General features: G+C 38.7%; 1 protein-coding gene across 2 annotated transcripts; it reads left to right on the top strand.

Annotated features, from left to right (window-relative positions):
- Window positions 1-24890: 24890 nt before the first annotated feature.
- EGFL6 (EGF like domain multiple 6) lies at window positions 24891-71859 on the top strand. 2 transcript variants are annotated; one of them, XM_027447751.3, is made up of 12 exons: window positions 24891-25046; window positions 29920-30032; window positions 32187-32279; window positions 35134-35253; window positions 38407-38526; window positions 41913-42047; window positions 43791-43913; window positions 53776-54102; window positions 64906-64986; window positions 67042-67128; window positions 69756-70021; window positions 71217-71859. In XM_027447751.3, the coding sequence occupies exons 1-12, from the start codon at window positions 24964-24966 to the stop codon at window positions 71310-71312; spliced, it is 1644 nt and encodes a 547-aa protein (XP_027303552.2). In that variant the 5' UTR covers window positions 24891-24963; the 3' UTR covers window positions 71313-71859. The 2 variants fall into 2 exon arrangements, with proteins under 2 accessions (XP_027303552.2, XP_071885399.1); XM_072029298.1 differs by lacking the exon at window positions 35134-35253.
- The last annotated feature ends 230 nt before the right edge of the window (window positions 71860-72089 follow it).

Below are 72089 nucleotides of genomic sequence, written 5' to 3'. Positions count from 1 at the left end.
CTGTGGAGTACAGTAGTATTCAGTTTATGTTTGTTGATTTTACTAGGGAAGGTATATCTGCATATAGGTTGGAAGCCTCTATTTATTTACTTGTGCGCACTTTGGGCAGATACTGCCCAAAAGGCCTAGTGAGAGTATCTATTTCATTTAAGAACGTGAGTTATCTGATCATTGGGATAATAATGGTCTAGTTCTACCAGAAAGTTAGATGTAACTCGTGTGCAAGAAGGTGATTTGAAATAGATCCTGAAGTACTGAAGTACTTTTTCCTGTTGTAGTTGGGGCAAGTTCAAAGACCTTAACGTTGTACAGCTTTACTTATAGTCTTTTTTGTACAGTGCACTTATCTTCAGCTATCTGATTGGTGGTTTAATAATCTTGTCTTGATGCTTAAACTCATGACCATGCATAAGCTATTAGCTATTGAACCTCAAAGCTGAAGCAACATAAATGAAAAGCTCAGTGTTAATTCCTTATTTTAGATTCCAAAAGAAGAAACTAATTTCCACACTATTTTGACAAAAGTGGAATTTTTCAACAGAAATTCAATAGATAAATGTTTATCACTAAATCCACAAGTATGATCTACACCACCTATGGTGAATAATAAGTTTCAGCTCACTTTCACTGGCAGTAGATTCAGACTTAGTACATTTATGATATATTGCCCTTTTTCTTTGTCCAAAGTACTAAGGTTCAAGACAGAATCTGGATTTGAAATATTGGAGGATTTGAGGCAGTTAAGTGACTTAAATTCTGCAAACATTCACTTCTAATTATTTATAAGAAAATACTTCAAGGATTTAGATCTATGATTTCAACGGAGGGTACCCAGTAACAATCACACTGAATAAGCCTCCAAGAAAATAAGATATTGACTTACTCCAGCTTCTTTTCTAGGTATTAAACCACAGCTAAATGCTGCAAGTTACCACAAATCTAATAGAGTCAAACCTGCATCCTTCAGCATGGGTGCAGCATGGATCCTGCATCCTTCTGCAGGATGCAGCATGCAGAGCCATCCCCAAAATAAAAACAAGTTGTAGGTAGTAAAGCTCAGTCAGTTATCTCTAGAAAAGCTACTAAATATGAAAAATAATCTTGTACAGCAGCTTTGCAGTAATATTGGGCTACCTCTGTACAAGTTCTCTCAATCAATGTAACTGTTGTGCCTCCTATATCTAAATACAATATTTTTAAGGAAGAAAGAACCATCTGCTAGGTTCTTTCTAGGTCTTTGGAGTATGCAGCCTCCCATTTCTGCGATACCAAAACAAGGCCTGGTTAACACATAGAAGACAAGTTCTCAAAAAAATTCAAGAGGTAGAAGAATACAGATATGTTTTTCAGGACAATATAGAAGAAACCTAGCCAGAATGGAGACAGAAAAAAAAAAAATAGAGAAGAGACAAAGAAATGTCTGAAACCCCTTTTGCAAAATTGGAGAATGGATGATTGCACAGATGAGAACAGAAGTGAGAAATATATTTTGTTTTGTTTTCCAAGAATTGCAGTTCCAAAACAGGCACAGCATAGCTTATGTGTTCATCTCAGGAGGCTAGTCATAGAGCCAGGTCTGGAAAACCTTGCTGTGAGGCCAAATTATTCCCTTGGACATGCTCATTTAGTTCCCACTGAGAAGACTAACTGCAATATATCCCAGACTAGGATCTGATACCTTTCTGTTCTCCAGTCTCCTGGTAGCTATTAATGGGTGGACTAGAGCTGGAACAGCCATTACTAGTTGTTGAAGTTTCCTACATACTTGCCAGACTTGTGTGGAACTAATACTTTTCAATGACAATGCTTTATTTCTCTTAATTTAAAAGACTAATACAAATTACCCCTTAATTTTGTTGAAGCAAGTGCAGAGTTGAAACTAATGCAGAGACACCCTTAACCAGCATAATAACACAATATCACAAGAAATGGGTATTGCACAAAAGCATAAATGTACTTGAACTAATCGTTATGAGTTTTTGTATCCCCGATTCAATAATACTATGAACTCACTCCTTCCTGTTATGGTGCTTAAGAGAGGGTAAGTGGTACCTTGAGACCTGTATTTTATCACAGAGACACAGAAATATAGATATTTGTGATTTTACACACAGACTAATGTGTTCATAATTACCAAGAAACATGTTTTCCTTGTAGCTGAGAAAAGCAGCACCCCTCTTCTTTTTAAAGACCATGTTTGCGAGACTCGTGAAGAACACTGGCAAAGCCCAACTGTGACAGACTTAGTATGGTCCAACAGAGTGAAAGGAAAGAATTAGCACATCCATATGTCCTATTTCATGCATACCATAGCACGTGGTTTCACAGTAGCATTCTCCTCAGTCAGCTCTGTGTGTGTAAAGCAATTCTGTCTACCACTAACAACTAACTGAACTTGGGTCAGATCTGGCTTGAAATTTGTCACTCATCTGATCCCACAAGCACTATGGCCAAATATCCACCTTCCATCCAAGCAGAAAATAGGATACAGGGTCCTTGCTTTGCTTATAAACTGCAGAAAATTTCTACCATGCTGTGGACACTCTGCTGCCTTGTATCCTGAAGGAAAGGTAATAAGGATACAAGCTTGAACCTGAAACGACTATTTGCTTAGTTTTGACTAGGGAATATGATTTGAGGAAGACAAGCTACTTTGTAGACTTCAGAACAATCATAACCAAACATGTATTTTCTTTGACAAATATTTTAAAATAAAAATCTAGAAAATCTCTCTTCTCTCCTTATTCTTTGGTGTAACTTCAGTTTTTGAAATTTTCAGACCTGATTCACCATTTACTAACTAGTATATACTTACTACAAACTACTTTGGATGCTAAGAATGACAGTGATTCTAGTCATTACATTTTTATTGTATATTTTTTAAACTATAATTGGAGTCCTCAAGCTTACTTTTTGTTGGAAGCTGTTCTCTGAAGGCTTTACTGGAGACATGATAAGAGCAAATCTTACAACAAACATGTTGGTTTCAATTCAGAAAAGGCAGGGAAAACATTATTTTAGCACTGTGAAAGGAATAAAATAATGCAAACATCAGTCTAAACAGAGTTTAAACATAATGAAATAGCATTTATGCAACCATGGAATTATCAACTCTTGGACCAGAGAATAGATTTGTGTGTTGAGTTTTTAATTTCAGAACTTTTCTGCAGCTACTATGTGTATGATTATTGATCATAGAATCTAAGCACCTCACAAGCATAATCCTATTTTTTTCCTCACACAGGGAAAATGCTGGTTTTGCATGATCATACAGGGGTAATTTGCTCATGTGGCTTACCTAGCATCATACCAAAAACAATTAGAAAAGAAAGGTTCTAAACCCCCCCAAAAATGAAGTATCAATCCAAGAGTTTTAACAATACACTCTATCTTATTTTTTCTATAATATAGAAATATATATATTATATATATATATTATATATTATATATAATTAATATATATAATATATATTAATTAATATATATAATATATATTATATATAATATATAATATATATATATATTATATATTATATATTATATATTATATATATTCTATATATATATATAGAGAGAGAGAATATAATAAGGGCTGGAATACCCTTTCACTCTGAATTCAGAGCAGATTCAAGGTCCATTTTTATAATCTCTGGATTTTTATTTGAACATAACATGATAGAATAGGATCAGTTCTGCTGTGGCAGGTCATTCTAATATGAAGAAGATGATATTTTTAAGGTCTCCCTACAAACCTTGGAGATAACCTGCTGAGCTATAAAATTCAACAGTTTTCACCCTCTGTTTACTCAGTATGGCCCTATAACTCTTTCTAGAAATAATCCACACAGAGAAAACCAATCATGTAGGAGCAGGTTTACACAAATTCTGTTAGAAATTAGAGCACATATTCAATAAGTAGTGTCCTGATTTAATGGAAAAATTATCTCATTTTGACAATTTTAATGTTATAACTTTGCTGTTATAAAATGCCTCCAATTCTACAAAGGCAACATTTGCTATACAAGCTCAATTTGCAAGTGATTGCTTTGTAGTTGTAATAATCCTCTTGGCAGATTTAATGGTAATTTTCAAAGCTGAGGAAACAGCACTGTTTATTCCTTTTACTGTTAACTTGAACAGAGGATTAAAAAGAAAAAAAAATAAAAGAAAGTATTTATTTAGCTTAGAATCTCTCAGTTTTCAAGTGTATTTAGTTACAGATGGCACTTTAAAGAAAACTCTAAAACGCATTTTTAGAGTGATGTGGAAGGAATTAGATAATAATAATTCCCCCTTTAGCAACAAAGGGAAAATGTCTTTCCAGCTCTTCTCATTCTCTGTTACATCTTAGCTACCCCAGTGTCTCTCCAAAGTGAAGTTAATGAGAAAGTTGCACCTACTTAGAGTTTATCAAAAACACAAAAGTGAAGTTACAGTATTTACAAAAATAAATACACATCCATCATTTTGTTTACTAAACAGGACACAGAAAAAAAAAAAAGAAAAAAAACACTATAGTGATAGTTAAGTAGGGCCTTATATTTTTCTATACCGTGAGATTTTTTTCTTTTACTCTGGTTGTAGGAAACAATGCAAATGTAAAACTACGCAGTTTTCCTTACATTTCCGGCAATTTTCTTTGCATCTCATAGTAACAAAGCTGAAGGAGTCCCAATTCAAAATAAACAAACAAAGAAAAACAAAACAAAACAAAACAAAAAATACACATTTGCATATAAATGTCTTCAAGAAGGAAACTTATTAATCTTTAGCTGAAACCTGACTCTCTCTCTATACATATCAACATGACATAGGAAAATAAAATAAAATAAAATAAAATAAAATAAAATAAAATAAAATAAAATAAAATAAAATAAAATAAATCACTATTTTCAAAGCAACTATAATGGCACAATAGAGTGGCTCTATGGACAAGAATTAGCAGATGAAGATGAAAAATGCTCAGTCCAAAGATGCTGGCAGAAAAATATACATCTAATTACTTCTCAAGTGTGCTCAAAAAGTTAGGAGCTTCCTACAGTCTGAAAGGTTATGGCCATGGTTTGTAGTGAAGACCTGCATGAATGCAAGCAATGAATATGAGAATATGGTTTGCTGCCACTATTTTCCTGATTTAATGACCTAACATCTAATCCAGCCCCTCCACTTTTTGGAAAGCCTTGGCTTCATCCATTCTTTTAGAAACATCTGATTTTGATGAAATGGAGAGAAGGAGAAATTTTGCCAGGTTTGAATACCCTGGATTTCTTTATGGTCTAGGAATGAACAGTGCCTAGGTGCCCTCTTTCTCTGAAGACTACTGACATGTCCAGTCCCTGAAGTGAGCACATGATATACAAGCAGGTCTTTGCTTATGTAAACTTACTCCTGTGAGACCACATCTGGAGTGGTGTGTCCACTTCTGCTCTTCCCAGTACAAGAAAGACACTGGTATATGGGAGCAAATTCAGTGGAAGGCCACCGAGTTGGTCAGGTGGCTGGAGCACATGGCATATGTGAAAAGACAGAGCACTGAGTTTTTCTCAGCCTTAGCAGGAGGAGGTTAAATGGAAACCATATTCCAGACTCACAATTAACTGACTGGAGGATACAGAGAAGATGAGCCAGACTTTTTTCTCAGAGGTACACTGGAAGAAGACAAGAAGCAAGAGACGCAACTTGGAACAAGGGAAATTCCAATTATATATAAGGAGTACATGTATTTTTTAAAAGGAGGGTGGCCAAATACTGCTGCAGGTGTCCAGAGAGGCTGTAGGATATCCATCCTTGGAGGGTCTCAAGACCTGCCAGGGAACAGCCCTCAGTAACCTGATTTAATTTGAGCTGCTTTGAGCAGGGCGTGGAATAGATGACCTGCAGAGGTCCCTTCCAGCCTATCTTAATTTTATTCAATCTACCTATGTATCTATATATCTATCTAAATACTGTTAATACACAGATGCACACAACCTATATCCCAAGTCTGTGGATGGATGGAGTGAGAAGAGTCAGACTTCTTCCAGAATAATAGCTGGGGATTATTAGTACTACTAACAATAAAAATTCTCTGAAAATACGCAGAAGTGATATTCAGTTGTTCCCTAGGTTCCCAATTTAATTTACCTTTTCCCTCCTTCCCTCAAAAAAAAGGTTACCGTAATTGAAAGAAATTGTTTATTATTCACACAGCTCATCATTATGGCGTTGTGGGAGGACAAATTAGTGATTTTTTTAATGCCATGCCTCTCATAAAAACATGAGGGAAGAGAAATAATAACCTAGAGCTTTTGTAGCAATTTACCATCACTTCAGGGTGATCTGTTTGTTGATTCTGAAACGCAGTAAAGGAAGATTTAAGTCTGCGTACCTGGCTGGATGGTATGTTTGACAGCACAGCATAATAACTGTATTTCATCAGTATCTGTCCTGCATGACTTGGCTTATCAGTCACAGGTGTTACTTCCCATCTTGAGTATGTCTGAACTGATACCCTTCTGAGCTGCAGAGTGCTGAACAGGAGATGTGTGATTTATTTTGTTATGAGTTATTTATGCATTCTGATTTTTATACCAGTGTTATTTAAGACATTTCTGCACTGTATACATAATTTCAGTGTATTTGCAATTGAAAAATTTGAGTTAAGCTGCCTACTGTAGGTAATGGACAACTCCCCAACTGTCTTTGATGGGCTTGTGAAAAATCAAGCACCTTCTCTCTGAATGAAATTAGAAGCTAGTACAGACTACATGTGATAGCTTATGCTGCCATTCCTACACAGAGTATCTAACCACTGCTATCAGGGAATACCACTCCAAGACAGGAATTCAGCCTGTGCATGAGCTATGGATTATCATAAAAGAGCAATGTGTTTCCAAAGCCGTGCCTTTTTTTTATTCTCTCTTTCTGTAGGACGACTCATTTTGGCTTGATGGTGCTGCCACATTTTTGTGTGTTAAATTCCAAAACAATGCAAGCAGCAAGCTGTTATGTTTCAGTAATGGTCATGGTGGGATTTCTGTTGCTGGCCTGGCTAAAGAAGCCTTCAGATACTGTAATTGCATGAGCAGATCGTAACTTAAAGGTGTCTTCATCCCTCTTTGCCATCTTGTCCCCACTTTGATTGCCGACATCATGTTTACTCTGAATGCAGTTGACACTCTCCAGTTATTGAAGTTCCAAACTAGGTTTGTACCACATCAATTCATCAGTGGTTTAATTTTTTTTTAATATACATATGAGGCTTGTTGGAAGACAGAAGGATATTTTCACATTCTTATTCCCTGCAGAAAGCCTTCTCAGCCAGAAGTGCAGGTCAATCTAGTCCTCAAGGAGAAAAGAACAAAAAGAAAGAAACATGTGGGGAAAAAAAAATAAAAAAAAAATCTGATGAGTGACTTGTTCAGTAAATTAGCCATTCAAGAAATCTAGCTTAACATTCCTACATAAACTTCAGTCACAAAGTCCAAGCTCAGCCATTTAGTTCCTGTCACAGACCAGGGCTCAAAGGCTGAAGTTTCTGAGGAATGCCCTGAAATGTACACGAACTGACCTACTCAATTCTAAATTAAAAGCTCCATTCTAGACAAATAAAACACACATAACAAACAACAGAAAACACAACAGCACAAAGCAACAAAAAAAATGCAACATATTGTGTGCAGCACAAAAGAGGATAGGCTTTGTGGTGAGATGGCTGGGATTTCTCCACTTTATGTTTCCTGTCATTCTCACATGGGGCTCTTTTATCAATTAGCAGCACACCTGTGAAATAAATTTCAACTAAATAAATAGAACCAGCACAAACACGCACACTAAAATCCTGACAGACACTGGCATTTATTCAGTATTATAATCTTCCTTTGGAAAACAATGAACACTCTGGGACACACAGTCATGCAGTTCTGTTTTGAGAGAACGGATTTTCTCCAGAGGCTACTCTTGTTCAAGACAGGAGTTGTAACTTAACTCTCCTAAACAGTTTGCTGGGGAGAAGCGGGGTAATGAACATTGGTTTCTGCTTCCAAGAGATGCAAACACAACGTTGCCTCTCAGCACAGTATTAACTGCTCAGACTTACACTGTAAACAAGACTAGATTTAAGAAAAGAAGAGCCCATCTTCTACAGATCAGTGACATATATATCCCACTTCAAACACTGAATCAAAACACTTTCAACACTCTGAACCTCTTACTTATTCCTTCTCTCTTTGAAGCAAGAAGCCAAATATACCCTGGACAGTTAAAAGTCCTGGATAATGATCCATCTCTTGCCTTTTATTCCTCCTCCTTCTTGCACCCTGCTGCTTATGTAGCCCATGAGATCTCACTAGTACACCACTGGCTAAAGCACTGGATGCCTCCCTTAGGCCAGATTTTCCTTTTTAATAAGCTACATACCATATGACTTGTATTTTAGTTTAATAACCTGTACACTTTACCGATAATGATATTGGAAATGGAAGACTGCTGCAAAATGTTAGAGAGCTTCCTGCAGCCTCAGAATCAAACAGACACAGAAGGGTTTACCAGCTGCTAATGCAATTCCCACCAATTTTGTACCAGTTTCTACTGGTTCTAGCAAGTAGAATCCTTTTGTCAACTGAAATTAATGTCAAGGAAATTAAATTCCAAATTAATCAAACTAGTTGACTAATACAGCTTTCTGGAAACAGGAAATTTTTCTTTTCCATCTCCTATCAGAACACTACTGTCAAGATACAATTAATAGACAAAGAATCAAGTCCTACTTGTGGGATTTTTCCAGAAAATAGTGATTATCTAACATAAATAGTAAAATGGAGCAAGAAAAGACAGACCGAATCAGCTTTGTGAAAGACAAGTATCTTTTAAAAGTATACCTTTTGGACCTATTCTCCACCTGTGCTTTGCTATAGCACTGCTTTTTACTGTAGATGACTGAGCATCACTCCAAAAAAATCAAGAGCTAGCTCTGAAGACCTCAGAATGAATGAAGCCTTTGAGCAGATCTCTTGTATTTCTCCTTCAGAAAAGAAGATATGCTGTTTATGCAGAAGATTAAAGTACTTTTCCTCTAATGATCCAGTTTGTGTAATTAAAGTATAGAACCCAAGCTGCTAACAGAAGGTAACGCTAAGGTAGCCAGTGAACAAAGAACTGATGCAATGGCAGGCTTAGCTGATGGAATCTGGATCAGGCCTTCCTTTGTACAGTTCCCAGCCAGAGACTGGGGTAACTGATGGGGTGCTAACAAACCACACTATAGATGACAAGGGGGAGCAAATTAACAGGCTCTGCTGTCCTATGCATGTTACTTAAGGCACCATGAGGTGCAGAACTCTCACTCCTCTCAGGTGGAGCTAGGCTACAGAAAGGTGGGTAACCACTGTCATGAAGGACTGAATTACCTAGAACTGTCATATAGATATGCTTTAGATTTCCCTTCATATGCTGACAGATGTTTAACAGGAAAGGCAAACTGATTCTATAAAAATCACAGAGAACAATGAAATCAATAAATATTTCCAGTGCTCCGCTTCATCTTGAAAGCTTCTGAAATCTGTGCACTTCATCTTCCTGAAAGCTTTGCATTGTTGGCATGTGGGACTGGGCACTAGAAAACACTTGTTACAATAAGACTGATCCTACATTAGTATTTTAGCCCCATGGATCTAAGATGTTTGCATGCATCTGTTTGCTAAGGAACATCCCAGTGTCTATTCCACATGGCAGTTGCTTCCAGGAGAAATGCGATTGCGCAATATAGGGCAATATAACAGCCTAGACTAATATGAAATCAATTTACAGAGCAGTGACAAAGAATCTGTAAATTCACCCCACATAAATCAGATTTCCTTTAGCATGACAGGATTAGCTGTTATGTATTCTCATAAACCATCTGAAGTTACTATACATGGTCAGGAATGATGACACAAAAAACACATGGTGCCCAGTAACACCACACTGGGCAGTGGTTCTGACCACTGATATGAGGTCTATGAGTCTGGTTTTGTTACAAGCACTGCTGAGCCATGCTGATTGTATCATACAGATTGCTTCTATATCTGGCAACCATTCAGCCTGCATGTATACTTATCCACCTCCACCTGGCTGTTCAGACAAATAAGCCACAGGGAAAAAAAAAAAAAAAAAAAAAAAAAAAAGCCAGACGGCATATAAATCCATCTGCACTGAACTACATAAGGGTTGAATATTAAACACTGTGCAATTGAGAACCACTTTAGACTTAAAAATGGAACAATTCCATCTCAACATCAGGGAATGCAGTCCACCATAAGAACAGAAAATGGAACACACTTACATGTTTAAGCACAGCAGATTCTAGTGTGATACAACATTACAAAAGAAAAAGTATACAGCCGTCTATTCGCTCTTACCACCAATGAGTATCAACTCCACCATTGGTCTACAATGTCTAATTTCTTCAAATCTTTGGTATGGGATCCCTATTTCCTCATATCCAGTGGTGTAACAATCCCACTGCTTATCGTAAGGGGATAAAAACGAAGCCAGAGGGAAAGCATCTACACAGTTGAATAAATCAAGGTTTTTTCACTGAATAAAAGCTCTGAACAACCTAGTGCTGAAAATGTCTTTATTATTATTATTATCAGGGGATAATGATATCATTCTTTTTCTCCTCAAAAGAAAGATAATCCTCAAGTTTGAGGTCAAAAGCTTTCTGTCTTAACATTATCACACATGACCTGGTCATATTTTAATGGGACAGAAATGGCCTCTCCTTGTCAAATATTGTGTTCACACTAGTATACATTTTCATATGTGGCAATAAGTAGGAGCAGGTGTTGGTTTTGGTTGTAATCATCTTTCCTACAAGCTTTAGAATTATGCAACTTTTAGAGTTGTAGAGTTTGCCATAATGTGTTTTCATAATGAACCACATACCACTCTTGTCTTTGCATGGCATGCGGAGGAGCACCAGTTATTTGTGATGTCTGAGTCCTGCACAGCTGTAATTCCAAGCTTTTCCTAGAGCAGAAACCAGGATGTAGAAACTTGTATCAGAAGGATTGAGATTGGTAAGAAATATGAAAGGAAATGTGTGGATGAGGACAAGCACCAGAAATAGATGGCAGAACAAAGATTAAAAGAATAGTCTAATGAATAATGCTGTTCCCAGTCAAAGAGAGGAATGGGATGTGTAAAACCCAGACAACCTGGACTGTGATAAGACCACAGCAAAAACAACAGTAACGGAAAACACACTGAGAAAGGATGGCAAAAAAGCCTGCATCCCTCCTCCTTTATGTACACCATTCCCTCCTCTGCTAGCACAACAGAGGGATAATAGCAAAATACTACTTTTCCATGGATATGAAATTAACAGGATATGGATCTGCCAAAAAAAAAAAAAAAAAAAAAAAAGCTTGACATTGCCAATCAAGAAGAACCTCAGAGCTGTGATGAGGCCTTGGTAGCCAGTGTCCCTCCTCCTTTTGGTCACACACAATGCCACACCTCTCAGACACACCTGGGGCTTGTGAATAAGTGGAAATGTGAATGAAGACCATGAGAGAATGAGTGTGAGTGAAACCAGCTTACTCAGGGCTTTTGCAAATAACTTATACATTCCCCCTCTTTTTCAATCTTACACTGAGTTTTACTACACTAATTACCAACATTTTTTTCTGTATAAGCACCTATACATTAGAAAATTAGAAAGACCAAAGCACCTATACATTAGAAAATTAGAAAGACCAAAGCCTAACTAGAACTTAACTTGGTTAGGGCAGAAAAAGACAATAAAATGTTTTTATAAATAAATAAACAACAAAAGGAGGACTAAGGAGAACCACCATCTTTTACTGGATGAGTGAGAAAATATAGTGATGAGACACGAGGAAAAGGCTGATGTACTTAATGACATCTTTGACTCAGTATTAGTAAGACTAGTCATCCTCAGGGTACCCAGCCTACTGAGATGGAAGACAGAGCCAGGGAGCAGAATGAAGCCCTTATAATCCAAGGGGAAATGATTAGCAACCTACTACACCACTTGAACACACTCAAATCTATGGGGCTGCAAAGGACCCATCCAAGGGTACTGAAGGAGCTGGTGGAAGTGTTCACCAAGCCACTTTCAATAATTTTTCAGTAGTTCTGGCTAACCAGGGTGGTCCCAGTTCACTGGAGCTTTGCAAATGTGACACCCATCTACAAGAAGGGCAGGAAGGAGGCTCCAGGAAACTACAGGACTGTCAGTCTGACCTTGGTACTAGGGAAGGTCACAGGGCAGTTCATCTTGAGTGCCATCACACAGCACGTAAGGGACAACGAGGTGATCAGACCCAGTTAGCAAGGGTTTATGAAAGGTAGATCCTTCCTGACTAACCTGATCTCCTTCTACAATAAGATGGCCCACTTAGTGGATGAGTGAAAAGCTGTACACCTCCTTTCCTTGGAATTTAGCAAAGTGTTTGATACTGTTTCCAACAGTATTCTCCTGGAGAAACTGGAAGCTTGTGGCTTGGACGGATTAACTGTTTGATGGTAAAAAATTGGATGGATGGTAGGGCCCAAAGGGTTGTTGTGGATGGAGTTAAATCTGTTTGGTGGCCAGTCATTGGTGGTGTTCCTCAGGGCTCATTACTGGGGCCAGTTTTGTTTAACATTTTTATCAATGATATGCATGAGAGGATTGAGCGCACCCTCAGTGAGTTTGCATATAACACCAAGTTGGATGGGAATGTTGATCTCCTTGAGATTAGGAAGGCTCTGCAGAGATTGATGGGTCACTTTCAATTGCATGATATTCAACAAGGCTGAATGCCGGGTGCTGCTCTTGGGTCATAACAACCCCATGCAGTGATATAGGCTTGGGGAAGAGTGGCTGGAAAGCTGACCAGCAGAAAAGGACCCAGGGTTGCTGGTTGACTGATGGCTGAACATGGGCCAGCAGCATGCCCAGGTAGCCAAGAAGGCCAATAGCATCCTGGCCTGCCTTAGAAATAGTGTGGCCAGCAGGGCTAGGGAAGGTGTTGTCCCCCTGTACTCTGCTCTGGTGAGACCACACCTCAAGTACTGTGTTCAGTTTTGGGCCCCTCACTACAAGAAGGATACTGCGTTGCTGGAACATGTTCAGAGAAGAGCAATGAAGTTCCTGAAGGGACTAGGAAGCAAAACATATGAGGAACAGCTGAGAGAACAATGGACAATGGGAAAGAGCAGAGGTTTTCCATCTTCCTGAACCCAGACCACAAGAAGTTGTAGATTAAATGAAAGAACACCTACCAAGCATGCAGACAGACTGATTGCTTTCAAGCTCGTATCTGCTAGCTGGACTCATTTAGAATGATGTTATGCATTCATGGGAACTAACTGCTTGTTAGTGGTGTGAACAAGGAGATTCTGAAATATTGCACAAGTTCTAAAACAACAGCTATTATTCTAACAGCAGTCATTTTCCAATTACTGTGGTAAGCACACCACCCAATGTGACTTGAAGCCCAAAGAGTATGAGAATGAGATATTTCAGAATGTCAAACTTCCAGGCAAGCAACCAAGCATCATGGAAGTGCTGCTGAAAGCCTTTTTGAGAGTTTATGGTGAGAAAATAACAAAGCTCTTCATACACACACACAAAAAAAAAATAATAATAAAAAAGCTGGGAGGTCCTCTTTTTCTGAAACTTGCCATGCAAAGTTTAAGCATGGAAACTTCTTAATGAGCACTATAATTGTTTCTGTTTAACACAAAGAGTAATAGAAAGCAGATGTTTCCTAACAGCCACCTTGAATGAAAGGAGGGCCGAGATGGATGAAAGAAAAAGGCAGAAAGGCAGTTGGATATAAACACTATGGCTTCAGAGTACAACTTTATTTAAAGTAAGTATACATCTGAGAAGCCAAAAAATGCAGCAAAAATATTTTGCAGGAGGGACCTAAGGCACACACTTAGCTTTACATTATGCATATTAGCAAGAGATAGATGTTAAACAGATGTTTGTTGTAAAAAATACCCGTAATATATCCCTGCATGTATGCTTAAGAAATAACTAACTCACATGCATAATTTAAAGGAGAGGAATACATATTATAGGAAAAAGTTCCAAAATAGACTGGTTAAGACCAAAGAGATAGTTGTCTACTCAACTATGTGAATGGAGGAATAAGAGTAAGTGCTTCTCTGGAGGAGAGTGGCAATGTACCACAGTATCGAACGAAGAAACATGTCCATGTTACCTAAAGAAATGAATAGTTTTGAAATCCAAATGTCTTCTATTTCCATCCCTGGGAGAAATGCAGCAGATCAACTTCCAGAGAACAGTCCTGATACTGTATGAAGTGATCTCCAAACTTCTACCTAGATCTCAGACTGGGACCAAAGCCAATGATAACAGTTTCGAGAGCACTGACACAACAAAGAATGAAATGTGTGCATTTGTAAATATGAAGCTGCATCAACTGAATGTTTATGTGAGTGGTCATTACTGAGAAACAAAGCAATTTTTATAAAATACTGCATATAGAGACTTTTTTTTTTTTTTTTGGCTTAATTCTGCATTCCTTCTGCTTTTGCTGGATCTTCTTTATATCCTACTAAGATTTGTATGAGGGCTGGAGAAGTTATAACATTTATGACAAAAGGAGGTAAAGGACACTGATCAAATATTCAGGGAATACAGAGCAAGAACATTGCCTCCATCAGAAAAAAAAAAAAAAAAAAAAAAAGTGATCCAGAATAAAGCATTATGTACTCTATTTTTTGAAAAACAGAATGAAAGCAGATGAGAAGCTTTATTTAGAGGGATCTAGAAGTAAAAAACACTTTCCACGCATATATGTCACAAGATGGTTCCTATAGGAATAGAGATCAGTAAGGTTTGGTTTGGTTTGGTTTGGTTTGGTTGGGTTTGGTTGTTAAAAAATATGATGACAGGCAAAGTTTTGAGCATTGGAAAATGAAGGTCTAAGTAACAGGAAATATCACATGATAGGAGTCACATAAAGACAAGCATAGAGTGCCAGATTAAAAAAAAAAAAAAAAAAAAAAAAAAAAAAGGATTTGAAGTGTCCCTTTGGAAAGATGTTTTTTTTTTAAAAAGTATTTATTATAATCCCAGTGCTGTGCATAACGTATTGTATATCTACATCTGCATTTTAGTTCAAAATCAGAATCTCACTTTTTAAGTGAATCTCCTGATTGACCCTACTTAGTATGCTCGGGTTCACACAGACCTTGTGAAATGCACTCCATGAATTTTAGCTGAAACCTTAAGATGCACTCCAAACTTACACATAATGCAAGTGAAACAGTAATTAACTTCTGTGCCAGAGGAAAGGAAACCTTGACTAGATGTTTTCACACATATTTTAATCCAGGATCCCCTCAGATATTTCATTAGTTCCATGTTGTCTTTCTTTTTCTTCAGTGACCTTTGTCTCATCTGACAAAATCAAATTTGTCAGCTTTCACAGACTTCTTCGTGTTCTCCTGAATAAGTCATTAAATATGCATATATATAGATATCCTGCAGTTCAGTCACTTCTGCCAAGTAACTTTATAACCTCACTTGGAAATCCAGACTGTGGAGTGTAAACCTTACATATGGAACCTCTTACTTATGTTTAGAAAAGTAAACTACTACCTGATGGTATAATTTTAACAGGATCTTGTTACTGTTGTATTAGGCCACCCACCATATTGAATACATTTTTAATTATTTAAGTATAACAAAATACAAAGTATTTCCTATGCACTAAGCTTTTATGTTTCCCATTATTTTGTCGAGATATAAGGATTCCCTCATAGAAAGCAGAATTTAGCTAGATACACTGACCCCTTTGGGCTGTCTGGGATTCATGGTGATCATGGCAATAGATCGATATCCTCTGCTGCACAGAAGTCAACAAGCATTCCTTTATGAACTACGGGGTTGAGTTTAACCATTGCACCAAAGTGAGAAGTGTTAACAATTATCAGAATGACACGAAAAGTCCACTTTGTGGGATATTTTAGAATTTCAGCCAGAAAAGGTTGAAATTCTCACTAAATTTTACTACTGGCAGAAGTTTGCTAATATCTGCGCTCTACTTTTAACAATCTAGTCTGTCAGCTTCTCCTCAAGCATACACTGTCAGTGAAGCAATACTACCAGATCTCATAAATCTCTTGATATTTTATAGTTTTCTTAAAGTCTCAGATCCTAGTTAAATGACTGCAAGAATGTCAACTTTTGCATATTGATTTTAATACTCTACATAGCCTGAGGCAATACTAAATGAGTGATTTCTGAGACTCAACCAGCAAAAACAAAAATTAATTGCAATTCATTTTATTATCATGATGCTAACTCAATTCAGAAATTCCATTCATGACTTCTTCATGTTTCTGAATGGTCTGTTAAAGCCAGTAGAGTGATTCACAGGAACAAGAAATGAATGTATTGTTCTTATTCTTCTGTTTATTCAGTTTATTCAGTTTATTTATTATACTGCATGAAAACTCTGCAATGACCTGATCTGAAACTACTTGGCAAAACAAATGGAAACTTCAGTAACCTAAAAAAAGAGACATAGTCAGGATTGCTACGGTAGCAATATTTCAAACCTTAAAGCTGTAACTGAGCTATTTTTCATTCTAGCCAAAGCCTGGTCTAAATGTTCCACCTCAAGTATTTCTGTTTCAACTTCATAGGTCCTTCCTGACTTCTTCATGACTACTTCATGACTCCTAATTAGAGATTAGGTAATTGATATTTCCAACATAAGAAAAAATAGAATCATAAACTAACATTTAATTCCAATACTAAGACGCAGAGAGAACCTGCAACTCACATGTGTCTGATAACAGAAGGCTAGTCTTTGCAGCTAGTATTTAAACTAGAGAAATCTGTCAGCTGAGAATACAGGACCAAATGCCTTTGAGATATCCCCCCAGAACACCTTTGCATAGGGAAATCAGTCTCTGGCCACTCTCAGACTGGACTTTTCCCTGCTATTAGAGAACTCTTTTCTCCAAAATTATTTGGATGGTCATACAAATAACAGGTGGTCATTATACATAGCGGAATTATCTCAATGGAATAAGGGAATTTCATTGTTTTAACAGATATAAGTCATAACCCTTCATTCAGTATACAAGTAACTTCAGCTGCAACATGAGAAAATATCTGCTGCAGAAACTGAGTACTTTAACATGCACAGAAGGTCTGATGAATTCTGCAAAGCAACTCTGCATCCTGCCTCTCAGAAATATAACTGCTTTCAAGCTAGATATGATTATTTGGAAGCATACAATGAGAGAAGAATATTTAGACCTTCAGCCTCCTCTTGCAGATGCAGAGCCCAGCTGCTCAGCTCTTCTCACTCCAGTGGTCCTGGATGCCTCCTGACCACTGACAGTTTTCCCAAAATGCCAGGTGATTATGAAAAGAATTCAGCTGTAATTTTTAATTTTCCATATATATTATTTGAAGAGAGGAAAAAGTCTCAAGGGAAAAAAAAAAAAAAAAAAAAAAAAGGATTCATTACTAATTTTAAGTCTGTCTTGTAATTTAAAATTATTAATAGGCATGACATGGGCAAATAGTACTTTCTATGCTAAAGACTATACTGTTTTTTAAGCAATAGTGCAACTGAAATGTTAAATATTAATAACCACTATTGTAAAAGTAATAACAATCCTAACAAGATTGTGTCACTATAGATTTTGAAGAAAATCCATTATTGTTTAATTTAATTAAAAGTGTTTGATTTTTTTTTAACTAAATAAAATCTCAGGCCTATGACTTCAAATTGTTACCATCTTCCTCCTCTCAATTAGCTCCACAAAATTAAAAATATTACATGGAAGACAGTCCATGTTTCCCCTCTAAGTTAAGATTTTTGTGTTGTTACTGTGCATGCCTGTACTGAGATGGTCAAGGAAGCATCTTTAGGATGCAATATAATCTACTGCCATCTCTTCACAACAATTTCAAAGGGCAATATGAAATTAGCAAAAGATGAAGCACTTGAGCTATGGATCCATGATAAATTCTGAGTGGCTGTATCTGGTTTAATCCTGACTTTTTTTTTTAATTCTTTTGACAAATGCTGAACTGTTACATTTTGATGATTCAATATAATATGAAAAAAAAAAAAAAAAAAAGTCTAAATCTTTTTGGCAGGAAACCCAAAACTAAAGAAAATCACATCAAGAGCCAGGAATTTATACTTATAAAATTCCTCAGTAAAAAAAATCACACAGTGATTTCTTATCACATTCATTCACAAAGCTGTTGGAAATGGCAATCCCTGATATATACATGGATTGTATATGAATCAATTAAAATAGGCCAGCTGGGAAACAAGAGCTCACGTGGGAGGCATTACATATTGAGGTTCTTTACTCATGACTCTTCAGAATTCAAAGTCTAATCTGAAAATGCAATCCCTTCCTTTCTACTGGGAGGGATACTTAAAGCATGGGAAAGAAAGGAGCAAGCCTAGCTCGATTCTTTTACCACCTCAGTAAGCCATCTTCCACCCCATACTTCCATACCTTTGAGTACAAGCTTTACTGCCTCAGAGGAAAAATCATAGAATCACGGAATCATTTAGGTTGCAAAAACCTCTGAGATCATCTGGTCCTTTAACACAGTACTGGTACTTTAACATAGTACTGCCAAGCCAACCATTAAACCATGTCCCTAAGCTCTACATCTACATATTTTCTGAAGACTTCCAGGGATGGTGACTCATGGCAGCCTGTTCAATATTTCACAATTCTTTCAGTGAAGAAATTTCTCCTAATATCCAACCTAAATCTTTCCTGGTGCAACTTCAGGCCATATTCTCTCAACTTATCACTTGGTGCTTGGGAGAAGAGCCCAATCCTGACCCTGCTAAGCATGGTTCAGCCAGAGTTGCACCATCATATGCACATTGTGTACTTCTGCACACTGTGGAGACTCCCACTCTTCCCCCAAATGAGAGCTACAAGTGTAAAGAGCAGGTCCTCAGTAATTTTCACAGGGGAAGTAGTGAGTAGGAAAAGACTAAGTAAATTCAAGTTCAGGGCATTTCACAGCACTTTGCAAAATATGGCATGAGTATGCTTTGGTCTATGAGGACACTTAAGGTCTGATGTGCCTGAATGTATTAAGCTGATGAAATAATTGTTCCATCCAGAATTTGGTTTTAGAGATTATAGAGGAAGACAGACACAACTGTATGGTTGTATGATTTTAAGTCAGAAGCCCTTCTCTCAGCCCCCACAATTACCATAACTGCCTTATACCACAGTTTACTTGACGAAAAGATTACAGGAATATTGATAACCATAAAGGGCCCTCAAAAATAATTTTACTTTTAAGCAATGATCAGCTTTGGTTTTCATTTTCTTTTCCTTGTGTGTGTGTGTGTGTGTGTGTGTGTTTGCTGTTACTACTCCTCACTTCGGGACATAAACACGTTTAGCATGAGAGCTCAGAACGCTACATGGTTCTTTGCCTGCAAGGAACCTGACCAGGTGCTGGCAAGAGCAGCCACTACAAGGCTTCGCCAACCTCTGCCAAAGCAAATAAGTTGCCACTGTAAGTAGGAGATGGATACTGACTTCCAAGTAGGTTTTAATAAGAAGAAAGCACCTATATGTGTTTCACTCATGCCTTTCAAGAGATATCTTTCCATAGAGATTCTGAAAATGCTTTTCTGTACCAGCTGAACAGTTTAGCTGGGATTAGCATTGCTAATAATGATGATAACTATGAGTTATAAAAAAAAACACATGACTTTCGCTAAAGCCTAATCTGATCTTTATTTTATGGCTCAAGCCTAAAACCTTACTCGTAGGAATTGTGTGATTGACCTGAAGTGGAATCATAACCATAAAGACTGTGACAATTTTACAGCAGGATTACTTCTGATTAAGCTAAAATGCCATAACTATATAGAAAAATTGCTTTAAAGCTTATTTTTAATTTTGAAGGCAAAATATAAAATGTTTATCGTTTGGCTTAACTTTATTATTTTAAATAATAGCAACATTTATGACGTGCAAACCAAATCAAAGTCAGCTTTTCCATTAAGTTGCTATTGACCAGGGAATTTTATTGAGAGCATTTTGTGCATGACTGAAAGCTGCCTATTAAAGATGGTAATCATTTCATGTGACTGACAAGGGAAATATTGGGGGATTATTTTGTGCTAGTTAATTAACCTAGTTAATCTCAAAGCCATATCACCTCATGGGTCAAATGCTTTTTGCAGTATATTTTATTTTATATGCACAATGCTCCCTTTAAACACAAGTGCAATTTTATATCAGTGATGAAAACAAGATTTCATTTCATCAAGAGATAGCTCACTGAGATGCTGAAGGTGAAATTTCAAATTTTGTGTTTTCACACCTCTTCCTGCAAAGCTCCAACCTTTAAAGAAATCAAGAGAAAAATGCTGCAAACTTGTAAAACGAGCAGAAATAGGCTTGCAGAATGAGTCACCTTTTGAGGCTTTTAAGCCCTTTAGTATAAGTACAATTTTACATGTATCTCAATGGAGGATGTGATCCAGCAGCTGTAGAGATGCAATACCTAAGTCAAGCGGACTTAAACCTAATCAGACATTTTAATTTGAAATGTCAACAGCTCCACTCCAGTGATCCACTTACACACTTGCAGTTCAGAATAAACATATTTAGCTCACTAAAATTGCAGAAGACTACTCTTTTTCGAGAAAATATGGCTCAATCCATGAGCTCCTTTTTGGGATCAGGATTACACAGAGTTAAACAGGGGGTATCTGAAACCTGTGGGAGATCCCTGTAAAACATACTAAAGATGACTCTGGAAGCCATGGGACAGTCTTATGTCAGCCTGGTAGGAACTGGCCCCTACATGAGCTCAGTGCCAGATGGGCAGGAGGATGGCCCAAAGACTGCCCGTTACCTTCTCACCCAGCAGACAGCCATGACTACAGCCCCAATAAATTGCTCCTTAGCAAATCATCAGGAGTGGGAGGAGATCCAGGGCCAGACCTATTCCAGCAAGCATTACTGTGAAATACTATTTATTGCTTAGCAGGGACCACCAGGACTGACAGACCATGGAAAAGAGATCATGCTGACCTTTGGGAGCAGCTCAGAAAGGCAGCGCGTTCCCCTGAATTCTGCAGCATGACTTTTCTGCTCATTTGTACAGGTGGGAATGACAGGTTATTTCAATGAAACTTGGAAGTACAAAATAAATGTAGATTCACTGGTACAAAACCACAGTATTGACAAAAATAAAAATATGTTCTACAGATGGCCAAGGAATACACAGAAATAAGAGTAGCACCAAAACCATACATATTTGCCATGTATATGCATGTCTCACAGTGTTCTATCATTAATTTGGAAATGGTCTTTAACATAAAAAATCAAAAGATGTCATAAGAGTATTAACCATGTTTATGACTGCACAGATGTTCATAAATACGTTGGGTGAAAAGAAGCAAAATCTTTTTCAGGTAAGGACTTCTTTAATAGGAAAAATCTCTCACAGAAATTCTCATTTTCAGACATCTCCTTTTCAGGTGAAGTTCTTTCATTTCTTCTCTTTTATTTCCAAAATTATTTTTCTAGTGTTTTTGTTGTTGTTGCTCCCTGGAAACAGTGTGTTGTGACATCAGGTCGGCCTCTGCAGCTGTGCTAGTGATTATGTACTGCCATTTATACATTTATTGCAAAAGAACATTTCTTCTTTATAACTGCCTTTTGGGAAAAAAAAAAAAAAATCTAAAATGCATATTAAACTTTAAATCATATATTTAAATCATACATTTTCCAAAGAACTGCAAAAAAAAAATTTTTTTGCAGTAAAATTGTTTATATTTTACAGTCATATAAATGTATTTTGAAATAATGAACTTCTTATATCCCATTCTTCAGCTGGTATTCTCCTTTAACATATCAAACCATCAAATGCCTTCCGGTTGTGGCCCAGTTAAAAACTAGTATGTAAGAAACACAGGTTGGACATTTTGGTGTGTTATTTACTCAGTGCAGCCTGCCTCAATTTGCTGTGACACACTCTCAACATTATTGATTCTTCTTCACTTTCTACCAGAGTAGTACTTTTCATACTCAGAGGAAGGAAAAAAAAAATAAAAAATAAAAAGAAACAAACAAAGAGAAGGCAGAAATACTACCAAAAGAAATTCAAGTTTTTTTCCTTTTGTCCTTTAAACAACCTGTTGAAATTCTGGACAAGCAGCAATGTTTTGGTAGTTGAGTAAAGTTTTACAGTGAGCTTGTCTCTCTCTGCAAGGCAACAGTGAGGTGGTTTATACAGCAAGCAAGCGACCAGGCTCCAGAGTTTTAGCTGAGCAGAAGCTATGTGTGGAGGCTGTGCTGCTCTCAGGCCAGCTGCAGATGTGACCTTTGGTAGGCAGGAGCAACCTACAGGACTGCACTGTGGAGCACAGGAGCATCTGTCACACTGGTCAGTATAAATAAAGAAGAGAGAGTGGCAAGAGCAAGACAAGAATTCCTCTAGTATAAACCCTCAATCTTCTATTGGCAAATCAGCATGCTTAAACTCTAATGGAGATCGTTTCACACACTGTAACTCCAGCTGATTTCCTAAAATGTTCATTTCTGTTATAACTAGATCACGCAAGTATAATTTAACAAGTTTCTCAGATTCACAGGTAATAAGAGTACAGATGGAGCCTTGACATTTTCTGTGGAAAAGATGCACGTAACTTTTTGGATGCTTAAGGCAAAAACAAGTGTGAATAAACTCTTTTTTTTTTTTTTTTTTTTTGTCCTATCTTTTCAGAAATTGAGTTAATGACCTTAGACTTGAGAATTTCTCAGTCTGGGAATTATACAAAAAATGCAATGAGACTGGGAATTATACAAAAATGCCATGAGACAGTGGATCTCGGGAAAGCTCAGAATCATGCAGATTAAGATGGCCAAAGAGTGCAGATATATTAATATCCTAGCAAATGTTTGCATTCTCTATGAAACCCCTTGTTCTTGTTTCTCTAATTATTGTTCTAAATCAAGGACAGAGTTTCAGGTAATCATTTATTATCTATCCACAAGCCACTTTTTATAAAAAAAGAAAGATGTTAAGGAAATAATTATAGCTCTTAGACTACAAACAATAACATTCAGAATTGAATTCTCTTCTGACCAGTAAGACTTGTGTTGAATACTGATTGATATTTGAATGGCAAGTCCAGCGTCAAACAATACATTCATTTCCATTTGTTGCAATAAATGTGCATAATGAAAACCATGTGTCTTTGAATACAGACCTAAGTAATTGGAATCCTTTCTACACAGTGCTGTAATGCTAAAATGAAGGAAGGCAAATCTAACGAACAGACTAGACAAGTCTCAAGGTATTATGGCATCTCAGAAAGACAGGAGAAGAGCTGCAAACCAGCTTTTGTGCCCAGCAGCCAGAAAAAGTATGTCTGCACCATCTTATACAGCACATAATCAGCATAGCGCTTTTCTTATTATTTATTCACATGTAATTTGAATCCTGTAACTAAATTCCCTATTTTTGGTAGACCCAACTGTTCTACGCTCTCCTCTATTCCACTTGGGTCCACTGCTTCACTCACTAAGATGACTTAAATCTGTTTTGAGAGGGGATATGTGTAGTTTCAGGAGTCTGAAGAAATCAGCAGTGGATGACAGCTTGGCAAACACTTAAAACCAGTAGTGGATGGACAACACAAGAAAATGTCAATGTAGATAATTTTAGATGGCAAAGAGTTGCCATCCCAGCTTTCTTGGACATTCCCATTCCCACGGTAAAGATGACAGAAGAAAAAACTGCCCAAAGACATGTGCTAAATTCAACATGCCAGCCTACAAATGCTCTCCTTCATCATTCCAGGCAGTCCCTGGGGAATGAAGACAGCTAGCTGTGTTGACTGTGTCAACCATCCCCGTTTAATCTGCCGACAAATGCTGGTTGACACTCTCAGAATTGAATGGGATGACCCAGGGCAAGTGACCTTGTGTGAAGATCTGTCTTCCTTCTTATGCCACTGACTTCTTGGGTGATGCCAGGTAAGCCACTTACTCCTCTGCTTTCTCTTTTGTCAAAAAAAAAAAAAAAAAAAAAAAAAAAAAAAAAAAAAAGTTGCTTTAAGAAGGGACAATTGTCCAGGTCTTGGATTGGGGCTGGGAAAATGGTTCCTATTAGGCTCTGGGAACTGGAAATAGAGCCAATACTTTTTGACACAATATAAGACAAGAAAGTGTTTAGCAGGTAGATCAGTGTGAAGATCTGTATCAAAAGGGGAAAAAAAAAAAAAAAAAAAAAAAGACATCTTCTCCTGCTGGGTACTTTTATAATGGGAGGAAAGCATCAAGGGATGCCATGCAGACAAAACATAGCTTACCAATACTGCACCAAAAGAAAAAAGAAATTGGCTGACAAATGTTGGCCACTTTACCACACTTCTCCAGCACTGGAAAGAAAGAAAAAGAAAGAGGGAAGGAAAGAGGGAAAGAAGGAAAGAAGGCAAGAGGGAAAGACAGAAAGAGTTCTTAATCAATCTGGAAACAGAAAGACCTGTCTAATATGAAACCCATCACCCCCAACCGCCAGCATTACCCTAGGATACATGCGTTGAGGCACTTCAAATATCTTGAGCAGCAACGCCAAAGCCAAAGGACTATCTGCCAAGAAATAGTATAACTAATTAGCTGTAGCCGCTTAAATAACAAGCTAAGCCCACGGGCAGCCACCTCAGCAGCTCCAGAGAATCTAAGACCCCCCAACCGGGACCCAAACCAGCCCTCGGGGCACCCCTCGGAGGTGCGGGCAGGGCCGGGGACACCCCACCGAGGCGACCCGGGACCCCCTCCCCGCCGTCCCGGCCCCGTCCCTCCCTCGCCCCGCCCGGGGGTCCCGGGCCGGGCGGTCCCGCCCCCCGGCGGCAGGTTTATGAGCCCCGTCCCGCCGCCCGCCCGCCTCCATCGCCTCTACCGCCCCGCCGCCGGGCCATGGTGCCGGCGCCCGGGGGTGCCCTGCTCCTGCTGCTCCTCCTCCTCCTCGCCGCCCTCCTCCTCCTCGCCGCCGCGGGCAGGTGAGCGGGGCAGGGCCGGGAGGGGAGCGGGAGGGGAGAGGATCGGCCCCGACCCCCGGCAGCGGGGGCAGAGAGGCTCCGACCTCCGCCGGCAGCCCCCGGCTGGGGGTCGCCAGGAGGAGAACGCACGGCAGTAAGGGATGGTCTCCCAGATGTTGGGGGGCTTGTTTGCTTCTTGTCAGGTCTGACGGTGGATGGGGGTAACCAGCAAGTGGCAATGTACTGTTACGGCATGTCCAGGGCTGCCGAGCCGTCGGCGCTTCAGCAGCTGGAAGCATATGAACCGCAAACCCGCTGCTGTAGGAAACGCGTTTGCTCCCAAAGCCAAGCCCCGCTTAAATGCTCGTGTTCTTGAGATAATATCTTCGTGAGATATTGTGTGTTCGCATTTCTAACACCTTGGAAAGTGTAAAACCGCAAAGCAAAAGTGGCGTCTTCTGTCATAAGAAGGCATAACCGGGAGTTACCTGAAGCAAAGATGGATGTATTTATTAAAAAATAATGATGCTGCTTCACAGTTAGTTGGAAAACCCTACAGGAACCCCTGCCTAAGGTTGTTCTACAGCCTGTCATGTCCTGGTTGATATCGAATGATGGTATCTCTGTCTTCTACCAAGACTGTCATTCCCCCTTTCCCCTTGAGAGGAAGGGGGAAGAGGAGCATTTGAAGCATCTTGATGCAAGTCTTGGATGATAAGAGATTTTTAATATAAGAGAGCAAAGAAAGAACAAAGAAATATTGTCTCTGAATAGCTAGGAAGAAGGAACAGGGAAACAGTAGAAATTAAAATCAGTTTGGAAAAAATGAATTAAATGTGATTATTTTTGTCCCTTAGAAGCGTGGCTTTCACATCTGGACCTTTAGCTTTTCTGCTTTGAGCCCTTCCTTCAAGGAGTCAGGTGGTCACAGGAGGACTTAAAGGAACTTCTGCAAGCCCAAGCTAAATTGTATTTGGTGTTTCGGTAGGGACTCGCAGTAAAGCAGAACTGTTGAGTGCCTGAAACAGACCAAAGGGATATCTAAGACAGTCATTAAAAGATAATAAGTGATGCATGTTGGTTTTGGTTAATACCATTACATGTGTATAACTCAAACAAGCAAACAAAATGCCTGTGCTGTCACCTGACAAAATGTTCATTTCTATTTCTGCACGGCATGCAGTCATAAAAGACTTTTTAGGAATTCTTTACAAACTGCTAAGTTGTAGGAAACCATCTTTTTGTTCTGAATACACCTGTTGGTCAAAATTTGAGGTCTGGTGCTAGCTGTTAGCTAGCAACAATGTCCAGATTTTTTTTTAGAGGCAAAATTAAAGAAAGGGGTAATATCCTGTCTTTGAAGTTAAGTGGAAGTTGCTAAGAATGCAACAGAATTTTTTTCCCCTCAGCAGCAGGCAGCTATTGTGTGTGCAGGAGCTGACCAAAAGTATCCTGTAGAGATCTTATGGAAATAGTGCACTAAATCTCTTTAGCAGCTGTCTTGAAGGAGGAAAAAAAAAAAAAAAAGTTTCTAAATGTCCCTCTACACAGAAAATATTAGTAAAAGACAGAAAAATAATAGGATCTGAAAACAAAAAACTTTATTTTAACTCAAACCATAAATGACTTTTGTTACCTAACTGCCTTGTTAAATCAGCCTTTTGAAGGCTCACTCACTTTTCCTCTGCAGCTGTAAATGTCATATAGTGCTGGTCAGACAGGGAATAGATCACTCACATTCACTAGTCAGGAGAACGTGACAGGTCCCTTTTTCCATTGTTGGGATTTTTACTTCTGTTTACTTTAGTCATTATTGGTATAATGGCTGCTAATGAGGATTACAGTGCAGCACAGCCATCTGCCCAGTTACCACATATGAAAATTTTGGTTGCCCATTGGTAATGCAGACAGTAGCTTGTATTGGTCCATGGTCATAAACTAATTTTGAGAAGCTGATGCAAGGTAAAGCTTTTTTCTTACTTCATAGAATGAAACAACAAAAATACCATGGGGTGGCAGAGGGAAACAGTTGAATAAGTAAGTTCCAGCATCCAGGTGTGCTTTATTCCCTCTTTCACCAGTTAATGCACTTGTAATATTTTCCTTTGCAGGTGTGTGTTTAAGCAATTGAGGGTATCAGTCCTACCATATCAATCAACCTAAATTAACTGGAAGATCTCTCTAGCCACTTGATCAGTAGAGCAAGCGAACTTTTTGAATGTGTTTTGTTATAAATACCTAAGTTTTCTCTTTTTATATCAAATTAAGTAAACCACTACAAGAGGTCAAAGTTAACATTTAAGGTCTGCCCTCACATCACACACCCAATTGTTTTTTTTGTCTGCTGCTCATGTCACTGTAGATATGGAGTTATATATCTGCCTTGGCCTGGCCAGCATCTGATTGCTTTGCTGTGCATTAATCTATCTTATTTTTGAGATAAAATTCAAGCTTTTCATATTACTTCATAGAGGAACAATTTGTTTCAGTAGCAGATGAATAAAAATATGGGATATGACTTCATTCAGACCTGCTTGTATCATTACGGACAGCATCACAAATTTCTCAGTTTGTGAAAGAATCCATATCTTCTGAAAATTAGATAAGAATTGTCCTCCTGGTTCTTCAGTACTCTTCAAGACTCTCAAGCTTGCTCATGGCTGTGTTCTTACTCTTATGCCCAACTCAAAGCCACAAGGGAAAGTAGCACAAAAACAAATTGGTTTTGTAGTAGTTTCTCTCTTAACAAGCTTTTCTCTCTCTGATTTTGAGCTGTCAAACATGTAGATGTTTGTTGGACGGATGTCAAGAGCTGTACATAATACATCATGATACAGCAACGGTAAAACTTTCCTATTGCGACTGGAATTTTGACTGAAATATCCAAAGGTCCCACCTTTTATTTTTTTAATACCTGTGCTTGTGGCTCACAAGGATCTTGTGATAGCTAGCCTGGCCAGCTCTTTCTTTGTCATCCTAACTAATGAGGCCCTGGCTTATTGTAGAAGTTTTTATAATTCATCTTCAATGTACTTTGTTAAATGCTATCCTACTAGTGTCAGCAATGTCATAGCCACATAAATCAGTTACTTCTCTGCTGCTTCAGCACTCTGTATGGCTCTGTTTTGCCACTTGCTGCCTATTTCACCAGTGCCATAAGCTTCTGAGTCTGAGGACAGAGACCTTCACTAGAAATGAAGACTGGTCTTGCAGGTGACATGCACAGGTCTTCTTCATTCGCATATTGAAGCTACAAGTTATTTGAGGCCAGGCATTTTTCTCATGCTGAGTGGATAGTGCCAAGCACAGCAATCTCATTTAGGCTTCTAGGTACTACAGGCAAACTCCTACACAAATACCATTTAGGAACAGATCAGACACCTCTAGTTCGCATTGCTTCTCCCAGTAATGTCCAGCAAACGCATATTGACATTCTCCTTGAAAGCATCTGCTTGCCCTGGCAGGGTCTACTCTATTTCTTTCATTTGTACAAAATGCTGAAGCCCTGACAGCAATGGAAGGACTAATCTAACAAAACTGGTTTTGCTCACAGAATTTGGTATCTGGGTGGGCTCTCAGTGATCCAGTTTACCTTTCCCACAGCCAAAGGTAGGCTTTAGCCTGGTGCTTGTTTTGGAAGTCAGAAGAAGAGAAAAACCTTGTCCAGGGCAGTGTCTGTAAAGTTCAGCTATGTTCATTTTATTCTCAGTATTATGGAAGATCTTCCAGTTTTTAGAGAAGTTTGTACCAAAACCCTGTGGGTATTATATAAATTGTAAAGACGCTTTCATGTACTTGATTCTGAACTGAATTATTAAATGAAAAATTACTAAATGAGCTTGTCTTCCTGTGGAAATGAGCATTTCTTGGAAAGTAATAAGATTCTATTTCCTCTGAGCTTTAGGCATTTTAACCTTCCAGGGGAGTCATAGCACTATCCAGTTGAATTCAGGGGTGTTTTGGGGGATGCAAGCAGAACACACACTAAAGGCAACTCTGAAGTAACATCTTGTACCTTTGAAGTGTATGTATATATTTACTTTTTTAATAGTATGCATTAGTGACGTTTGCAGTAACGCTTCCAGTAAGAGTGCAACCCTTACGGATAAGTACAGGAGGATATAGACAACTGAAGTAATAGCAAGTGGAGGAAGAAGATAATTAGGGTCACAGCACCCTGTGCTGCATAGACTAAGCCTGAAATTCATGGACAGTTGTAGATTTCCATCAGATGTACGACTTTGACAGCTAACATTGCAGGGCTGCCAACACTTGCAGCTGTTATCCACGCAGTAACTTTGAACCACCTGGCTGTACTGGCAGATTAAATTAACATTTGTATGATCAGGGAGTCCTGTGCAACCTGAATGCCTGGGAATATCTGCGCTTATCTAATCAATGTGCACTTACACAGTGGCTGCAAGCCCGCAAGGCACTGGATCTGTGGGGATGACTGATGTTCAGAAAGGTGCTTTTCTGCTGAATAATTTGTCATCCAGAGCAACAGAGCTGAGCAGGTATGGCAGCATATATCCAGTCCTGACTTTTCCTCTGATGCAAGCTGCAGTATTCCCACTGACTTCACTGAGATTAAAAGACTCATTCTAGCAGAGGACCTGTTTTTTTTTTTCTTTGCCATGTTTCTCATTAGAAAGGATTTATGTTATTTATGTTGCAGGGTTGTTTTATTACAGGTGAGATGCTCCTATCACCCCTTTCTCCAACCAATGCAACTTTGTATTCCTGCCAAGGGACTGTTGAATGCTTTGAGGTCATTAAGATGAAAATGCCTGACAGTGGATAAAACATGAGGGAAATGCACAAAGGAATATAGGGAGGAATGAATTAAAATGTATCTGCCTGCTGGAGCTAGTGTTTATCCTTTCTTATGCAGCTCAAGAGTTCATGGGCAGCTGGTGACTGTGAGCCAGCCTGGGGTGTGTCGCTATGGTTCTCGGACGGATTGCTGTTATGGCTGGAAAAAAAACAATAAGGGCCACTGTGAAGGTAATGCTAACAGCTTGTGCTTGTTTCCTCTCCATAGCTGTGTACTTGGTGCTAATAAAAGGACTTGATGTGAATCTGCCAGAAGTTACAGAAGGAAAGCTCGTGAGGGAGTGAAGTCTCTTATCACTTGGGTGGGAGAATGAAAAAAAAAAACATGCTGGGGAGAACATCTCCTTTAAAAAGCAGAGCTTTAGGTAAATAACAGCAAACATAAAATACAGATTTAAAAACTCTTAGGTCCAGAAGTGGCCATCTGTGCTAACCTCCTGCATACCCTGGCTGAGATTGGAACTTGCCAGTTCCTGTGCTGTTACAGCTGTCAAATAAATGCCAAAAATGCAGCATCTTCTGGTGCTACATATGGACCCATGAAATCAATTGGTATCCTTTGTCTTCAAAACTACACAGCCTGTGAGAACCAGGAAACTTTAACTTTCTAAAAATACAAACAAAACCCAAGCAATAAATGCACCTGGCTTGAGCTCAGGTAGCTGGTCAGCATTCTGGTTGGTGGATTGTTGGCTTCATAAAAAAATAAATGACTCTTGAGAAATTTCTAATTTGTTACAGGTCTACAGATCCCAAGGAGAAGGTGATATGGAATTGTCCTCTAGCTCTACTTGGGCAAAGCACAACAAAATCCTAAAATATGTATTTTAGGAATCTTTCTCAGATGTTGCACCCGTTGCCCTGGAGTTTGGCATTGTATATCTAGTGAATTTGAATAGAGGTTTGGGGTTATTCACTGCTGACTGATGCCTTAAACAGAAAGGTGCCAAAATGTCTCTGCTCTGTATATGTAGCATACCAGTTTATAAAAAGAAAGAAGTGAACAATACACTTACTAATATTTCTGCATTGTTTAACAGCACATTCATTTTGGTGCAAAAGAATAGGTAGAGGGACAACCAGCAAATGTAACTTTGAGCTAGTGGGATTAAGTTGGTCTCTTCTAAAGCAAAAGGTTACTCTTACTAGAAACCAGTTTTCATAGGTTTTTAAGGTGGTTCTTTGGCAGATTTCATTAAAACAACAGCAGTGTACTACTGCATTGAAAATCTAGATGCAGTGCTGTACTCTGTTTCAGTGTTAATACTCAATCAATCTTACATTATGCCACTTTGCTTTCAGGGAAAGGGACAACGCTGAACTACGGCTAATCTGCAGAGCCAGTGGTTTAGTGCTTCTGAATGAATCTTTTAAATGTAGGAGAATATGCTTGAATTCAGCAGGATGAATTTTGATTATGAATTTTAATATAGTAACTATGATTTTCCTGTTTCCTGTAGTTTAGAAAGCAGATTAATTACACGAGATAGTTTGGATGCCCATACTGGTGCATACTCCTTTGCTGTTCTTCTAGAGCTAGTACTGCTTTAAATGCATGTTCAGTTTGATTTTTCCAGATAACACTCATTTTGATCATCACATTGACTTTAGGAAGTATTAAAGATCAAGGATTAATCTTTAATTATAATTAATTATAACGCTAGCATTATAAGAGCTAGCATTTAATTTCTGACTAATGATGAGAGTTAGAAAACTTCTACTCTTTAATGCATCCAGGTTAAGCCCAGCCCTTTCAAGTCATTGTAAATCTGATGCAATTGTAAATATGGGGATGTGTGGTAAGGACAATTGTCTGATTTGACAGATGTGCTCTGGGTATTCCACCATGAGATGGACATGTTCTCAGCTGTAAGAGAGGAGATCCAAGAGCAGAAAACCACTTTAGGGTCTTCTGTGGCTGCAGTAGAGTGCTGTTGCCTCTTCCCTGCTTCAAGTATAGAAAATCAAGCTGCTGGCTAGCTGCTTTTCACATATGGCTTCCCAAAAATAGGAAAAAAGCAGAGTACAAAACTAAATGTAAGTTGTAACCATGGCAGAAATGAGCATTTGGGAGGGTGCTAGAAGGAGCCCCTTCTTTTCCAGGTCTTTATAAACTGGGAAAAGCACGTGTTCATGTAATGCATGCTAGCAAACCTTTTCTCCAGCAGAAATAATGCACTAATCAGTAGATACCATGCTCAAACTAGAGGTAGAGGTATGGAAGATGTTGAACTTCTGCAATAAATAAGCAGGGAAATAGTTCTCAAATAGAATATTCTAACTTTTTTTTTTCCTCTCTCTTCTTTCTCTGCCTGATTCCCCCAGCTATCTGTGGACATGGCTGCAAGTATGGAGAGTGCATGGGACCAAACAAATGCAAATGTTTTCCTGGATTTACAGGGAAAACCTGTAATCAAGGTTTGTGCTCGTGGGAATATAACTCTAGAAACCAGACTGCTGATGTTCTGTCTTCTTGTCATGTATTAAGAATTGTGTCATTTTCCAAAATAGTAAAACAAGATCTTTTCTTATTTACATAGCAGAGCTTAGTGTTTAAGGCTCTTGCCAGGGATACTGGAGATGCAAACTGTAAGCCTCCTTCAGCAAACAGGAGTTTGATCCTATATCATGTATCTCCTGCAGACGGGTGACAAGGGCAAACTGTCTCATTTATAGTCAGAGGATTAAGGCACAGAGAGATTACATAGGAAAGGAAGAGCCAGAAGTCAAATCTGGAACCCATGTTATTTTTTTTAACTAAAAACCCATGCTATTTACTTAACTAACCTCCTCAGAAAGACAGGCAATTACATGCTCGATGTGTTATTTCTCAAGGTTCCCCGGGCCAATGCCATCTGTTTGCATATGCAGACTTTTTTTTTTTTTTTTTTTTGAGAACACAGAATTCTTTACAATTACATACTTAGAATCTTTTAATGCACCACTTTACCTGCATAAGTTTGCAGTTAGACATTGAAATATTTCCACCAACACCTTGGTGACGCCTCAGCTTTTGTTGTTCCAGTATATGATCTTTGTACGTGATCAGATGAAAGAAGCAGATCGCTGCATGGAGAGGCCTTTCTACTGCACAGCAGATGAGTGAAGCATGGAGTGAGAGCCACATGAATGGATGGGTCTATTGATGCTACCTTCCTAAGCACCTGCAGTCTTTGCTTAAAAATGTTACATTGACATTGAAAAATAAGAGAATTCTTAGTGAGTCAGAACAACCCTCTTACTACACAATATCTATCAAGCAATATGGTATAAAGCTATAATGTTAAGTATTTTGAAAGCTCCATCTTTTGCACTGTTGATACAGGGAAAGAAGGCAGCCCCTTGGTACTCCTAGGGAACAAACAGCAGCCTTGGTTGTGTATAATAGATCCATGGTTACCAGTACAGCCTCAGCCTCTAAACCCACAAGTTTAACCACCAACATGGTTTAGCAATTTTACCAAAAGACAACAGAGAAGCCCCCCGCTTGCTTTTTGTGCAGTAACTCCAGCTGGATTTGCTATGCCCTCCGTAGGCAAGCAGATCAGTTCAGTGCACTTGCAGTAGATTCAAAGTCTAAGGCTTCATGGAAGCTCTGTATACACCTGCATGTACAAATTGCCCTGTAGCTCCCTGGGCTGTTCTATCTTATGAAGTATGGCCAGGAAATTTTTAGCAAGGTTTCTTTAGCAAGGCACAAGCCAGAAATGCCCAGGAGCTATTTCAGTAGTATCGCCATATAGGTGTTCATGTTCCAGTAGCTCAGAGCCTCTTTAATTTACAGGCAGATACAGCCTTGGTCTGACCTTACAACAGAATGCCAGGCTGAGCAAGCTCAACATGAGCTAACTAAAATAACAGCGATAAGGGGACTCTATTAGTCTGCCACTGAGTCTGAGCTAAACTAGCATTATCTCCATAGGTTCTCTTTTAGAGCTGTGTATGTTATCTTTGCATTACTGTGCATTGTGCAATATAGGTGTAGCTAAGCACTTTTCAGAATGTATGGTCTAAGTGGAACAACTTTTTTTTTCATCTCTAGTTTCTTTGTTACGAGAATCTTGGTTTTTCAGTGGAGGCTCAGTAGCAGAGAAAGCCCATTGTGATTTGCAAGTTGATATGTTGTCATTTTTCAAACAGACTCTATATTTAAATAGCAGAGTGCAACCCTCTTTTTCTTCCCTGAACTGAGCTGTAACAAATACTTCCACACACATCTATAACTAGCACAAAGTTTATGCTTTGAATGGTCTGGAGGATTTTTTTTTTCTGGTCTGCAGGGTGCATGGCTATGAGAACAGCTGCTTCTCCCATTAAAACTGGAGTTCCGCAAGCTAAGCGCTAGGAGAGTTGTCTTCACTGAAATTATATTATTGGCCATGTGCTGTTAAGCACCTGTTGAGTGGGCCACATGTGCTTGTGTATTCTGTTAATGAGTTCTGTTTGCTAATCAGGTGTCAAAATATAAGAGGTAGAGGTGTCAGTCAGAAGTCACAAACACAGATGCTGTTCCCTTGTTACAGAACCAATACCATTGACAAGAGTGATGCCTATACCACATAAATTGATCTTTTTAGGATTCTGGTTTTCTACCAAGGAAATAAAGCTATTGAGAATTTGAAATCAACTTAGTGTCTTGCAAAGCCTTTTAAATCCTGGACTGCAAAAAGGAGTTAGGATGCTTTTGTTCTCTGGATTTTGAGAATTTGAGGTTTTTGTACTTTTATTCTTAATGTCACGTGACTCTTTTTATATTTTGTGTTTCATCTTGGCTATGTTCCTGCCCTGATAACCTTGGTGCCAATGTGTAGCTTAGGGGAAAATAAATAAATAAATATATATATATATATGTAATTTTTTGTTTGTTTGTTTCACTTTAGACTAGGAACAGCAAATCAGCTGCAGATAAAGTTTTACTCCTTCTAGTACAGAGGTCAGCTGGAGGGCAGAAATATCCAGCTAGAATCAGAGAAATCCAGAAAAATACAGCAACTACAATTCTCTTTCCACCCCTCCACTCCTTCCTAACAAGCTGCCAGATGGGGTCAGAGTTTGCATTACTTTTTCAGGTGTAGAAGTCTCTGTGTTAGTTTTCCTAGCACTCTTTCAGCCAGATGGTCTGCTAAATTCTCATCTTGCAAGGGGTTGGCTTGTTTTCAATCCAGGTTGTTATACCATGGGGAATTAAAGGCATTAAGCTATATTATCAGCCTATATGTATGGATATATGTATATAAATCCAGCAGTCATCTAATTCCAATGAATTCTGCAGATCTGAATGAATGTGGACTGAAACCACGTCCCTGTGAACACAGATGCATGAATACACATGGCAGCTACAAGTGCTATTGTCTCAACGGGTACATGCTCATGCCAGATGGCACATGTGCAAGTAAGTAATAGAGCTGATAGGATAGGCACACCAAAATAACCTAATTGCATTTGATCCTAGCAAAATTTCCTCTTGTGATGAATGGATTTAGCTTGTTCAGGATAAGATTCTTGCCTCAGCTCTTTGGTGCTCTCAGCAGCTGACAGAGGCTTTCTGTTTGGCAGTATATGGATAAAGTGAACTAGGTAATAACTATTTTTGGTGCTCAAATAATTTTTGTCCTGCTAGAAGTAAAAATCTTTAGTGTTACTTCAAATGAAGGACAGCTTGTATAAGCTTGGTGCATAGCTGTGCTGGTTCATTTGTCAAATAAGGATGAATGAATCAATCCAAGCAAAGCACCAATACAGACTACGCTTCACTGTGCTGAACTTCACAGCATTATCCTTGCTTTACCTTTCTGTGCTCCCTAACTTATTTTCTCTCAGTGCTAATATGCTTCCTCTAATTGTTGCTGGCTTCTTGCAAACATTTGACCACTGTGCTAAGGGTTATCTGAACTGTGTTTCTACCTATTTTCTCTGTCTTTAAGCCAGCATGTAAAGGAAAGCATTCTGCTTTCTTAGTCAACCTGATTTTCAGATGTGAGGAAGCTTCTTATTTTTCAGTGATACTGTTTTGTTTCTAGAAAACACTTTCTTTTCCCCCTTATCTGTTTGAAATAGTACAGTGAATTCTGCTTTACATTTCACAAAACCCTAGGTAAAATGTGGACAACCCTTTCTGGAGTTTACTGGGCTGAAGCAGATACATCTGTGGTACAAGGAAACTAGTTGGTCCACTGCTGAGACCAATCTGCTTGAGAGGTCTGTCCTGAATGTAGCTGTATCAGGTGCAGCCCATCCATTCCCATGGTTATAAGAGACAACCATAAACTCTGAACGAATTTGTTTATCTTCAAACTCTGGAGACAGCCATTCACCAGACAGGGTGTCCATCTGGTGAGTTTGATGTCAGTCTTGAGATAATTGGAACAATACCCAGCTTTGGCAAACATTCAGAGGACTGCAGTGTCAGCAGCTCAGGGGCAGGCAGAAAAGCCAGATCTCCTAGTTTGTCTCCCTGTTATGGCAGGAAGACTGAAATTGCTGTGAAAGGTGCCTGGGGTCAGAGCTTTTGAAGGCTTCCCCTTCCCTGCAGCACATGGTGGATCTCAACAGCAGACAACAGCTGTGGGGTCTTTGAGATCTCTGAGAAATGGATACATCCAAGATAATTTGTGTATCTGCTGACATCATAAACTGAGCTGGTTTCAGTCAGGCTGCTGTCTTATGGACAGTTGAAGTTGGCAGAAGCCAGAGGTACTGTCAAAAGAAACCTATCCTTTGAGTCCAGTTCCCTTTGAGCCCAGTGGGAGCTTGTTCCTACTTCGTCTCATCCATCTGTCGTTCCCCCTCCTCTGAGCAAGAGCTACGGTATTGAACCAAGTCAGAAAACTAGATCCAGACTGTAACAAGCCTTTTTTTTGTTTGATTAGTTTTAAGCCAGTCTTAGTTCAGGATAGGTTTCCTGATTTAGAAAACTTTGCATTTGTACTAAATTTGTACAAAAATCAGAGTTGTGCTTTTGAATCAAATTCTCCATGATGCAAATCTCCTTAACAAGATGAAGTCCACCTTGTCTGAGCAGTCAGACTTTTCCAGAACCATGCCAAAACATTGTGGCACTAGAAGTGGAAAGTTATTAGAAGAATGTGGTTTTGAGCCACAGAGAACCATTGCTTCAGGTAGATAGTAGGTTATTACCTAAGACAGTCACAAATTCTGCAGGAATTACTGTACTAAATCTGATTAGCAGATCATCTAAACTGTTCATATTCTAACTATAGCCAGCAATGGAAATTTCAAAAATAACAGAAAGCAAACAATTACCAATTGGAGAAGAATAATGTTTAGTAAGTTTCTTTATTGCCACTTAGGAGGTGGATAATGTGACAAAAGTATTATGATTAAAAAAAAAAAGTAAAATGCTTTTGCAAATACAGTGAATTTTTGATCTTAAATATTTATTGCTTATCCACAGGGTCTAAGCAAACCAGACTTCTTTTTAGGCTCGTGGTAATTAAATAAACCTGTGGTAATTTTACCACGGGTTTAACATTAATTTTAATAGCAACAGAAATAACATGCGTTATTATATATTAAAATACTATGGCTGTAGATATATGCACACACACACATCATTGTCTTCTCTATACACTTCATTACACACCATTTTGAAATTGCTGGTACTTCTATCAATGAATGTGTTGCATTTTAAAATAAAATCCACATATTTTTCTACTTGGGTGGTGAGCTAGCACTCAACGTCTTGCAGTTTTGTGATATAGTAATAGATGGATAACCAGAGCGACATAGTGGAATATACTTCCTTTGCACACACCTCTAACTCCTCCAGTAAACACTTCCAAATGCTATTTTTCTCCCTGGCATCATAACATTAATGCTTGCAGGATATCCTCAGGATTTCAGGTGCATCTCCCTACGTACTTAATACATTTGGCCTGCTTTTCAAGCCTCTCATAATACTCTCTCAGACAAGATCTAGACCCATACTCTTCTATTTACAGGATTACCAAAATCATCTCCAATAATTTATGCTCATAGTCAATCTACTGTGTACTGACTACTATGTGCTTCTTTAGATTCAAGTATCTGTTCAAGATAAAAATAAAGGATTAAAGTAAAATGCAGTGTCACACTTCATCAGGCTAAATAATTTTAAAATCAGAATGTCTACTAAGGGCATGGTCAGGGGTAAGCAATAAAAATATTTCTTTACTGAATTGCAGTTTTCTGTGTGGTAAAACTGTAATGATGAAAAATGTAAAAAGCCTTTTTTTTCTACTTTGACCAGTTCTCTCTGAATCTAAAAGATAATAGTCACAGAACTGGTAGCAGAGAAAAAAAAAAAAAAAGGAGTCATAAGGGCAGATAAGGAAAGAACAAAGTGAAGGGGAGGGAGAATTTAAAATCTATCTCAAGAGCTGCTGAATTGTGTTATTAATGTGTTAATGTATAAACAGCTTGATTGATGATTAATGGAATTTTGTTGTTCTCATTAATTTTCTGCATTCATCCAGATCTAACTTAATAATAAAATGTGTGTTCCCAGCCTAGATTTTACATTATTTTTTTTAAATTCTGTTTTCAGGTTCTAGGACTTGTGCCATGGTTAATTGCCAATATGGATGTGAGAAAGTCAAGGAGGAAGTACAATGTCTTTGTCCATCAGCTGGCCTTCAGTTGGGACCAAATGGAAGGACATGCGTTGGTATGGTTAGAGAGCTCACTCTCAGCTTCTTTTCTGTAGGATCCTGAGAACCTTAACAGTCTGAAGAAAGGGTAATAAGTAGTTAGCCCTCCTCACTGACTTCAGTCATGCTTCTTGTTACTTGCAGAGTGATGTAAAGTTTGCATGCTTCTTTAATAATTCTTCTCATTAACATTGGCTATGTAATTCTTTGGGCTAGTCCCATCCACAATAAATAATCAAATGTTTTAACATGTTTTGGAGTCATTAACAGATTCTCCGTTTCTCAGAGACTGTTACATACAGCACAGGAAGCTGTCCTACCAACGTAGCACATGATAGCATTTGGGGTTGTGTCTAGATGTTTCTTTCTTTCTTGTATTGTGATAACCTACAATGCAAACTTCTGGGTTTTTCTACAGAAGTCTCAATGTCATTTTACCTTAGGGATTTCCTGTGGTAAAGTTAGCATTACTTCATAACACTTTGTTCTCTGATACTAATTTTATGTTGGCATCTGACAAGACAGTGCTACAGCATTTCAATCCAATGCTGAGATGGTACCCATTTTAACACTGAAGCTAAACTAATTTCAAAACATCAGTGGATGTGAAACAAACCCTCCAAAGCAGGGACCTCTCCATGAACAACAGAAGTAGTGGCAGTGAAGTGCATTCAGGGAGTAGCAGGAGCAGGAAAGTTCCTCAAGGGGGGATGAGCAATAGGTGAACCCAGCACCCACAGTGCTGTGTCCTCACTGACCAGGGCCCCTTGCCACAGCACCTCATCATGCTGGCAGACCAGGGTGCTGATAACAGGGTGAGTGACAAGGAAAGGTGATAAATCAGGTCCGGTGTCTGTCCAGAGGGTCCAGTCAAGAACAGCACAGATGGAACACAGGATAGGAGATAAGGCTACAATGTACGTCCAAGGAGGCCATTCAGGAGATGGATCGGGAGACCATCTACCTCAGGACTACCTACGGAGTAGTCCTGAAGCCCTTCCAGAGTACAGGGAAGAGCTAGGAATGGGTGTAACTACAGCACAGCTTGAACAGGACTCAAGGCCCAGGACTGAGCTGAAATAGGACTCCTTGTTCATGGGTGGGGCTGATTTGGGCAACCAAGACTTCACAGCGTACACAGGGGAGGCCCTGACATCATGTAACAGACCCTTCCAAAGCTGGAATGTTCCTCTAACTGGTCATCACAAACAGGCTTGAAAGGCTATCAAAGCATTGATTTTTCACACCAGATGCTCTCTGCTTAAGTATTTACATTTGAGGATATACTGCTTTATATCTACTTTTATGCCTTTTCATCTTAAAACAGGGCCAGTAGCAATTTCATGTGTGGCAAACAAGTATTTTCAGTTCCAGAATTCTATCGAATAACTTTAGCTAATTCTTGACATGTAAATTGTCTTTTTGAATCAGTGAGTATATTTTCCTTTAAATGCTAACTCATAGCATCTTACCAATTCCAAATTTCAAAAAGAATTGATACAGAAAATGTTTTTTGTTTCTTTCTTTATTACCCTCCCTCTTTTCCAATCTAGCCTTTCTTTTCTGATCTCACCTCCAAGTGGGTAACTCTTGGTCCAAAATGATATCTTGTTTGTTTCTTTTTTTGTTTGTTTTGTTTTAACATTTCTTCCACTCAGGCAAGCATAGAAGATTGAAAATTGCAACTGGGAAATATTAGCGTTGTCCAAAATACAATGGAAAAAAGTTTTCAGAATGGGTACTATTTACTAAAATGTCCTTAACCTAACTTCACATTTAGTTATGTTATTTCTGTCACAATAGTACAAGTCCTCCAGGTCATAAGGGATGGCTTATAGGCAAGGAGGAATAACTAGCGGCTCCATGTCAGATGCTGCTTACCAATACGTATGGGTGGAGTGATATCTACAGCTTGAAAGAATGTTTTAGATGTTGAGAGATTTAACATGTCAAACACAGAAAATGAATTTTAGCTCTAATGGCCAAAACTATATTATGTTTAACACTTCAAACAACAGATGACCCAAGAGACGCTGCTATATAGAAGGACAGTTACTATATGAATTGTTCTCCTTAACGCACAGCTGTAATATCAAGTCATGTATGCAGGTCATGTGTCCTGAGACTATTTTTTCATGTTTAGGATCTATAGAGTAAACCCATGTGCATACTTGTTTCAACTTCCAAAGTATAAAAACTCCAACATGAGAACATTATTCCTTTCTCTCAAATGAAATGATTTTGTAATTGGAAATGTCCTGTTTTGAGTAAGCAAGGCTCTCAGACTACCAGCAAGCAAGCTAACGGTTGTTTGAATTATTTAAGAGCTACTTGAAGGTGAACATTGTGAACATATACATTTAAATACAATAAACAAGATAAATGGTTCTCTTCCTGAATTATTCAGGCAACTATTTTTATTCTCTTTTAATGAGTTTACCTTGCCTGCCCAAATGGATTTGGAAGAATGCTGATATAAATGATAAAAGGTAAAACAGACAAAAAGATATGTCCCATGGTTAGAAATAGCAGACCCCTTCTTCCTGCGCAATTTGTGTTAGGTCACTCTTTTCTGTGATCTGCTCTCCATCTCTAGAATGAGAAAGAAAGCAAATTCCTGCTGTATAGCATAATAGATGCTTCACAGATTATAAAACACTCTCAATACTCTGGTATTAGTCACAGAAAAACTATAAGCAGATAAACATTTGAAGATTCTTGGCTGTTTGTCTTAGCTTAATCTTCCTAAGAAGCTGCATTGCTCCTGAACCTGCAGAGCAGAACAGAACATTGTGTTTCACTTTCCCTCTTCAACACATTCATAGGTGAAAAAAAAACAAAACAAAACAAAAAATAAAAAAACAAAAACAACAACAAAAAAAAAAACAGAGTTACTGATGAATTATAAGGATGGATAAGGATGGAGCACTTGCAGTCTGGAATCTGTATCTTGACTTAGCCCAGCAAGGGGAGGTGCAGAGATTCAGTGGGAAGAGCTGCTGCTCCTTTCTGCTCCTGGTTTCCTGTTTCTGAGGCTTTCTCTTAAACTGTTCTGATATTTCCTTTCTCAGAGAAATAATATTTTTTTTCTAGTTCCATCCTGCCCTCCTCTGTGACTTTAGGGGCAAACCATTGTCCCCAGCAGAGACCCCACAGCCCAAGCTTTTACCCAAGCTTTTACTGTGCCAAGTCTCAAAATCTCCGTAAAGTTAGTGGATGTTTTGCTGCTTCGTTCATATTTCCACATGCAAAAAACAACCCCAAGAGAAAGAATGATGGGACTTTTTTATTAAACAACTTGTGATAGCTAAGAACAAAGCATTCCTGTGCAAATCCCAGCTGGTTCTTGCTTTCCCATTCAGCCTTCTCATGGACATGACCAGTATCCCTGTTCCCCATCTAGATATTGATGAATGCTCCACTGGCCGAGCTGTCTGCTCTTTCAACCGCAGATGTGTCAACACATTTGGAAGCTACTACTGCAAGTGTCAGCTTGGTTATGAACTGAAATACATCAGTGGCCATTATGACTGTGTAGGTAAGATTTAGCCCATAAAATTTCTTTCCCCAATTTTTTTCATTCCAACATAATGAATCTTTCCTGTCATTGCCTGAAGCATGTTGGCCAAGTCTAGGGGTTCTGCCTCAGAAATAGTTAAAAGATGTTACTAAGAATATTCTTTAAGGCACCTGCAGCTTTTGTCCTTGTTTTCTCTGTAGCCTTATGAAAAACCTGACCACAGGCACCTGCAAATTAAAATGCCTCATTGTACCAAATCATCTCTAAGCCCTGTGCAAAAGATCTACAAAGACATGTAGCATGTTAGCAACAGCTGACTTACTACAGGGAAGTACTAGTTTTGGGACAGTTTTAGTTAAAGAGCCTGTTTTATCTTCTCGGCATTCAATCTGTGATGAAGAAACAGTCCCACAATCTTATTTTGTGTGTGTGTGTATCACACACACACACAAATCAGCAATGTGAATCAAGTTGCTTCATGACTGTAAAAATAATTGCTTGAATGGACAGTACAGAACATGAAGAAATAAATGTATGAAAATAGTAAATGAATAAGCAGTTCCACAAAAAAAAAAAAAAAAAAAAAAAAAAAAAAAAAAAGTAGATTTTAATTACTTTTTAGGTCTCTTTTACTGTATAAATTTATCCCGAACAGAAATACAGGCAAAAAGTTATCTTGATATGCCCAGGAGTTAAAACAAACATCAATACACCTTTACTCCTGTTTCAATCTGTTAACTAATAGGTGAAATAGTAGCAAAGGGTAGGCAGGCAGTACAGTACCACAGTATTGTTCAAGCAGTTCACTACCTGAGAAGTTGGACCTAAACTGCATCCAGAAGTAAATTCTTGTTTTATTTGCTTAGGATTGGGACTTAACGGTGGGAGGGAAATCTTAAGGCAGGTTTTGGACACTGAAATTTGAACTTCCCTTTGTCAGCAGACCATGGGAGTTTTAAAGTGGAAAATATGCTTACATTTTCCTAAAATTTCTGCTGTATGTATGGGGGAAAACCTGGAGAGTTCTCAGTAGTAAAGATTTTTATCTGGAAACCTGAATCTTGCTCTCAGACATACCATAACTTTTAGTCAGTCTTCCTGCTACGTATCTCCTAGCTGACCTACATTACACAGAGGACCTATCAGCTGCAAAAAATGAGGCAATCTGGGTAAAATGCAAGTGGTGCAAAAACGAGTGCAACAACTTGGCTCCCTCATGTGGGAGAAGTCAGAAACATCTTTGTGATGTAACAAAATAATGAAGAACAAAATTAGTTACTCTTGATGCTTGTGCCTTTTGTTGTTCCTACCTGAACATAGTATTTTCTACCGATTTTTTTTTCCTAATTATACTTTTCTTTCAGGTTGCATCATATATATGACTGGAATATTAGAGGTAGATAAAAAATCTCAAGATCTTGGCCTGCCCATTGTTAGTTTCAATTACATTTCTAGAGTGAGTGAAAGAGTGGGGAAGAGCTGCTGATTTTTTTTATTGATGTCACATGTTCTCTTGGTGCCTTTTGTTAATAGACCACTTCATACAACTTATACTTTGAATCCTGTTCTCATTCAGTAGATCTCTGTGTTCACTTTGTGTTTACTAGAAGAATTCCTAGCGTGAATTCTTCTGCTTCCAGTGCTGCCTGTCCCATCTTGGTCTAACTCTAGTGCTCACAATACTTGAAAACAGATGGTAAGCACAACCATGAAGCTTAGGTTTCCGCAGTTTTCACTAAGGCACTTATATCTTTTCCCTAGATGTAAATGAATGTGTGGCAAATACACACAGGTGTAACCTCCATGCAGACTGCCTCAACACGGAGGGATCCTTCAAATGCAAATGTAAACAGGGATACCAAGGAAGTGGATTTGACTGTACTGGTGAGTACTACCAGATGCCAGGAATAGTGCTATATTTTTTGATCCCATAATTGATGTTTACAAGGCATTTTCTAGGAAAAATCATGCTGAGCAGTACTGCAATACATACCAAGGCAAGCCTCTCCATGAAGTTATAGACTTATTGTATGAGTCATTGCATGGTTAGTACAAGTATTATTAGCTAAAATTAATTTCGCCTGTGAACCCCCAAGTCCCGTAGTATCACAGGAATCACAAGTAGAAGACAGAAGATAATTGTGCCTGAAGGAACAGAGAAAATATCTTTAAAACATAAACTATATGTTTTCCTCAAACTTCCACAGCTAGCCTCTTGGAGGGCTGTTCGATTCCTTTCAGAAGAGTTTTAATCTAATTTAGCAAAAAGTGAGAGAAGGTAGGAAAGCCATGACTTCTGTGCTAAATTATTTTCACTTATATTTTGCCTTTGTTTGTCTACTGCATATTAAAGATTTCCTGTAAAGATACCATTGTCAGTTTCTACCTGAATGTGATCCTCCAAGAAGGAAGACGGAAAAGGCTGCTCTTGTCTTTATATTTAAAATGCACCTTTCTTATTTAGTGTCTATATTAAACTTGGCAAAGATTTTACCCATGATGTCTCTAGAGATGTTTTCCTTAGAGGATATCCAAGTTCTGCTTAAATTTTTTGGATAAGAGATGTGAATATATTTTAAAAGCTCTCGTATATAGCAAAAGTCTATAGAAAACTTTTTTTTCTCTATTTTTTTTCAAATAATCCTTGATCAGATATGTATTATTATTATTTATGATCTCTGATGCCCTATGAGTCTCTCTATTATTCATATTCCAATTCTCATCATAATGGTGGTTGAAACTTGCAATATTGCATCAATATTGACACTTGCTGCATTTGAAATAGCACTTTATCTTTGTGATAGTTTATCAACCCTTATTTAATATTAATAAGGGTTATCAACCCTGCATTTAATATTAAATATATTCACTCAGTATGGGCATTGGTTTGAAATCAATGTTTCTAACTCCAAAGGTATTGGTACCCTTTTCCTCTCAGGTCTGAGTTATTTTATATTTTGTTCAATATTTTTATTCTATAAAAATGTACTAAGCATCTAAAAATGAAGATCCTTGTCAGGGTCAACCCAAAACATTATATTTCAATCAGGTAGATTCAGTTTGTTGGTTTTTGTTTGTTTTTTTTTTAAATATAGATTAAAGATTTGACAGTGCTATGCCAAAACTGTATACATGCATGCATATGTATGTGTGTAAATATATCTATGCTGTATATATGCACATATATGTATATATGCTGTTTTTCCTACTATATACTGATGAAACTCAAGTAAAAAGTATACTGCATTCTTCCAGGCATAAAAGTTTTAGGTTTTTATTCTCTCATTCAAAGCATGTGTTTTGTTTGTTTGTTTGTTTTTTACAATATCCGTTGGAATTTTCATGCCTTTAGTGCAGCATTGACACACAACTTTGAATGTTACATGCTTTTTTTTTTTTACAGAGTTAGCTTTTCAAGCCCAAAGCTGGCATAAAATCTATAGCAGTCCAGTGAAAATTGAAGTGATAAGCCAAGCAAAGAGTTTTCTATCTTTATTATCATCAGAAGTTATTTTAGTACCTATCATTGTAAAAATTCAGCATGTTAACATGTGATAAACACAAAGCCAAAGCAAGTGAATATATTAGTAGGGCTAAAACCATATTTGTGAAAGAAAAAGAAAACAAACACAACAACAACAACAACAACAGAGTTTAACTGTTAAGTTAAACTTTTGTGAAGTTTCTACTTCTAGTGAAAAATGTGGACTTTAATGAGGAAAAAAAAACAACAACTGGCTAGTACTGGAAGGTTTGATTTGGAAACAGAATGCCTCCGCTGAGCTGGTCAGAAGGTTCATCATGTTCAAATTCCAGTTATGAGCCAGTTTCCTTGCTAGTCCACATCCCTTGTGATTTGTCACTGCAGCTTACTGCTACAGAAGGATGCAGTGTGGCTTGAGACCTGGGTGAATATTAGAGCAAATTCACATTACACATATTGATACAGTTCTGTTAAAACAAAATGGATAAATTCTTAAACAAATACATTTCTGAGCAAAAGGGCTTGTTTTTTTTTTTTTTTTTGGTTTTTGTTTTCGTCTTTTTAATGAGGAGATGAAAATTTCAAAGGGAAATCTCTTTTTGACAAAGTTATTGCTTCCTCAAGCAGACATAATTCAACAAGAATGCTTTCTTGAATATGAACAAAGGAAATATTTTAGCTCATGGAGAGGCTATCATACATTTTTTAATGTCTAGCCCTATAAAAAATAAATGCTGAAGATGGATCATTTCTATCTTCTCGCTGATTTTCCTATTACATTGTTCATTCTCACTCTGCATACTTTCTCATGTCATATTTCCAATTACTGAAGTTTATTTCTTGGTTAAAAGAGGAAGAAGCTGTGCATTCATAAACTTAGTGGAACATACTAAATGGAAAAGAAATTTAATGCAAGAGAGAATAGAGGAATAACACACAGTAATGAGAGAAATCACAGCCATAGGCAGAAAGTCAGAAAGCAAGGGACTAGCTAGAAAGAGGTATACAGTAAGAAAGGGGAAAAAGTCAGCGGTAGATAAAACCCAAAAAGCAGTGATACTAAAAAAAGACTGGTTTCTGTGGTTGTAATTCCCACATACACCTCCTTTCTTTGAGGGAAAAAAGAGGCAGTTCTTAAAACTTGAAGTATTTCAATAGTTAATTTATACTGCAATTGTCAAAATAGGTGAGCATCACAGATGACCCAGACATGAATTAGATGTATGAATCTACTCTGAAATGCTCGGTTTTCTCCATGTCAAAAGAAAATCATGGAAAACCTTCAGCTTCACTGAAGCCAGAGGAAGTTTTGCTGTTGGGGTTGATAGGTTGATAACACCACCCTGGGAACTTGGGGGATGGAGGCTGTAGCAGCATTTGCAGCTCCTGCAACCTATTCCAGTTCCCAGCATATGTGCCTGGGGTTGTGCTGCTGATAAAAGAAAGGCTTTTCAAATACACCCTCAGGACTACATATAATTATTCCCATGGGGTGGGAATCTTATTTCAACAGAGAATGATTAGTTCTTTATAGAAATTGTCTAAAGTATGTCACAAACTGGTTGCTGTGGCAGCACTATTAACTTTTTATAACAAATGGAAAGCATTTTAATAAATAGCTGCATTTTCAGAATATGAAATGAGAGAAACTAAGCACATTGTTTATAATGAAACTTCTTTGGCTACATCTCCTCATGCTACCAAATAACTTAATAAGTGAAGTAATGTAAAATTCAACTTTGTACAGAAGTTGGAGAATTTATTTAGTTTGTATATTAATATACTAGCTAACCAGAAAGCTGCTGAGACATCAAGCTGCAAACATTACTGCTAGTCCGATAACGAGCTGAGGTTATTCAGGCAACCTTTTGCCGTTCAGCATTCAGATATGCTTAAGATGTTGGACACTGTTTCTGAACTGTCTTTAGCACACATTTCATTTGAGAAACTGTGGAGGTGTAATTTTCCAATGGTCCCTAAAAGGGTCCAAGCCATTTCCACATCTGGCCTCTATCTTGCTGCAAACTATTGCTCTTCTCAGGTTCATGTGTTTCCTGATTTCCTATTGTGCATTGAAAAACCACATTTCCCTCACCATATGCTTCAATGTGTATTCCAGCTTTTATTTAAGAAAAGGGTCCCACATGGTTCCATCAGCAATTAAGATTTCTGGGGAAAAATTATTCTATTTTTAATTCACTTTTCTTGCAGGAAGCTACAAAATAACAGGAAAAGAAGAAAAAAAAAAAAAAAGAAGAAAAAAAAAAAAAAAAAACAGCACTAACTTAAAGCCTACAACCTTCAGGCATTACTCTAGAGAGCAATGGCACTCTTTTTATTGCCCAGATGGACAGAGGTTGCTATTCTTGATTATGCTTTGCTGTATATCTAAATGGTAATACAAAGCCATGACAGCTCTCTCCATCCCTCTTATATTAATCAGGTTTCTGTTTTTGCCCATAGGTTAAACTCTAAAACCTACGTATGATTTGCTTTCTTATTAATAACTTGCAAGTTCTGAGAAAATTTGGGGTTGTCGCCATAACATTTCAAAGCTTAAAAAGCCATTCTTGTCATAATACTGGTCAGGTTCTTATGATTCAATTCATTATGGAATCAAATGCTGCTGTCATCCCTTAATGAATAATGCTTAAGATCTTTTCATCCCACATGTCCTACTGGAAACATTTTAGTCATGAAGTAAGTCCAGTCGAGTATTATGAACTTGCACTGATTTCTCAAAGCATCCATCCCCAAATAAGATGACAAAAATTTTAGAAATTAAGCAGGTGATACATATAGCTAGATGATGGTGCTTAAAGAACATAACAGTATAGAAACTGTGTATTAAACTATGTATTAAAACTTTCAGAATCTCTTATGACTCTCTAAAAGAAGCATCCTTCATTATGTCTAGGACATTTTAGAATGATTTCTGAAATTATCCTTGTGATTTAATCTGTTCTCACATCTCAGGACTCCCCCTACACTACACAAATCTGTATCTCTTGTCCCCTTTCTATTTTTTATATACAGAAGTTACAAAGGGAACTACAAAAGAACTTTTAAGCCAGTCTCTTAGGCTTGTCTCTCACCAGATTTTTAAACCTATTGGTAGGTGTTAAGGTGGAAGCAGTGTGGTGCCTGTCAGAGTACAGAGTAAGGTATCTCCTGTTGCAGCCCTCTTGGATTCAGAGCCCTAGTCAACAAACACCAGCTGCAGTAGCAGAGCGCGTGTGAGGAAAACAGATTACCACCTGCTCCTCTTCTGTATCATCCCCAGTGCATTTCCCTTTACATAGTACAGTACAGAGACAGGAGGTTGACATCTGTTCTCTGTATTTTTTACAAGTCAACTTTAACAACTTAGTCATTAGACATCCCATCCCAAGCCATTTCAGTGGTCTTGTAGTCATGTCCTGCATCTGATGTCAAAAAAGATTTACTTCTAGCCCTCAACCACCATTTGCCTTTGTTTTCTATCACTTGCTTTAATTCCCTCTGATTCAAAGAGATAAAATACCTTTGGAAGCTGAAATATTTTTGTACTAGGACTATAAATACAAACTGTAAAAACAGGAGGTCTTAATCTGCATGCTTTCTGATGGAGGGTGCATAAAAAGAAGCTGGGATGAAATGCACTCCATTCCTTCTCAGTTTCTAAAATTCTCTGTGCAATCACATGAATGCATAAATGCACAAACGTTTGTGACCAACACCCATGTGTTTATATAAATGTCTGGGGTCAAAGGGTCCTGAAAAATCATTGCCTCAGCTGTGGCACTCCAGACTGTCAAAGAGGGCAAGCTGTGCATTCATGCAAGTCCACTAGGAGTGGATTCTGCAGAACAGGCTCAGTTTTAGGTGTTCTATGCTTACATTCATTCATTCCGTCTGCAATTTACTGGTAGACATAAAAAGCCCTAAATCCATACCTTAGGCTATTCTACAGCTGAATGCAGATTAAGGTACTCACGATATATCCTAAACTTGGTGTCTAGTCCCTCTTTGTCCACAAATGTAAGTGTTAAAATTTTCATATTTCCATCAGCAAACTGCAGTCTGCAAGCAAGTGGGGATTATACTCATTCATTCGCATATTTTTGTCACTTCCTGTCAGTTGATTTTCTACACTGCTTAGTGTTGCACATGCAAGGAGATTGGTTTTCTGACACCACAGAGGTTATTATGTTGAGCTGTAAGAATTTTTCATTTTGCTGGGAAGACTTCAAAGTAGAAACTAAAATCAGATGTTCAGGTTTGCTGGGCAGTCAGTCTTGACTTCCATAGCCTATTTATTAACAGCCTGCAGTTTCTTGTTACCGATTGTTGAGAGAAAATTTGTTTGGAATTAATTCTTCCTGATAATTTTTACTGCTGAATTCTGAGCTTAGACTCGAGTACCACAGCAGCTGAATTACATACATCCTTCAGAACAACATCCTCCAGAGGAAAGGTGTATTAGTAGTTTACTTGCAAGTATCTGGCAAGCAATGCTACAAGTTTTATTCAAATGCTAAGAAAAACAAAATCCTCATTTTTTATTTATTTTATGTCTTACTGGCATTCATTTATTTTATACTTCCAACTGCAGTCTCAGAAGATCTGAACACTCCAGTGAGCTATCCAAGAGGGTCTGATTTTGCTCCTGGCATGCTAAACAGAAAATGTAGTTGCATTTACCTTGAATAAAATATGACAAATCCACATTGATTAGGATTATATTAGACAGAAATTAAGTTCAGGGAACTTTCCTCTTTTCCTACTAGACTACAGTACCATTCTATTAAGTGGAGTTTTTTCTTCTGCTCCCTTTGTCTGTATGAGAAGAAACACACAGAAAAAAAAGTATCATCAAATCATAGAATATTCTGAGTTGGAACAGATCCACACAGATCATCGAGTCCATCTCCTAGCTCCACGCAGGACCACACAAAAATCAGACCCTATGTCTAAGAGCATTGTCCAAATGCTTCTTGAACTCCAGCAGGCTCAGTGCCATGACCACTGCCACTGGGGAGCCTGTCCCAGTGCCCGACCACCCTCTGGGTGCAGACCTTTTCCCTAACCCCCAGCCTGACCCTCCCCTGTCCCAGCTCCATGCCGTTCCCTTGGGTCCTGTTGCTGTCCCCAGAGAGCAGAGCTCAGCGCCTGCCCCTCCGCTCCCCTCGTGAGGGAGCTGCAGGCTGCCATGAGGCCTCCCCTCAGCCTGCTCTGCTCGGGGCTGAGCAAGCCAAGGGACCTCAGCTGTTCCTCATGTCTTCTCCTCTAGACCCTTCACCATCTTCGTTGGGCCTCCTTTGGAGGTTCTCTAATAGTTTTATGTCGTTCTTATACTGAGGCACCTGAAACTGTACCCAGTAGTTGAGGTGAGGCCACACCAGTACATAGCAGAGCAGGACAATCCCTTCTCTCGACCAGCTAGCAATGCCATGCCTGATGCACCCCAGGATGTGGTTGGCCCTTTTGACTTCCAGGTCACACTGTTAACATATTCAACTTGCCATCAAGCAGGATGGCAAGCCTCTCGTCCTCCAGTCTGTCCCAGGATGACTCTGTTCCAGGTGCAGAATCTGGCACTTACTCTTCTTACATTTCATACAATTGGTGATTGCCCAATCATATAAAATTTAGTACTACTCAGTGTTACAAGTCCAGTCCATCTATCACAAAATACCACTACAAAGTTTTTATCACCACAAAGTAAGGAGCAAACTAGGAACATATTTTTGCCCTGATAATACAGTCATTAGACAGCAGAAGCAGAGGGAAATAAAAATAACTGACTTTCCCCACCAATTGCAATTCAAAAAGACTTTAGGGACTTCAGTATCAATACTGATCAAGAATCAAAGATAAGCAGTGCATGTGGCTGTTTTGACCCATTGGTGGAAATAGCCTCCATCTATGAAAGAGCTTTTGTACATTACATTGGAGCTATGCAGCTCTTATTATTTCTTAAGTACTTATGGGCTTAAACTACAGAAGGCTCTCAGTAGCATCTGACATGGTTGTGCTATCATACTTACCAGTCTCTGTTCTTAACCCAAACAGATTCAGGCTGTGGCCAGTGCTAGTGGGCCGAATATTTAATTGCATACTGACTGGTCATGTCATAGCAGTCATGAAATCCTGAGTTAATTCAAACTGCCTCATTGTCCCAAACCCCAAAGTCCATTTTCATGTACTTTAAACACCAAAGACATTGTCTTCCTCAGTAGTTCTGATACTTAGTGAGGGACTTCGTTAACTCAGTTGGAATCCTTATGGCAGAAATAGATCATCTTCTAAACTGGAACTCCTCAGATTTACCTCTTCCCTAGAACTTGCATTTTTGTCATACTAAGTCTTCCAGCCTTGGTTTCTGCACAGTAGTGTTCTTCAGCTGATATTGAGCAGCAACTGATATTGCTGATAAAAAGCAGTATCTGCAGTATTGCCATAATTTCTCCTTTGAATTTACTCTGTACTGTACACGTATTTTGAACAAACTGATCCAAAGTAGTCCTGGCTTTAATCCTCAGTGATGACTTGTCCATTGGCACCAAGAGCTATCATTTTCCGTCAGATGGCAGAAAAGTACATCTGGAAGGGATCCTAAGAGATCAGTTTGTTCTTTCGTTCTGAGGCAGATCACATCCAGCATATTAGTGACAGATGGTAGTCTAACATTTTTTTAAGGCTTTGAGTGATACAGTTCAAGTAATCTAAGTAGCTTGCTCCTGTGTTTTACTATCCTATAGCAAGGATAGGAAGCAAGTGCTTCATAATATGCAACTGAAATCTCCCCTTGTGTTATGCAAACTGATAATTTTCCTATCTTAACACAGAGAACAGCTGACCAACATTGTGCCTCAAAGGAGCAATTTGCACTGCTACTGGGTCATTTACTGGCAGAAAATCAATCCTGGCTCCCTGCACCCATAGAAATGAATCTTCAAATGGGTTCCTATTAAAAATAGTCCCTCATTCAAGCATCCCAACATAGTTTGATAACTGTAGAGAGAATAATGGAATTTAAAAAGAAATCACAGAATCGTCTAGGTTGGAAGAGACCTTCAAGATCACCTAGTCCAACCTCTGACCTAACACCAGCAAGTCCTCCACTAAACCATATCACTAAGCTCTACATCTAAACATTTTTTAAAGACCTCCAGGGATAGTGACTGAACCACTTCCCTGGGCAGCCTATTCCAATGCCTAACAACCCTTTCAGCAAAGAATTTTTTCCTAATATCCAACCTAAACCTCCCCTGGCGCAACTTTAGCACATTACCCTTGTCCTATCAATAAAAGGCTTAAACCTTGAAACAGTACCTTGACAAGGAGAGCATGATGTGAAAATCAGGACTGCTATGTAAATGTTAAAATATCCTCTTTCCACTAACGGTTTTGAAGTTTTCTGCCTGGATATAGAGGATATTTGACTTCATTATACTCTATGATGGACCAAGAATGAGGAAAATCCCCAAATCATTTTTTTTTTCCATTTTGAACAATCTTTGTTGACTTTTACCCCACAGAAGTTTTTCACTTCTGCCAGCCTTTGTGTTTCTGAGCAGGATCAGAAGTTGCAAGATACTACAAGGCTGGATTTCCTTTTAGTACTTTGCACTCAAAAGGAATCATAAAACAGTAACAATCTCAGAAAATTGTATATTTATGTTCTAGTCCATCACTGAATTGCAAGAAGATAATAATTTGGAGTTCTCAGATGCCTCTCTGAATTTTGGAGGTTTTATCCTTTAGACCTAAATGAAATGTGATGAATCAGTTTGATATCTCTTTTCTCAAAATATGTTCTATTTCAGTGTCTTTCAGCCTTTGGTGCAAGAAATGTTAGGTCAGAGTAAGTTCTCTACTATGAGGGAGGGTGTTGAAGCCATGAGCAGGTTTTCCAGAGAAACTGTGGGTGCCCCATTCCTTGAGGTGTTCAAGGACAGGCTGAATGAGGCTTTGAGCAATCTGGTCTAGTGGATCAGGAGTGTTGGAATCAGATGATCCTTAGAGGTCCCTTCCAAACCAAACTATTCTGTGATTCTATGATTCTAAATCAAACAGCCTGTTGTCTGTACAACAGAGGTAAATGCATGACTAGTGCGTTCATATTTAGTTCTGTGCAGAGCTGAACTTAAAGGTCACAGTAGAGAATTTAACTGTTTAGGTCTATGGATGCTGTAAAGAACACCGGGGTGCCATTTATGAATGTGATTGCTGGATGATTCATTAGGCCAACATTTAATATTTTCTTCTTGGTTCTAGTTATCCCTGAAAAGTCAGTGAAGGAAATTCCAAGAATCCCTGGAACAGCTAAGGACACAATTAAGAAACTTCTTGCCCATAAAAACAGTGTGAAAAAGCACAAAGTGATCAAGAATGTGATCCCAGAATCAGCAATGACACCAGCTTCTAAGACCCACTTGCAGTCACTGGACTATGAAGGCGGTATTGATCTTGGTGGGAGCTACACCATGAAAGAGAAAGAAACTGAAGTTACTATAGAAGAGGCAGAGGAGACAGACAAGGAAGAGAATGAAGATTATGAGAATCAGATTGACCATGAGCGAAGTCTAAGAGGAGATGTCTTTTGTAAGTTTCTCCATTTTTATACTGGTTTTAATGCAAATATTTATATAAACACTAAAAAAATAGTCACCAAACATTATAGCTATTTTATCCTAATTTACTTGTAGAAAATGAATCTAATATAGGTACTGTGAGATTTCAGGTTGGAAATTAGGAGAAATTTCTTCTCAGAAAGAACTATCAGGCATTGGACTGGGTTGCCCAGGGAGGTGGTGGAGTCACTGTCCCTGGGGGTGTTCAAGGAAAGGTTGGACCTGGTGCTTACGGACATGGTTTAGTGGGTGACATTGGTGGTAGGGGGATGGTTGGACCAGGTGATCTTGGAGGTCTTTTCCAACCTTAATGATTCTAGGATTCTATGAAATTTAGTGAATCTTCCTTTTTAGAGGAAACAGTCACTGTCTGCAGTCAATGTTGACAGAAGGGAGTGTGCCATCCTGACAGTCACTCTGCCAGCTGTTCTTTCACAGCAGCTTACATGTAGCTTTTCCTCATTTCCTTCATAGAAGCCCCAATAAAAAAGGATATTTTACTGTTTCATTACGCATGAGACAACAATTAGATTTGATTCATTATAGGCATATTCATCATCCTAATAGTATGCATTGTTCAGAGGAAAAACATATTCTATGGTGTTCTTGTGTTTCAAATAATGTAGACTATACAGTAGGCACCACTGTTGTTCATAGCATTTGCACCAGAATAATAATGTCGTGAATCACCAGAGGGTTTTTTATCCCTTTTGTTTACATGCAAGAATTTATTTGAATGGGCACATTTAAAACATTTGATGGTGTCTGAGCAGGTATCTTGCTGCTTAATTTCTGACACTAGTCATTTATCAGGAAGATTGACATGTTTCCTTAGTCCACTTTCTGGTGTTTTCTTTCAATCACTGTGTTGTATGATACACATTTTCTTGCCATGTTGTTCTCAGTTTTCAAATGCGTTTTAATTTTATTTTTATCTGGCTCATTCAAATATTCTTTAAGGGGGTGGCAAAAACGTGCAATATGAAAAACGCATCCTGTTAATCATTTATTCATGATACTTTTTCTTCTCCAAAGCATAGAAAAATAATAAACATTATCTCCCAGTAATTAAGATTATGCACCATATTTCATAATGATATAAATGAACACAAATGGAGTTTAAGTTAGAACTCAAGTTGTTGCTATTGGATTCAAAAAAACACATGCACATGTGTTCTTAAAAAGGAAAGATCATTTTAAAGTCCTCTAGAAACATGGTCTGTAATACTGCTATTGTAGGAAAGCCAAGAACAAATGCGATTAATCATTTAAATACATTTGAGAATACAGACTTCTTTGCCCAAGGCACTATTCTCATAAAATTGCCTTTTTCTTTTTCTTTCTTTTTTTTTTTTTTTAAAAAAAAAAAAAAAAGTCAATGGAAATTGGTCTGTTTCAGTTTAGGCTAAGGGTATAGCTTAATAGTGCTTCCCCAAAGTATGCTAGAGAGCTGATAAACAGAGTAAAGTCAGGTGTTTGTTCACCAATCTCCTCCCTTTCTGCAAATATTAACAACAGTGACTGCTTGTGGCATATTTCAAGTTTGCTGACAATGCCAAACTGGGGAGAGCGACCTATAAGCTAAAGGGCAGCGCTGTCGTTCAGAGGGACCTGACAGGCTGTTGCAATGGGCTGACAGGACCATTGTGAAGTGCAGCAAATGCAAAGGCAAAGAAAAGTGTCATGTAACGTTACAGATGTGGACTGCCTGCTTATAAAGAAGCTTTGCAGAAAAGGACTCGATGGTATTGTTAGATAAATTGAAGAATGTGAGCCAGCAAGGTGTCCTTGTAGCCAGGAAGGCCAGCCACACCCTAGGCTGTGTTAGCAAGGTAATGAGCAGATTAAGAGAAATCATTCTTCCTTCTCTTTGGCACTTGGGAGACCACACTGGTGCTGTACCCAGTTTTGGGCTCCCCTTTACAAGAAGGACATGGACATACTGGCATGAGTCTGGCTGTGCTCCACCAAGGTCAGGGACTTGGAACATGCAGCATATGAGGAGAGGCTGAGAGCCACTGGCTTCTTCAGTCTTAAGAGCAATGGAAGGTTATGGAGAAGGAAAAGCCAGACTCTTCTTGAAAATATAAAGCAACAGGACAAGAGGCAATGGATACATGTTGGAACAAAAGAAATTCTGATTAGTTATAAGGAAAGTATTTATTTTTACCATGAAGTTGGACAAAAATTGGTGCGGGTGTGCATGCAGGTTGTGAAATATGCATCTTTGAAAATACTCACCATTTGACTGATCTGGGCCTTGAGCAACCGCCTGATCAGCAGGTCAGACTAGGTGACCTACTGAGGTCCCTTCCGACCTATATGATTTTATGATTTTTTCTATTTTTTCAACCTAGCATTTCAAAGTAGTATCAAAAATAGTGTTAGGTAGTGTGTGTTGAGCTGCACACTATGTAGACCTTCCTGTTCTGGAAGACACTTAAATGCTTCTCTAATACTGTAAACATATAAAGTCACAAATCAGGAAGCAGCAATATTTCCAAAGTACCCAAACAGCTGCCACCTAGCCACATGCAAAAATCTGTTTCTGCATGTCAGCTTTTAGCAAGATCAAATGGTGAAAATACTCAGAACTTACTTCCCTCCTCAAGTCCTTCCTTGCACAAGAAGAAAAGCCCAGGATGGGATTAATAAAGAAAGTGAAGAAAAGATAAATAGAACTCACTCATGGTGGGCCCTTGGCCTACTGAGGGTCCTCCTCTGACATTATGACTGTCAGAGGCAGGAGGCAATTGGATGCATACAGGCCAACACAAAAAGAGAACTGCAAAATACTGAAGTAAACACACACATACACACACATACCAGCCTGAGGAATTATGTTTGTGCTTCCAACTGATAAATTAGGAAGCTCAGCTGGCATGCAGGAGACCCCCTAATTCAAAATGCGTATTGCACAGACAGCTGGGACTGTGCACCCACATTGCTTTCTTCAGTGAATATCTTCACCTCCAGGCTTTGCTCAATCTCAATTTTTTGTGAAAGGTTTCTGGCTCATGGTGCCATGACTCAAAAGCTGATGTTCCTGTGAACACTACTTTTCCTCTGGCCAGCTACACCAGATGCATTTGCTAAGCCCAGCCTACCTCCTTACCAAGGTAGCAGGGGCTGGAACTGAAGCCAAATTGGTGTTTAAGTTTTCACTGGATGGCAAGCTAAGCCTGGACCAGCTTTACCATACTGGCACAGCCAAATACATGTGAGAGTCCCAGATAAAAGGGTTAGGAGACTTACCCATTCTCTCACAAGGAAACACAGTCATGCTAATTAATCCAAAGCTGGTCATACTTTTGCAGGATATAGGGAGAAAGTGAACAGAAACCAGTTGCAATGTATGTGGCAACTTGTGTTAAGACTAGGTTCACAAGTACTCAATCTTCTTCATGAAGAAGATTTACCCTCATCAAGACTGTGTTTGTCAAGATTTCTGATTTCAGATTTCTGTAGGGATGGGAGCTATTCTTTCAAAATAGAATTCCAGGAATGTTGTTGATCTAGCACTTTTAGGGACATAGTACTCTTAGTAATTATTCTAAATAAAAAATCAAATATTAATAAATAATACTGTTATAAGATACCGATACTTCTATTCAAAATTCTGTGTCATAAAGGACTGTGGGATTTTTCACTTCCTTGGTTACAAAGGGAGTATAACGGATAATAATAATAACAATAATAATAATCCAAGACAGCCCTCCTATTCCTTTCTGCCTTTCTGTGATACATGGATTAATGGATTGAGGGAAGCAGCCCAGACAGCTCAACAGGTTTATTCTGTAACCTGGTTGGAACGGCTAGGAAAAACTGCCAGAAATTGTAAACCTGAGTATGGTCACCATGTTTGGTTAGAGCTCAGGGCTTTGCCGGTTGATATAAGAGAACGTACTGACCCGTACTGGGCTGTGTGACCCAATGCAACTGCAAAGGGTCAATCATGTAACCTTCCTGTTGAATACTCACTGCCATGCAGTTTGGAGTGGATTCATTTCCAAGTTTCCAGTTTGAATAAGGGCACACCAGGAAAATCCTTTGTCCACAGCAAAAGCTAAGTCAAGATAGCGCACAAGAGATTTTTGTAATGAGGTTTAGTGGGGTTCATTTTCAAGGACTTTCTCAACCAAGCCAGAACATTTGAATACCATATGCCTGGGCTAAGCAACAGCTATCTGTGGCTACAAATCTCTATGAAATTGCTTCTACAACTGACGGTAGTGACTATGACTATTATTGCTTCAAAATATTAAAGCATTGTGATTTATCTGCATTTTTCCCCTACTCTCTTTGTTCTAGTCATATTTGACTGGAATTTTAAATTAGTAATGTAAGGGATTTATATGGTGAGCATGCCAGTGAGATTTTACTTTGCCGGGGGAGCTGACAGAAGATTTGTGTGCTTCTATATACAGGGAAACTACTCTGGCCAAGATGTAGTTTCATTAAGTATGTGAACTTTATTTATGGCTTTCTGTTTTGATCCCAACTATGTATAGGACTTAAGGTGTCATGCCATTTGCATTTTTCTTTCAGGTTGGGTTGCAGGTATTAATTATGTTTCCTTTCCTTTTAAATTGCCATATGCCATTCTTGATCTTTGTTAATGTACTAAAATTTAGACAGTTCATGGGTTTAATTGATTGAACGTCTGGCTTTAAAATCACTTCATTTCTAATGGTATTGAATAATCCTTTGGAGTACAGGATTATCTCAAACTTACAGCTGCTAATTTTACACATCCTTTTTTTTCCTCCTCTGCTGATGTGTATTCAGCAGTGATTCCTTTACTACCACATTAAGTTCCTCTGTACAATCCCCTGAAGTATCCACACTGCATTTGCCTTTTGTATTATTAAAAATTGTATTGTTTGTCTTCCAGGAAGGGGAGTTAATTAGGAAAAATGGATAGTTCACACTTTTCAGAGGTCCTAATTATTATTTTTAAATTCGAGCATTATTTTATCATGGTAACTTTACAACATCTTAAATGTATGGGGAGCCATAGGGAAATGCTGTAGAGAAAAAAAAAATAATTTAAAAAAAATATATTAGGATTTAAATTATTAAAACAGGCTGAGTATCAAAATGCAGGATGTATATGAAAACTTCTGCTCAGTTTTTTAAAAATGTAGTAGTTTAAGATAGCAGAATACAGCCCTCAACATTTATGAAATGTCAAAATTATGGTTATCTGTGAAAACTTTTTTTCTTCTTACATTTTTATACCTTTTGATAGTCTTTAATGACTTTAAATGTGTGTTTTCCTTGGGTTCTTTACCTTGTTCAGTGTGAAGGAGGAATCTGTCCTGCTGTGCAGAATAGTTCAATAAACAGCACTCTGTCCTACTGATTGCAAAAGTTGCAGATGCATAAAAAATGAGGCAAGGGCTGCACAGGGAAGGGGGAAAAAAGGTTGTCATTCCATGTTCTGAGTAGTGTTTGTTCCTTATTTTCTTTGTGAGATGAGATCCTAAGGTCTGATTTCCCGAAGTGATAAACACCCACAGCTACAGTTATTAACTCAGTAGGAACTGCTTTTAAATGGTGGTATAAAACACAATGGACATTGAAATGTCAAATCCCAGATGTCATACTCTGAGTATGCACACCTAGCAAACAAATCAACTTCCTGGGCTCCCTAAGAGTCATACGAGAGTTAATATTTGTAAAACACAAGGGTATAAGCTAGCCAACTGTGTTAATTACCAAGCTTCTTCCTTTGATAGCACCAAGAATGATAAGGAGGTTTTTGCTTTCTGGTTCATTTGGCAATAATGTAAGTGGGCTGCTTATCTTTTGGATTCTAGGCTCTTAATTCTGAACAAGAGAACTCTCCCAGTTAATCAGGATGTTGGCTGTTAATCTCAGTCTTTTCTGATAATTAGACCCCTGTGCAAGCAAATCATGATATACTGAATGTATAGGAAGCTAGTCTTCATTTTACTACCTATTATATTGTTTGACTTTTTTATAGTGCCCACTCTGGTTTTCTGTTTGTTTTTGTTTTGTTTTGTCTTGTCTTTCGATGAGCTTTGAACATCAGACAGCAGTGATAGACAAGAACCATTATTGTGAGAGTTCCCACATGCCACAGTTGTAAACACTTTGGGACTGTGTATGTTAGAATTACTAACAGTGAGTTATTTCTCCAAGATTTTGTGTTATTTTTACATTTAGACTAACTAGACTACCTAGGCAAAAACAGACATAGGCATTTTCCAGGGGATGGAAAAAACAGCCACAGCAAAAAACAAAAATGTACCACATTCCCCACAACTAGCTTCTTTAAATATTTGGGTGCCTGTATTCCTGCTGTATGTCTGTTCTTCCAGTATTGTCGCCTCAGGATGCTATGGGTGATTTATAAGTATAGACCCATTAGCAGGGAAAAGAAGAATAAAGCTTTAAGGATAGCACATGCGTTACTGCAGACAAAAATAAAATAACTTTCAAGCTATAAACCAAACTATATTTTTTTCAGACAAAATATTATTTCCAGGAGTATTAAATGTACTGTAAGTAATCTTATATACAGTTGTTGGCAAAGCGGAGAGGTGAAGCCAAGTGCACATAAAGGAAAATCTGTCCTTTAGTACCAGAGTCACTTAGTGGTGTTCTGTTCCTGAAGCATGTCCCTGAAACAGTGCTGCACAGCTATTGTACTCAACTTCTGCTCATTGGGTTTGGGGTTTTTTGGGTTTTGTTTTCACTTGGGCCTTGTAAAATTGCAGCTTATCCAAGCAGTGCATTTCCAGATGTGCTCCTGAGGATTTCCTGTTGCTATTGTGATCTCATTATCCTTTATTTGACTTGTAGACTGACTTGAGGGTCTGTCTACATGATAGTTTGCAGGTGGACCTGAGCTCACTCCAAGCAATCTGAGTGCAAGGCAGCTCCAAACAAGTCAAGTAGTCAGAGCTGGTTGCTAACAAACCTGTTCGACAAGCAAAGGGAACTGCTGTCTGCCTGCATTTCGAGGAGGACACTGCTGTGCAAAAGGATGTGTTTGAACCTAACTAGCTCTTTTGCTACATCTTGTAGTGGTGGTCTGTCACCTTTCTTTACTTAGCTACCTGAAGTTCCCCTGACAGGGGGAATGGCTAAAAGGTGGCTCTCAAAACTGACCTGTTTCTTTATGTGCAGCTCTCCCTGGAAGCCTGTTGTTTTTAAAGTAGAATTCTGAACTTCTTTTATCCAAATTTCATTTCTAAATTTGTTTCTAAATCCCCTTCATAGCACTCTATTTAGGCATGTTTGTATTAGGGCAATGTCTGAATGCTTCTTTTTACTTTCTCAAGTGTTTTCTGAAGGTATTCCTAAGAAGTGTCCCCATGACTGCAGTCATGTCATCAGTTATTTCAGAGTCGGTTTAAGTCAGCCCTATTATTTTTATGCAAGTATGTTCCTCGGGATTGCTTCAACCATCTGATCTAGCTGGGACTGTTGCATTTTGCAGGAAGTCTCTTTCCTAGACACAGTTCCTGCAGTCAATACAATTGACAAGCTGCACCTGAGGTGACTCGAACCGAGAGATTTCTTTACCTCAGAGCAGGGGCATTACTCAGACACATGTCACAGGCAGCAACACTGACTTTCTTGCAGACCCAGGAGCATGTGTCAGCAATAAGATGACTTTTCTCAGGAACAGAACATCACCAATTTACTTACGCCCAGCTTGTCAGGCACTCAGAGGCACAGCTCCTATGGAAATTGGTGGTAGTTAGTTATACAGGTATCCCTGAGGACCTGGGCATTAATTCACTCTGCCATTAATTCCTGCTCATAATGTTAACCCATCGTAACTCATAAGAGTATAGTGATGGCAGCAGCACTAAATAATGTGTAGCACCCTGGTACAAAGGGGTTTATATGTAACTGGAGATAATATGATAGCTAGTGCTGCGGACACATTGGTAGGGGGTACCAGCAGTACAGAAAGAAAGGGTGGACTCTGCTGCACCTGAAGTGGGACTTAAGTGAGCTTTTGTTGGTCGGAGTGTGTTCCTATGGAATAGGAGACAAGGACTCTCCGGAAGGCCTGCATTTCTCCAAGCACCACTGGAACGCAGAAGAGCTGAAAAGTGCAAGCCTAGCTCCTGCCTAGGACTTAGGAGGGACAGACCTTGTATTCTGGTTGTGTCCCATGATGGTCCAATGTCAAACGTAGGCACCTTCCAAGAAGTAAGACTTCTTGAAAACGTTTCTGTAAGCTGAAGCATACAGTTTCTCATAACTCGCTAGTGATATCCTCCAGTAAGTGGAGAACCTGACTATACTGCCTGACACTGAAAGCAAAAATAGATTTGGATATAAAATTTTACTCTTTTTATGTACATGACATTTCTTCACTGGAAGCATTTGCTGCACACAGGTACACCTGCATGTATATCCCTCAAGTGAATTCAAGTGTAATTCAATAACTTTGTAAATAAATCATTCTGGCAGCTGCTATCTTCTGTTAAATTGCTCTGGTCTTTCCAGAACTGTTCATATTTTAATAACTTTCTTCATTTTGGCAAGGCTTTTCACAGCCTGAGCCTCTTTCACACAGCAGGAAGACAAGTTTATGGCATGACAGTAAACTTAACACCTAAGCACTTTGCACATATTCTTAAATCTGTATATGTAGACATATATTAATTTGGAGAAAGATATATTAATCTTCGCCTTAAGTAAGAATATTATCCAGGTGATTTAAGTAGTCGTCCAGGTGAGGAGAAGGCTGCAAGGGCAACAAGAGGGGACACGCTCCTGGCAATTCATCAGAAAGCTCATAAGATTGCATGAGTCTCCTTTCTTGGCTCAATTCAGTCCCTCTGGAACTGCCTCCAGGGTCTCGTCATTGCTGTGTGTTTTCCCTGGTGTACACATAGAACATTTTTTTACACTTTTGAGGGAGAAGAAAAGTTAAGAAATGGTATATTCATTATGGTACTAGGAGGCTCTGGTTTGCAGGGTTTGTAAGCATATTCTTAAACCTGAGCATGTGCTTACAACTTCTAATATGTTGGCGTACTTTGGTGGGAAGCCCTAGATAAGTGGAACTCACTGGAACAAACTCCCAACTGAATGAATGTGCATGTATATGAAAGTCATGGCTTCTAAAATAGGTGGCATTTGCAACTTCCTAGTAGCATGACTAATACAGAGCTGAGTAGAGAGACCTATGCCCATTTCCATAGCTCCTACCACCTGGCACTGTTGAGGAAGCCTGAGCTTTTCTTAGTGCTGCTGCCCATATGGCTGAAAAAGTGAACTTACATCAGGCTTTCCACTAGCACCTTTTGTAAGCAGTAGTCCAAAGGATCATCCTTCCCTCCTCCCTCCTTATACTTCCCATCCTTCCTTGGCCTCAAGTTGCACCAGGGGAGGTTTAGATTGGAAATGAGGAGACATTTCTTCTCAGAAAGAGCAGTCAGGCACTGGGACAGGCTGCCCAGGGAGGTGGTGGAGTCACCGTCCCTGGGGGTGTTTAAGAAAAGGTTGGACGTGGTGCTTGGGGACATGGTTTAGTGGGTGACATTGGTGGTAGGGGGATAGTTGGATCAGATGATCTTGGAAGGCTCTTCCGACCTTAATGATTCAATGATTCTTCTTGTATTCACAAGTATGTATGTGTCCATCACAGGTAACATCTGCATGTGTGTTTACAGCGGATAGAGTCCTCTGCCACTGAAAGTAGGTCTTCCATTGCCTTGTGTGATTAGTTACTTACGTGGGCACCACACAGAGTTGAGGTCATCTTTATTTTTAGTGTGCACACTTTTCCAGTCACCACTTAAAATAATACAAAAGAAGCTTAACCACAGAACTTCAAAAATACTTAGGCCCCAGGTTGACAATCCATGGAAAATAAGAGTTTGCAAGCTTCTTCTACCTTTGTAGCTCAACAGACATGAGAGGTTTTTTCTTCATCTCTCAGGCTGCAGCTGTTTTGTTTTTTTCATTTCTTTCAGTTCCTCCTTTAGTCTGATATTGTAGAGAAAGCACCTAACATTCCAACTCTGTACCAACTCTTCCAGTTTGGCACAGGACAAGTCAATCATTTTTTACAAAAGAGCTTGCTCAGGGTTTTCTACCACATCTGGCAATCAAAACATCAGGCTGTGCTTGCCAGCTGATGCAGGCAGTGTGAGGAAGATGCAGGGCAGTCACTGCACCTTTCCTTCCCAACAGACAGTAGAGCTCATGAGGCCTGCAGGAGAACACGTGCCCCAGGAAAGAGCATAGCTTTGGAAAAATCATCTCCTGGAGCTCCTATTACAGCAGCACAGATGTCACTCACCTGAACTCACAGCTGAGGGCCTTTGGTCCCCTAAAGTTTATGGCTTTTTACAAAGTTTCTCACGTTACCCATTTTTTTTGAGGTTCTTGTTTCCAAACTGCTGCCAAGCCATTCAGTCATTGGCTTTGCTATCTCATGGTGTTCATCTACAGCAATCAATACTTGAAATTTTTCAGCAAGAAAGCAGGTCATCGTGCCAAAGAAAGATCATGTGCAAAGATATTTGACCTTGCAAACCTTGCAAATCCATTGCCCACACGTTAGAAGGCACAGTGATGTGGAAATTAGCAATTTAAGAAACATTTTAATATTCAGAGTTAGTATCTAACTGGGGTTAGAAATGTTATTTCAGTGGTGGAGTGAAAAACACATACATTGAATTATTTAAATAAACTATGGCAACTGGTATAAAGGAAAAAAGTTCCATTTTCTGTTCCTGTTATGATTCAGCACTTGATGAGTTGTTTTCACCAGTTCCCCAGGGTAAAGAAGCAGCTGCCTTTGGCCCTCTCCTGGCACAGAGAAAAGTTCCAGTTTCGAGACCAGAGCAAGAAGGTACTTTATTTTTATTCTGTAATCTTTATTTTCCTGCATATTGCGTGGTTTCATAACAATCTGTATCACCTAAGCTTCAGAAACTCTTTAAAAGTTTTTAGCATAAAACAAAAGCTTAATGAGCATTTAGAGACAATATCTGGTGAATATCTGGCAAAACCTTTCTGCCAGTTCCAATGTGAGAATCTGGTTCTGTGTCCTTTTCAAAACATCCTTAACAGTTGATAAGACATCTATAGAATGTCCCCCCACATGGAAAAATGACTTGCAATTGAATTTTACTTATTTATTCCAGAGTCATGAAAAAATAAGGTAATTTTGATTACTTGCAAAATGCAGCCATGTTAGAGGAGTGCTGCATAGCACACAACCATATCCCAAAGTCCTTCAGCTATTTTATTTTTTTTGGTCTTGTAATCAACAGGAATGAGCATCCTCTGAACAAGACTGGATAAGTATTTACCCTAAATTTTAAATAGCCTAAATAAATTTATGATAGCTCCCAGTTCATCAGTAAGTTCTGTGGGTATCAGAGGAAGGTGATACTCTGTTCTTTTTCACATTAAAAAAAAAAAAAAAGTTGTAAAATCATTCAGTGGAACATACAAGGCCCAAGACCTGCCAATTTATGTACACAATTTAAATTTCTGACATGCCCTAGGAAACTACTTCACACATTTGCTAGCATAAGACTGCACTGGCTTCTGGTAACTATAACAGATTGCAGTGTCTCAGGTCAAAGCAGAGCATACAAGCAGATCAGGGAGCACTCTCACCCTCTCTCCTGGTGGGAAACAGTTTCTCTGCGGTTTTGCCAAAATCAAGTCTGTGACTTGATTTTAAGTCCTGCAGCCTTTCTGAGGTAAGTGGAGCTAGCAAGAAGCTAAAAACAGGCTTTGGACAGAATGATGAAGCTGACTGTAAGGATCTGATTACGAGAGCCAGGAAAAAAAAAAAATTAAAAAAAATCCAAGGAGGGAACTGAGAGATCATATTGAGCTAATGAATTTACAGGGTAGCAACTGTGGAGTCGCTCTGTGGAGTCATGAGCTAAGTGTGCAGGGGCTGAAATGTTGGGATTCACTGTAGCTGAGATTCATTTTAGGACAAGGTGGGTTTCACCAAAAAACAATGGATATATGATTTCAGAGCTTAAAAAGAAATTAAAAAGGCAATCACGCTGGCAGACATTTAGTGTGAGATAGTTGTTGTTGTTTATTTTGTTTTTGAAATCAGAAAGTAGTGCTTTTGAAAACAAGACTTAAATTTATATAGTAATGCTCTTCAAATGTCATGTCCTGCACTTCTCTGTCTCATGATAAAATGCATGAAAAGCACAAGAAGAATCCCTCTTTCTAAAGAAATTGAGATGGCTGACATACTGTTCTTAATCTGATCTGTCATGATGGCATTTTACAGTGTTTATTTCTTTATATATGATGCTTTTCATCTGCACAGTCACAAAGGCTGTGGTGTGCTCTGGATGATACATTTTTTTGCAGCGTGCTCTAAAGATCAACTGATTTGGGCTATTTCCAGCTCTGTATAATATAAATTGCGTGCTGAAGTAAAGGATTCCTCTCATGGGAGGACAACTTCTTTCTTTCAGTGGAATGAACTGGAGCTTGTGCATCTCAGCTGATTACAGCTACAGCAGTGTCACATATGGAGAGAGTAAAGCTTGCAAGTTGGCAGATCCTAAACTACTTATGATGTTGAGAGTTCAAAACTGACATCTCAGACTACACCTGGCAATCAGCAGGCATCCAGTATACAAAACTCACAGCACATAAATCATGTGCATATGGAAATTTGGCAGTAAAAAGTCACAACAGATATTTCTGTGAATTAAGGAAAGAATTACTACAGAAATTCTAGTGTTGTGGTTTTTTTTGCAATTTAATCTAGGTCAACACTATCCGAACTCAGATTGCACATAATTTTAGAATGACCTATACACTCATAACTAGGTGAATAAAAAGCAAATTATTTTTATCAGTACTTATAACACTCCACTTATCTCTGTGTCTCCATTGCCAATTTATTTTTTTCCAGTTGATTGCAGCTTCAGTCGAGGGGTCTGCGACTGGAAACAAGATACTAATGATGACTTTGACTGGAATCCTGCTGATCGAGATAGAGGTATTTAAATATCTTCCCTCTAGCCATGCTTTGATTTGGTGTCTCACCCCATCCAAAAAAAGGGGGCATGGAGGAGAAAATGAAATAGAGAATTAATTTTCCCATCAGTGGGTTTTCTTTGTAAAGAAATAATCATAAAATAGAGGCAGCAGAGAAGGCTGGGAGTAGAAGCTGCTTCTTTGAAATATCTAGTGGCAATTGGTACTTAGTAATTTCAACACAAGGGAATTAAAAGATGAGAAAAAAGATTAGAAAATAATAACTGATAAGAATTTCAAGGTACAAAACAATGGGAAACATATTAGCTACATGTTGTGTTGCTCCAAGGCTGGTAGGACCTTTAACCACATATTTGCCATTTAGATTGATGTGGCAGTCTTGCCACTCACATGGCTTAGACATAGCACTGTGATAGCTCAGAGATCTCAAACTCCACGAGACGAAATAGTGAAGGCATTCCTTAGAGTGAAGCAAGGGCAGGGTGCTACTTAAGAAAAACTGATACCTAATGTCCTGGTTTCATCCAGGATAGAATTCATTTTCTTCATAGTAGCTGGCATGGGGCTGTGTTTTGGATTTAGGTGAGAATAATGCTGATAACACAGTGATGTTTTAGCTAGTGCAGTGCTTACACAAAGTCAAGGACTTTTCAGCTTCTTATGCTGCCCTGCTAGCAAGGAGGCTGGGGGTGCCCAGCTGGGCACAAGAAGCTGGTAGGGGACAGAATAGCTGACCCAAACTGGCCAAAGTGATAACCCATCCCATATGACATCGTGCTGAATAATTAAAGCTGAGGGGAATTATCCAGGTGGTGCTGCCATTGCTCAGGGACTGGCTGGGCACCAGTCAGCTGGTGGTGAGCCATTGCATTGCGCATCAGTTGTTTTGATTATTCTTTTTGTTATTATTGGGTTTTCTTCTCTCCTTCCCTTCTCTTCTCCCCTTTTCCTCAAGGGTCCATGCTGGGACCAATACTATTTAGTATCTTCATCAATGATAGAGATAGTGGCATTGAGTGCTCCCTCAGCACATTCCCAGATGACACCAAGCTGAGGGCTGCCGTTGATATACTACATGGAAGGAATGTCATCCAGAGAGACCTTTACAGGCTTGAGGATTGCACCCATGTGAACTTCATAAAGCTCAACAAGATCAAGTGCACTTGGGTTAGGGCAATGTCCAGTACCAATACAGACTGGGTGATGAGTGGATTGAGAGTAGCCCCGATGAGAAGGACTTGGGGATAGTGGCAGATGAAAAACTCAACATGAGCCAGCAATGTGTACTTGCAGCCCAGAAAGCCAACTGTATCCTGGGCTGCAAAGTGTCCAGCAGGGCAAGGGGGGTGATTCTCCCTTCTGCTCTGCTCCTGTGAGACCCCACCTGGAGTGCTGCATCCAACTCTTCTGGGGCTCCCAACATGAAATGGACATGGACCTGCTAGATTAAATCCAGAGGAGGGCCACAAGGATGATCAGAGGGCTGGAGCACTTCTCATATGAAGAAAGGCTGAGCGGGTTGGGGTTGTTCAGCCTGGAGAAGAGAACGCTCTGGAGAGACTTCACTGTGGTCTTTCAATAAATAAAGAAGGCTTATAAGAATTACAGAGATTTTACCTGAGCCTATAGTGGCAGAACAAGGGGTAATGGTTTTAAACTGAAAGAGGGTAAATTTAGGTTGGATATAAGACATTTTTCATTATGAGAGTAATGAGGCCCTGGCACAGGTTGCCCAGAGAAGCTGTGGATGCCCCATCCCTGGAATTGTTCAAGGCCAGGCTGGCTGGATGGGGCTTTGGGCAAACTGGACTAGTGGGAGGTGTCCCTGCCCATCCTTGAGGTCCCTTCCAACCCAAACCATTCAGTGATTCTATGATCTTCCCGTGACCCAGGAAATGTTGCAGAAGGTGTTACAGTGGGAACCGGTGGATTCCATGGACCGCTTTCTCCAAGTCCAACATACAGGTTCTCTGTCTCTTCCCTCACAGTCTTTCCATCCCGTTTTTTCCTTGCTAATCCTTCCTCTCCTGCTCCTTGTATCTCCTTTCTCTGTCCTGCCCCCTCCAGGAAGACCTTACCCTGACCTTAACCCATTTTCCCAAACGTAGATCTGCTGATTATGACTTCATTTATGGGCCCAGATGTTTTATCCCTTTCTCTCTTTGTGTGTCTCGTTCATTCCATTGGTCCTACAGGATTTGTGGAATAAGCTGTCAGTTGCTTTATGAGTTTGTCATCACTACAGAGGACAGTGGGGAGAGTTTTGAGATAGCTCAAGTACTGGAAATGATCTGACCACAGAGGCACAGCAGCATGTTTCAAACTATTGCATTTGAAAAAAAAAAAAAGAGTTGATTTTGCCTTTGAAAGATACAGACAATTGCAATGCAAGGAAGAATGACTGTAATTGCCAGTGAAATATGAACTCATCTCCTTTGTAAACTGATCTGACTTCCAACAGTGCAGGCTGATTCCTTGTAAAGTATAATCCCTGCTGCTTTTCTCCAGTCTGATTTTAAATTATTCAAGTAACACAGCTTCTACTTATTTTCTTAGCAAAATTTTACTCAATTTGCTAATAAATAGCTCGAGTTGATTAAAGTTGTATTTTCTTCCTTTTGTTACAAGGTGATGGGTACTACATGGCAGTTCCAGCCTTTGTGGGCCACAAGAAGGATACGGGACGTCTAAAACTTCTCCTTAATGACCTCAAACCAAAGAGCAGCTACTGCTTGATTTTCAGTTATCGACTTGCTGGTGAGAGAGTGGGGAAACTTCGAGTGTTCCTCTCCAACAAAAAAACTGCTCCTGTCTGGGAGGAGAACAAAGGGAAAGATGAAAGGTGGAGAACTGGAAAAGTAGAAATATTTCAGGGGGCTGAAACAACCAACACTGTAAGTACAACACAGTTCATAAGCCAACTACCATAACCAACAGCTTAATTTCCCAATCCTGGAATGTTGCGCCAGCTGTTTTATAGGCATCACGTATTGGCAGTTAAAAGGCTTATGTGGAATGGGAAACAGGAATGCAGATTTTAGGAAGCAGAAAAGTTATTATCTGGTTGTAATTTCATAACTGAATTGCCCCAGTTGGTTAGGACACTAATGCCAGTAATTCTATCATTTTGTAAAAACTACATCAGACCATAAATTGTCACAGTCAAAATATATTTAATATATAATGCAACAGAAGACACATATATATCCCTGGAAAAATGAAAAATATCCCCATTTCATAAAAAAAGGATGCTCTCAAACCACATTATCCAGGCCATTAGTTCAAAAAGAGACATCATTTATTACCAAGAGCAGACAATCACCGTAGGAGCAGGACATGCTAGCCAGCAGGGAGCACTGTGCCCTGATGTATATCTGAAAACTACCTCAATCAGGGCTTCAGCAAGTTTCTCCTTGAAATTTTAGAGCTTGATTGTAATTTACGTGACTGAACGTCTTCAATGCTGTGCAAAGGGTTATGCGGCACAATTGAATACTGTGAGCATAAAGGAAATGCTAGACATTTTCAAGGTTCTTTGCACTACTAGAAAGATGTAGAAGAGCTGTTATGTAAATAAGAATCAGACTACAAAAAATAAAACATGGACATCCTATTCATAAAATAAACTTACTATATGTGTGTGTGTGTATATATGTTGCTATAACTAGTAACCCATTTTGTATATCGTAGTTAGATACATATGTATGTACCAGATATATATCCAGAGAGATGGAAAATGAATAATTGTAATGTCTTCAAGTAAAGGGGGGAACTAACATCACATACTGTGATAGTGTTACATTACTATAATAGGATTTCACTCAGTTTGCATTGTCTTTGTACAATGAAAATAAGTAATCTTATTAAATGAATCCATTTGGTGCTGTAAATCTGTGCAGAGGATTATCAGCCTAGTTCAAATAATACTCACAAATTTTAAAAGCTGCAAGGATTTGAGTCATTAAGTCTTTCCTGTATTGTAATAAAACATTCCTCAAATATAGCATTGTAACTAATTACTTTTAAAAGTTGCTAAATGGTTGGATAAACTACATTTTCACTGTTAATACATCTCTTTCCTTATGACAGATCACTTTTGAATCAGAACGTGGGAAAGGCAAAACTGGAGAAATTGGAGTGGACAATGTTATACTAGTTTCCGGTCTGTGCCAAGAAGAGACCTGATAATGGATATTTGAGTATACTGGATTTATTCCTATTTTAAATATTTACATTACTAGTAGTTTATTTTTTTTTATAATTTTCATTACAAAGAAATGAAAATATAAAAACTGTGCCTTGAACTTAATGCAGCAATGCAAACAAAAACTGATGTGCAACATGCAGAGAACACTTTTTAATGAATTATTCCAATACATGGTTTGAGTGAAGCACTACTGTATTTTAGCATTCAAGGTCAGGGTTTCTAAAGTATTAAAATGTTTGTCTAGCTTTATTACAAATTCTATATGCTTTCATTCCTTAAATCTCTTTTCAAGGCTTAAGTCTTCTATCGCTTTCCTCTACTTCACAAGAACATAAAGCAGTATTTAAGAGGATATTACTACTTCTAGTGATGTAATTTTAACTTCCTGATTAGTGTGAAGATATTAAATTTATTCAACAGGTAAGAGGAAAGAGAGAAGCTCTTTTCTGTCTTGACGGAGCTGAATTTTAAGTGGAATCATGTCTTTGAGGAATGTTTTCATTGCTAATAAAGTATTCAAGATACCTTATTTGTCATCAGTGTCTTTGAGTTACACAAACCACTGTTTAGAAATGATCCTTTTACATTGTTATAAACATGTAATGTTCATCACATACAGGCAATGTTACCAACTGGCATTGGAAAAACAACAACAACAGCTAAAAGAATGACCCATTATACTTAAGAAACCTCATATTATGTACTGACCTTCAGGAGCAAACTGAATCCAGGTTCCAGCTGGATTGCAGACCTCC

Source organism: Anas platyrhynchos, chromosome 1 (genome assembly GCF_047663525.1).
Source record: "Anas platyrhynchos isolate ZD024472 breed Pekin duck chromosome 1, IASCAAS_PekinDuck_T2T, whole genome shotgun sequence".
Lineage (NCBI taxonomy): Eukaryota > Metazoa > Chordata > Aves > Anseriformes > Anatidae > Anas > Anas platyrhynchos.
This window is presented reverse-complemented; position numbering and strand designations above follow the sequence as displayed.

Coding starts and splice junctions, on each gene's coding strand:
- EGFL6 (XM_027447751.3), top strand. CDS start 24,964: ATGGTGCCGGCGCCCGGGGGTGCCCTGCTCCTGCTGCTCCTCCTCCTC. Junction 30,033..32,186: donor CAATAAGGGCCACTGTGAAG/GTAATGCTAACA, acceptor TGATTCCCCCAG/CTATCTGTGGACATGGCTGC. Junction 43,914..53,775: donor AAGTGGATTTGACTGTACTG/GTGAGTACTACC, acceptor TCTTGGTTCTAG/TTATCCCTGAAAAGTCAGTG.